This window comes from Helianthus annuus, chromosome 10 (assembly GCF_002127325.2).
Source record: "Helianthus annuus cultivar XRQ/B chromosome 10, HanXRQr2.0-SUNRISE, whole genome shotgun sequence".
NCBI classification, from domain to species: Eukaryota; Viridiplantae; Streptophyta; class Magnoliopsida; order Asterales; family Asteraceae; genus Helianthus; species Helianthus annuus.
The window spans coordinates 46,235,503-46,307,591 of record NC_035442.2 but is presented as its reverse complement, the minus strand read 5'-3'; the positions used below and the strand labels follow the sequence as shown (position 1 = coordinate 46,307,591).

Here is a 72,089-nt window from a genome sequence, read left to right as displayed (position 1 = left end):
TCCTGAGGACATTCTTAATTGGAAAATTAGTTTTAACAACGATAACATGGGTTTCAAAATAATGTCTCAACTTATTTGATGCCATAATTAATGCAAGAATAAGCTTTTCAAGGTGTGAATACCTGGATTCAGCATCAAGTAAACTCTTACTTACATAATAGACAGGATGTTGTGTACCTTCATGATCCTTAACAAGGACTGCACTTACTGCTTTTGAGGATACTGCAAGATATAAGGATAACACATCTCCTTTTTCTGGTTTCATCAAGGCTGGGGCTGAGGATAGGTATTCTTTGAGAGCTCGTAAAGCACTTTCATGCTTCTCAGTCCACTCAAATTTCTTATTCTTCCTTAGGATATCATAGAATTCTTTGCACTTCTCCGAGGATTTGGATATAAATCTGTTCAAAGCTGCTATCCTGCCTGTTAGTCTTTGCACATCCTTAGCATTGGCAGGAGATTTGATGTTCACCAAGGCTTTGATTTGTTCCGGGCTAGCTTCAATGCCTCTCTTGGTCACCATATACCCTAAGAATTTACCTGCTTTAACACCAAAGTGACATTTTGAAGGATTAAGTTTCATGTTATATCTGTCAAGGATATCAAATGCTTCCTCCAAGTCTCTTAGGTGATCCTCAGCTTTTATGGACTTTACCACCATATCATCTATGTAAACCTCCATAGTTTGTCCAATCTGATCCTTGAACATCATATTCACCAGCCTTTGATATGTTGCACCTGCATTCCTTAATCCAAATGGCATAGCAATATAACAATATATACCGGTTGGAGTCATAAAAGCCGTATCCTCTTGATCAGATGGTTCCATCTGAATTTGCTGGAATCAAGATGAAGCATCCATAAAAGTCAACAGTTCATGACCCGCCGTTGCATCCACCATGGAGTCAATGTGGGGTAATGGGAAAGGATCCTTGGGACATGCCTTATTTAAATCAGTGAAATCGACACATACCCTCCACTTTCCATTTTTCTTTTGAACAACAACCACATTGGCCAGCCATTTGGAATACTTGACCTCTCTAATCATACCTGCCCGGAGCAATTTCTCTACCTCTTCCTGGATAATGGCATTTCTTTCCGGAGCAAACTTCCTCCTTTTTTGATGGATCGGTTTGAATGACCTGTCAATGCCAAGTTTATGAGTGATAATATCCTTAGATATACCTGTCATATTCTCATGCTTCCATGCAAAAGTAGTCTTTCTTCTTTTGAGGAAGGATACAAGATCTTCTTTCATTTTGCCAAGGATCCCTGATCCGATATAGATTTTGGAGTCAGGATCATCAGGATCCATGAGGATGTCTACCACATCCTGCTCTCTTGCCTCCAAGACATCCCTTGGAGGATACTTTGATTGCTATTGCTCCCTTGATTTCGAGGCTGGTTTCATTGATGAGGTGTAGCAATCCTTAGCCTCCTGCTGATCACTATCAATCTTGACTATTCCCCAAGGACTAGGGAGCTTCACACATTGATGGTAGGTAGATGGGACTGCCTTCATATCGTGTATCCAGGGCCTGCCAAGGACAACATTACAACAAGATAAACAGTCAATAACACAAAATTTTTGATAATTATGTAATCCTTCAACATAAATTGGGAGTTTAATGTCCCCCAGGGTGTTCTTGGTTTCGCCACTAAATCCCACGAGCACGGAGGATCTTGGTATGTTATCTGATTCAGGGATACCCATTTTCTTTAGAACATCCAGTTGGATAATGTTCACTGAGCTTCCTCCGTCAATAAGGATCCTGCGGACAAAATGGTTAGAAATAAAAAGAGTAATAACTAAACCATCGTGATGAGGATCCTGGATGTCAACACGATCATCCTCATCAAAGGTTATGACTTTTCCTTCAGAGACACTTGATGTTCGAACAGGTCTTTCTCCATTATCCATTTTAGCTTCCTTTGCATTCCTTTTAGTTACTGAGAAGGATGTACCACAGATGTCTGATCCTCCAGAAATAAAGTTTATCACTTGTGCATCTGCCAGAGGGGCTGGAGCTTTCTCAGGGATCCTTTCAGGATCCTGAGTCCTTGACTTTTTTCTACCCAGCAATTCTTTTAAATGCCCCTTGCTCAATAAGTATCCAATTTCCTTTCTCAATGCAATTAATTCCTCTGTTAAATGCCCAAAATCCTCATGGTATGCACACCACTTTGATTTGTCTTTGGTTGCAGCCGGTCTGTCATTTTTTCTAGGCCATCTGGCTTTATCTCCTAGATTCTGCATCGCAAGGATTAGTTCATTGTTATCAACGGAAAAACAATATTCAGAAATTGGAGGATAATCCTCATCGTCATCTTCTTAATCAACAGCATGCACGTTCTGGTTATCGGATCTATTATAGGATTTGAATTTGCTGTTCTTGAATGAGGATCCTTGCTTTTCTTGTTTTGAGGATCCTGCTAATCTCTCCTGGATCCTTTTGTCATCCTCTAGCCGGATGAACCTGAGTGCCCGGGTTCTTACCTCATCTAGGTTCCTGCATGGTGTCATAACAAGATCATCATAGAACAATGAATCCCTAAGCAATCCCATTTTGAAGGCCTCAACAGCCGTGGCTATATCCAAGTTGGGAATGTCTAAGGATTCTTTACTAAATTTGGTTATGTAATCCCTTAATGATTCATTATGACCCTGGGTTATCCTATATAGATCACTAGTTAACCGTTCAAATTTTCTACTACAAGAGAACTGATTATTGAATAAGTTAACTAGATTAGCAAACGAGGTAATAGAGTAAGGGGGAAGACTTAGCAGCCATTTGAGAGCTGATCCAGTAAGAGTGGATCCAAATCCCTTGCATAGGCATGCTTCCTTTAACCTTTCTGGAATTGGATTGATCTCCATCCTCTCCCTGTATTGTGCTATGTGTTCCTCAGGATCCGTCGAACCATCATACAGCTTCATAGTTGGAACATGGAATCTTTTGGGTATCTCAGGATCACAGATTGGTGGTGCAAAACGAGATATCCTATGGCTTCCATCTGCAATCTCCGGGATAGGTTTGACCACTCCTGGAACACTTGATATCATATCCTTCAGTTTTCGCAACTCTCTGGCCATAGCATGGTTGATACCTGTATCCTGCATGAATCCATGGTTAGTGGTAAGAGAATTATTAAAAGTGTTACCTCCCATTGGGTTCAAGTTAGGAACACCGGATGTGAATCCATATTGCTGAGACTCTGGGATTATGGAGGGACCAGTGGAAGCAATGGTCTGCATCGGAATAAAATCTCCCTGATGGACATCTGAACTTCCTGTTTGCAAACTCCTCAAGGATCCTAGCATCTGGAAGGGTCCCTGAAACTGGGATGATCCTGGAACAAAGGAGGATCCTTGAACCTGGGATGATCCTGGAACGAAGGAGGATCCTTGAACCTGGGATGATCCTAGAACAAAGGATGATCCTTGAACCTGGGATGATCCTGGAACAAAGGAGGATCCTTGAACCTGGGATGATCCTGGAACAAAGGAGGATCCTTGAACCTGGGATGATCCTGGAACAAAGGAGGATCCTTGAACCTGGGATGATCCTGTAACTAAGGAGGATCCTTGAACCTAGGATGATCCTGGAACAAAGGAGGATCCTTGAACCTGCTGCGCTCCCGAGTAGGCTCCTGAATTCATGAAGGATCCCATATGCTGAGGATAGGATCCTGCTGGCTGGAAATATGGACCTGATGCCTGAGTCACTATTGCTGAACCGTAGTGCACTCCTTTTGGTCCACCCACATATTGAACATCTGGAACCTCTGATGGCTGAGAAGTAATCACTGGAGTGTCAAAATTCAAAGATCTGGGCACCAGTGGGGAATGATCCTCTGCCGCTTTCTTTTGTTTCTTGAGATCTCTGATTTCTTTGAGGATCCTATCATTGGTCTTATCCTGTTGCTGTATATGTTCCTTCATCTGCAAAAACAAAGTAAACATGTCACTAGTAGTGGGAGTGTAAGGAGCAGAAGAAGTTGGAGGTTTAGAGAAAATGGGAGTTGGTTTTTTCTCAGCATTTTTCTGAGATCCAGCAGGTGGTGGAGGCAAAGGTGGAATGCCCTGAGACGAATTGACCGCAGACATTGCAGTAGAGGTATTCTTCAATGATGAAGCCATATATTCGTATGCAATGAACCAGAATGATCACTAACAGAAATACTTTCTTAGAAATGAAGCACCAATAGCCCCACAGTGGACGCCAAACTGTTTTGGTCAAAAATCTAATAAGGATAATGCAACCAAACTCTTAGTTACGGGGAATGATGCTTGAAATGAAGAACAATAATAAGGATCACTTCGATGTAAATTGCACAAACAACACAAAGATTTATACGAGGAAAAAGCCCTTGATTAATGAATGATCTCCGGCATAAAAAACCTTGGGTGATGGAAACTACCGATCACCAAGCTCAAATAAATCAATAAAAGTTTACAACTTCGGATAGTGACGAGCTAAGTACAAGGATCACTATGGTTATTCGTGTGAAAGTGTGAGAATTGTTAAGTGTTTAATGAAAGATTTGAGACTACGATTGCTCGAGAGTGTGTGTGTAAATGAAAATGGCTAAGTGTTCTAAATTTAGCTCATCACCCCTTTAAAAATGAAAGCTAACTAAGCTAACTAATTGTCCGACTTTTGTGCCATGCTCCCACGTTCTCCACAACGTCCATTTCTATTCAAATGTGTGCGAAATACCCGTGGAATATTCCATAGTAATGTTGCCAAGACCAAGTCAAGCTCAATACTCCTGCAAAACAATAGGAAACATAAACAGCCGATCGTTAGTATGAGGATCCTTAGGGTGATCCATGATCCTGATCCTGAAGCTCTTCTGAGGATCACTATCTGTCACAGAAGTAAGGATCACTATTAGGATAGCAAATAAGGATCACTAATTGTTAGAAAATCCTCCCCTAACAGGGGTGATTGCAGAATCCTCTCCTATCTCCATATCCACATGATCCTCGATAGCAGGGGTCAGGATATGGATAATAGGAATACTTATATCCTCCGGGATCTTCAAAGATGATCCTGGATTAGCCAATGCATCAGCTTCTGCATTTTCTTCCCTTGGTACCTGTGTCAAACTAAAGGAAACAAAAGAGAGTGCCAATTCTTTGACTATCTCCAAATATTTGGTCATCTTTTCACCTTTAACAGCATAGGATCCATTAAAGTGATTAGTGATTAATAATGAATCTACATGTACCTCAAGATACCTGATCCTCATATGCTTAGCAATTTGCAAACCAGCTATCAAGGCTTCATACTCAGCCTCATTGTTAGTAGTTTGGAACTCACAAGCTATAGAGTAGGGTATTATGTCCCCTTGTGGTGATTTTAGTAGTATTCCAAGCCCTGTTCCTTTGACATTAGAGGACCCATCAGTGTAGAGTATCCAAGGATCCTTAGTTTCCTCTAACTGTTGGACTTCTAGTTCAGCTTCCCTTTGCAAGTCACTACTGAAATCTGCCACAAAGTCAGCTAAGGCTTGGGATTTAATGGCAGTCCTTGGTTCATATCTTATATCATAAGCAATGAGTTTCATTGCCCACTTAGCCATCCTTCCTGACATTTCAGGTTTCCTGAGAACATTCTTAATTGGAAAAATAGTCTTAACAATAATGGCATGAGTTTCAAAATAATGTCTTAATTTAGTGGATGCCATGATTAAAGCAAGAATAAGTTTTTCCAAATGTGAATACCTCGACTCAGCATCAAGCAAACTCTTACTTACATAGTAAACAGGATGTTGTGTACCTTCGTGATCCTTAACAAGGACGGAACTTACTGCTTTTGAGGATACGACGAGATATAAGGATAACACATCTCCTTTTTCTGGTTTCATCAAGGCAGGAGCCGAGGACAGGTAATCCTTAAGAGCTTTGAGAGCATTTTCATGCTTTTCAGTCCAATCAAACTTCTTGTTCTTCCTCAAAATATCGTAGAACTCTTTGCATTTCTCTGAGGATTTGGATATGAATCTGTTTAAAGCTGCAATCCTGCCAGTTAACCTTTGAACATCCTTAGCGTTGGCAGGGGACTTGATGTTCACTATAGCTTGAATTTGCTCTGGACTGGCTTCAATGCCCCTCTTTGTCACCATGTATCCTAGGAATTTAACTGCTTTAACACCAAAGTGACACTTGGAAGGATTAAGTTTCATATTATATTTGTCAAGGATATTGAATGCTTCCTCCAAGTCTCTAAGGTGATCCTCAGCTCTTTTAGATTTAACCACCATATCGTCTATATAAACTTCCATAGTGTGTCCAATCTGATCCTTGAACATCATATTAACTAGCCTTTGATAAGTTGCACCTGCATTTCTTAGTCCAAACGGCATAGCAATATAATAGTATATACCAGTTGGAGTCATGAAGGCTGTATCCTCTTGATTAGATGGTTCCATTTGAATTTGTTGAAATCCAGATGAAGCATCCATAAAAGTTAACAGTTCATGACCCGCGGTTGCATCCACCATGGAGTCAATGTGGGGCAATGGGAAAGGATCCTTGGGACATGCCTTATTTAAATCGGTAAAGTCGACACATACCTTCCACTTTCCGTTTTTCTTTTGAACTACAACCACATTGGCTAATCATCTTGGATACTTGACCTCCCTAATCATACCTGCTCGGAGTAACTTTTCTACCTCTTCCTGTATAATGGCATTTCTTTCTGGTGCAAACTTCCTCCTCTTTTGATGGATTGATTTGAACGACCTGTCAATGCCAAGTTTATGAGTGATTATATCTTTAGATATACCTGTCATGTCTTCTTGTTTCCATGCAAAGGTAGTTTTTCTCCTTTTGAGGAAGGATATTAGGCCCTCTTTCATTTCGCCAAGGATCCCTGATCCTATGTAAATTTTAGATTCAGGATCATGAGGATCCATAAGGATTTCTGCTACATCCTCCTCTCTTGCCTCCAAGACATCTCTCAGAGGATGCTTTGATTGCTATTGTTCCCTTGACTTTGAGGCTGGTTTCATTGATTAGTGTAGCAGTTCTTAGCCTCCTGCTGATCACTATCAATTTTCACCACCCCCCATGGGCTAGGAAGCTTCACACATTGTTGATAAGTGGATAGGACTGCCTTCATGTCGTGTATCCAAGGCCTGCCAAGGATAACATTACAACAAGATAAACAATCAATAACACAAAATTTTTGGTAAGAATGTAGTCCTTCAATATAGATTGGGAGTTTGATGTCCCCTAGAGTATTCTTAGTCTCGCCACTGAATCCCACAAGCACTGTGGATCTTGGTATGATATTGGATTCAGGAATATTCATCTTTTTAAGGACATCAAGCTGGATGATATTCACAGAGCTCCCTCCGTCTACAAGGATCCTGCGAACAAAATGGTTAGAAATAAAAAGAGTGATAACAAGACCATCGTGATGAGGATCCTGAATGTCAATACGATCATCCTCATCAAAAGTTATGATTTTTCCTTTGGTGACACTAGATGTTTGAATGGGTCTATCTCCATTATCCATCTTGGTTTCCTTGGCATGTCTTTTAGCTGCTGAAAAGGAAGTTCCACAGATGTCTGATCCTCCAGATATAAAGCTTATAACTTGTGCGTCTGCTGGAGGGGCTGGAGCTTTCTCTGGGATCCTTTTAGGATCCTGAGTTCTTGACTTCTTTCTTCCCAATAATTCTTTCAAATCTCCCTGATGGACATCCGAACTTCCTGTTTGCAAACTCCTTAAGGATCCCGGCATCTAGAAGGATCCTTGAAACTGGGATGATCCTGGAACAAAGGAGGATCCTTGAACCTGGGATGATCCTGGGACAAAGGAGGATCCTTGAACCTGGGATGATCCTGGGACAAAGGAGGATCCTTGAACCTTGGATGATCCTGGAACAAAGGCATGCAACCGGTCCCTCATCACGATGGTCTTGTTATCGTATTGACATTCAGGATCCTCATCATGATGGTCTTGTTATCACTCTTTTTATTTCTACCCATTTTGTTCGCAGGAACCCTATAGACGGAGGGAGCTCTGTGAATATCATCCAGCTTGATGTCCTTAAAAAAGATGAATATTCCTGAATCCAATATCATACCAAGATCCTCAGTGCTTGTGGGATTCAGTGGCGAGACTAAGAATACTCTAGGGGACATCAAACTCCCAATCTATATTGGGGAGAAAAAAGTCAAGGACTCAGGATCCTGAAAGGATCCCTGAGAAAGCTCCGGCCCCTCCAACAGATGCACAAGTAATAAACTTTATTTCTCGAGGATCAGACATTTGTGGCACATTCTTCTCAGCAGCTAAAAGGCATGCAAAGGAAACCAAAATGGATAACGGAGATAGACCCATTCTAACATCAAGTGTCTCTGAAGGAAAAGTCATAACCTTTGATGAGGATGATCGTGTTGATATCCAGGATCCTCATCACGATGGTTTGGTTATTACTCTCTTTATTTCTAACCATTTTGTTCGCAGGATCCTTATAGATGGAGGGAGCTCTGTGAACATTATCCAGCTTGATGTTCTCAAGAAGATGAATATCCCTGAGTCTGATATCATACCAAGATCCTCTGTGCTCGTGGGATTCAGTGGTGAAACTAAGAATACTCTGGGGGACATTAAACTCCCAATATATATCGAAGGCCTACATTCTTATCAAAAATTTTGTGTTATTGATTGTTTATCTTGTTGTAATGTTATCCTTAGCAGGCCTTGGATACACGATATGAAGGCAGTCCCATCCACCTACCATCAATGTGTGAAGCTCCCTAGTCCTTGGGGAATAGTGAAGATTGATAGTGATCAGCAGGAGGCTAAAAACTGTTACACTTCATCGATGAAACCAGCCTCAAAGTCAAGGGAACAATAGCAATCAAAGTATCCTCCAAGGGATGTCTTGGAGGCAACAAAACAGGATGTAGTAGAAATCCTCATGGATCCTGGTGATCCTGAATCCAAAATCTATATCGGATCAGGGATCCTTGGCAAAACGAAAGAAGACCTCATATCCTTCCTCAAAAGGAGGAAAACTACCTTTGCATGGAAACATGAGGATATAACAGGTATATCTAAGGATATTATCACTCACAAACTTGGCATTGACAGGTCATTCAAACCAATCCATCAGAAAAGGAGGAAGTTTGCACCAGAAAGAAATGCCATTATCCAGGAAGAGATAGAGAAATTGCTCCGAGCAGGTATGATTAGAGAGGTCAAGTATCCAAGATGGTTGGCCAATGTGGTTGTTGTTCAAAAGAAAAATGGAAAGTGGAGGGTATGTGTCGATTTCACAGATTTAAATAAGGCATGTCCCAAGGATCCTTTCCCATTACCCCACATTGACTCCATGGTGGATGCAACGGCGGGTCATGAACTGTTGACTTTTATGGATGCTTCATCTGGATTTCAACAAATTCAGATGGAACCATCTGATCAAGAGGATACGGCCTTAATGACTCCAACCGGTGTATATTGTTATATTGCTATGCCATTTGGACTAAGGAATGCAGGTGCAACTTATCAAAGGCTGGTGAATATGATGTTCAAGGATCAGATTGGACAAACTATGGAGGTTTACATAGATGATATGGTGGTAAAATCCAGAAAGGCTGAGGATCACCTAAGGGACTTGGAGGAAGCATTCGATATCCTTGACAAATATAATATGAAACTTAATCCTTCAAAATGTCACTTTGGTGTTAAAGCAGGTAAATTCTTAGGATATATGGTGACAAAAAGAGGTATTGAAGCCAGCCCGGAACAAATCAAAGCTTTAGTGAATATCAAATCTCCTGCCAATGCTAAGGATGTCTAAAGGCTAACAGGCAGGATCGCAGCTTTGAACAGATTTATATCCAAATCCTTAGAGAAATGCAAGGAATTCTATGATATCCTAAGGAAGAATAAGAAATTTGAGTGGACTGAGAAGCATGAAAGTGCCTTAAAAGCTCTCAAGGATTACCTATCCTCAGCCCCGGCCTTGATGAAACCAGAAAAAGGAGATGTGCTATCCTTATATCTTGCAGTATCCTTAAAAGCAGTAAGTGCAGTCCTTGTTAAGGATCATGAAGGTACACAACATCCTGTCTATTATGTAAGTAAGAGTTTACTTGATGCCGAATCCAGGTATTCACACCTAGAAAAGCTTATCCTTGCTTTAATTATGGCATCTACTAAATTAAGACATTATTTTGAAACTCATGCTATTATTGTTAAAACTAATTTTCCAATTAAGAATGTCCTCAGGAAACCTGAAATGTCAGGAAGGATGGCTAAGTGGGCGGTGAAGCTTAGTGCATATGATATAAGATATGAGCCTAGGACAGCCATTAAATCCCAAGCATTAGCTGACTTTGTGGCAGATTTCAGTAGTGATTTGCAAGAGGAAGCTGAATTGGAAGTCCAGCACCTAGAAGAGACCAAGGATCCTTGGATACTCTATACTGATGGATCCTCAAATGTCAAAGGCACAGGGCTTGGAATACTACTAAAATCGCCACAGGGGGACATAATACCCCACTCTATAGCTTGTGAGTTCTAAACCACTAACAATGAGGCTGAGTATGAAGCCTTGATAGCTGGTTTGCAAATTGCTAAGCATATGGGGATCAGGTATCTTGAGGTACATGTAGATTCATTGCTAATTACTAATCACTTTAATGGATCCTATGCTGTTAAAGGTGAAAGGCTAACCAAATATTTAGAGATAGTCAAAGAATTGGCACTCTTTTTTGTTTCCTTTAGTTTGACACAGGTACCAAGGGAAGAAAATACAGAAGCTGATGCATTGGCTAATTTAGGATCATCTTTGAAGATCCCGGAGGATATAAGTGTCCCCATTATCCATATCCTGGCTCCTGCCATCGAGGATCATGTGGCCATGGATATAGGAGAGGATTCTTCAATTATCCCTAGTGAGGATACTCGATCTCATTCAGGATCAAGATCATGGATCCTGCCAACCATGAGATACTTACAACATGGAGAGATTCCTACAGGAGAAAACCCTTGAGCTTTCAAAGTTAAGGTATCTCAATTCACAATTCTAAATAATATGTTGTATAAGCGATCTCTTGCAGGACCATATTTAAGATGCATTGAGGATTCTGAAATCCAAGAAGTTTTAAAAGACTTCCATGAAGGAGATTGTGGAAACCACACTGGGGGCAGGGCATTATTCTCAAGGATCGTGAGGACAGGATACTATTGGCCAACTATGAAAAGAGATGCTATGGAGTATGCTAAGAAGTGTGATCCTTGTCAGAGACACAGCAATATCCTTCACCAACCAGCTGAATTTTTGCATCCTATATCCTCCTCTTGGCCATTTATGGGATGGGGTATGTATATAGTTGGTAAGCTCCCTAAGGCACCTGGTGGAAAAGTGTTCATGCTTGCTATGACCGATTACTTCTCAAAGTGGATAGAGGCTGAAGCTTTTGCCCAAGTCAGAGAAAAGGAAGTGATATCCTTCATTAAAAGAAATATTATTACTGGATTTGGCATCCCTTCTGAAATTATATGTGATAATGGTTCCCAATTTATTGGGGGCAGAACTACTAACTTTTGTGACAGCTGGGGGATTAAGATGATAACATCAACACCAGTCCATCCACAAGCTAATGGTCAGGCAGAATCATCCAACAAGATCATCATCAACAATTTGAAGAAGAAGCTTGGATCTAAAAAAGGGAAATGGGCAGAAGAACTACCTTATGTGCTTTGGGCTGATAGGACAACCCCCAAGAATGCTACAGGCCAGACTCCATTCTCTTTGGTATTTGGGGCAGAATCAGTGATCCCTACAGAAATGGTGGTTCTAACTGCTAGAACAAGTATCCGTGATCCTGAGGAAAATGATGAGAACTTGGTTCGAGACCTGGATACTATTGAAGAAATCAGGGATATGGCTAGGATAAGGATGGCCAGTTATCAACAAAGAATGGCTGGTATTTACAACAAAAATGTCAGGATCAAGAAGTTTCAAATTGGTGATATGGTGTTAAGGAAAGCATTTCAGAATTCCACCAATCCTGTTGATGGAAAATTGGCACCAAAATGGGAAGGCCCTTATTTGATTGAAGCTGAGGCAGGAAAGGGGGCATATCGATTGCTGACCATGGAAGGTGATTTGCTACCAAGAGCTTGGAATGCTGTCCACTTGAAGAAATATTTCATGTGAACAGGACCCTCATAAAACAGATGATCCTTACATTATGGGTATCCTTGAAGGATCCTTAAAGCACAGATGATCCTTACTGTGGTAAACATCCTAATCTTGAACTTTTTCATTTACTTACTTTCTCACCTAAGGATAAGGATCCTGCATCCTTCATCCACTTCTCATCGTGATTCTGAGTTTTGCAAGTTCAGGTATCCTTAGCAAAAGGATGGTTATCCACAAAAGCAACCAGTCACTTGGGTTTTACCCCAGTTATTTGGGCTTGATCCCAGTTCTGCCTGTAGCGCATGATGATCCTGGTATAGTTCATGGCAGTGGGACCAGCACTCGCTTTAGGGGCTAATAATTCCATTGTACTGGCTATACCTAGGATCCTACGTATAATGGTAGGCGTTCCATACATCCGTTCCTAAGGTTTCTAACGTTTTCACGTTAGCTAAGGTTTTGGCATCTTCATGTCACTAAGTTTGGATAGTCGCCAGTTAGGGCCATACTCCAGTTTACAAACGATCCTTGGGCTTGTCCCCAGTTATCCTTGGGCTTGTCCCCAGTTATCCTTGGGCTTGTCCCCAGTTGCTAACTTTTATCTTATATTGGCTTAGTCCCAAGTTGTGTTCTATTTCAGGTCTCTGAAGTTAAACAACCAAGGATCCTTGATCCTTACTTCTTTCTAAGGTTCGTCTTATAGTTATCCTGGTAATGGTATTAAGGGTTAGGATCCTAACTTGGATCCTTAGGTATGATCCTTAACTATTTTAATTTTGTTCATTGTTTATTTGAATAACCCTTGTATTTTGACAACTAAACCTGTGATCCTTAAAAATATACTACTTTTCGGGATTTTTCAACTATAGGATATTTGATCCTGGATCATATCCTAAACATTTTCAATTTAACTTATTCAAGATTTCATATGTAGATAAGTATACATCAAAACAATTGAAAATTAAAAAGACAAACAAGGATAACAACACAAGATAAGCCAAAAAAGATTAAAGTTATTTTATTAACAAAGATTAAACCACCAAAAGTTGTCAAGATTGCCAACCCACGTTTCTACCAGCAAAACGTGGCCCATCCACATGGGTTGGCAACGGGTGTCCATTGTTTGTGCGGTCTTAGCATGCAGGTAATTAAAAGGCGGCAGGATCACAATGGCTTCATCCCCCAAACAGAGGATCCCTCCACCATTTGCAATCCTACCTATTGTCTGAAGGATCCTGGATCCTTAACCCTAAAACTATTGTTCAAGTACAAACCGACAATTGTTCAACAAACTACCATCAAAACAAAAAAAAAATGGGCTCTGGCTATGTCTAGAAATGTCCATCATTGCCCAATCACGTAGCCTAAACCTTCACTGCATCACCACCACCAGCTCCACTTGCTTCACCCCCATGATCCTTGCCACTGCTTCCAGCCTCAATCGTCAAGATCTCCTCAGCTTCCTCCTCATCGTCCAGCTCAGCCAACCTTGCCTTCCAGCCTTCCACATCCCAGGTGCTCCTGTCAAAATCAGGATCCTGAGCTTCCAAGGCCATCTGCAGTTTGGTCTTGTACATCGCTATAGTGGCAGAGACTTTGGCATCCTCGGTGATCTCATGCTTTTCATAGTCAGCATTGATCAACACCTTAGCCGTCTCGTTTTTGGCATTCTAGAGATCCTTCTGGAGGTCGGCAATCTTGAGATCCTTAAGCAGTGCAACCTGTTGGAGGTCAGCAATCTTCCTATCCTGATCCTCAACGTTGCCCACGTAATCCTCAATCTCAGCAAATTTCTGCAAAGAGGATAAAGGATAGTTCAAGACCAGGTGATCCTCAAACAAGCAAGATATACGAGCAGGGACAGTGATCCTTACCTCATTGAAGTACTCAAGGAATTGTTGGCGGATCAAGGGCAGACCTTGCAGATCCTCAGCTTCAGAGGCTTTTCTTTTCTTGCCTCCCCTTCCCTTGGAAGGTGCCTTGGGGATTGAAGCAGTTGGGCTAGCAGGAGTCTTCTTCTTGGAGGATCTGACATTGGCGAGATCAGTGACACTGAATTTGGAGGCAGACTTTGAGGATTTTCCAGCACTTGCACAAACAAAACAAGATAAGTATCCTTATCCTACTTATATTTAACTGTTTATTAGAATTTTTAACAGGATACTTACTTGACATCGTGACAGAACCTGAGGATACCTCTTGTGAATCCTGGGTGGTTGTCTTGAATGATCTTATTTCAGGATTGAGTCTTCTAAAGGCAGCAAGCCTCTCTTTGGCAGCAGGAGACAGTTTGAGGTGTGAGACGGTAACAGCTGCATAACAAAGAACAAAAGGGTGTTAGTGATCCTCATACAAAAGGAGACTGTCTGGTGATCCTTCTCAGGATCCTCTATCCTACCATGGGTGGCCCATTTTCTTGGTAGATCTTTTCCATTGGGGATGGTATCCCTTCTGACAAAGAAGAAACGCCATTTCCAGTTGGTATCGTTCTTGGTGGCTTTGAAGATTGGGTGTTCTTCACCAGGTTTACGTTTGAACAAGTATCGGTGGGATCCAAAGGTAGTGAGATCATACATCTCTCCCAGCTCTGACATTCCTAGGTCAATCCCCTCCTGCTCAATAATCCTTTCAAGGGTATTCAAAACCCTCCAGATCATTGGCATGGCTTGGATATAAGAGATGCCAGTAAGAGAGAAGAAGGACTGGTTAAAGGCCGGAAAATGATTAGTGTATCCTATGGTAAACGGAGTAACAGGGAAGGCAACCCATGTTTCGGAAACGTGATCGCTCAGGGCAGTGGGATCGAAGGATTTAAATATGGTGTCCGCAGAAAGCAATAGCGGATCCTATCGATCTGAGGATCAGTGAATAGCAGCGTTACTTTGCGGAATCTGTGATGATTCCTTGACTTTTAAGAGGGCTATTTTTCTGGTGATCCTTAGCGGGAGAGTTCCGGAGCAACATTTTTGGCAAGATGATGGTAAAAGCAATAAAACAGAGTAAGAGAAGGAAGAAGATGAAGAGAGAATACCTGTTTGTTCTTCGGTTGAGATTATAAAGGGAGTCTCTCTAAGATTTAAATGCAAATTGATCCTATCTCTATCTTCTATTTATAATCATGATCTTGCAGGGTTGTCACTTCTGTGACGTCAGGATTGCAACGGATAGTTCGATTACAACGGCTATATATATCCGTTAGTTAGTTGCGGATAAGATCAGCAAAATATAACTCGTTTATGTTACATAATTACTCCTTATATTTTGGGGGCAATTGTTAGGGCAGGATTTTTAATGACCTCTGATCCTCACTTGTTATCCTATTAGTGATCCTTACTTCTGGGACAGATAGTGATCCTCAGAAGTGCTTCAGGATCAGGATCATGGATCACCCTAAGGATCCTTATTCTAACGATTGTTTACTTTGAATTTCGTATTGTTTTGCAGGAGTAACAAGTTGGACTTGGTCTTGGCAACATTACTAAAGAATATTCCACGGTTATTTCGCACCTGTTTGACTGAAAATGGACGTTGTGGAGAACGTGGGAGCATGGCACGAATTGCGGATAGTTAGTTAGCATAGTTAACTTCTATTTTTAAAAGGGGTAGCGAGCTAGCTTTAGAAACACTTGGCTAATTTTGGCTACACACATTCGTACAACCGCACTCTTGGGCATACAGCAAAACACTTAGCAATTTTACACATTTTTGCACGTTACACTATAGTGATCCTTGTACCTAGCTCGCTATTATCCGAAGTTGTAAACAATTATTGATTAATTTGTAGTTGGTGATCGGTAGTTTCCATCACCCGAGGTTTTTTATGCCGAAGATCATTCGTTGATCAAGGGCTTTTTCCTCGTACAAATCTTTGTGTCACTTGTCCAATTTACATTTAAGTGATCCTTATCGTTGTTCCTCAATTCAAGCATCATACCCCGTAACAAAGAGTTTGGTTGCATTATCCTCATCTGATTTTTGACCAAAACAATTGTTATCAATAGAAAAACAGTATTCAGAAATTGGAGGATAATCCTCATCATCCTCTTCCTGTTCTACTGCATGTACATTCTGGTTATCAGACTTGTTGTAGGACTTGAACTTGTTGCTTTTGAAATAGGATCCATGCTTTTCCTGTTTCGAGGATCCTGCTAACCTCTCCTGGATCCTCTTGTCATCCTCTAACCGGATGAACCTAAGGGCCCTCGTTCTTACCTCATCTAGATTCCTGCAAGGTGTCATAACAAGATCATCATAGAATAATGAATCCCTAAGCAATCCCATTTTAAAGGCTTCTACAGCAGTTGCTATATCCAGGTTAGGGATATCCAAGGATTCTTTACTAAACTTAGTGATATAATCTCTCAATGATTCATTATGACCTTAGGTTATCCTATATAAATCACTCGTTAAACGCTCAAATTTTCTACTACAAGAAAATTGGTTGTTAAACAGGTTAACTAGATTAGCAAATGAGGTAATAGAGTAAGGGGGAAGACTTAGCAGCCATTTAAGAGCCGATCCAGTAAGTGTGGATCCAAATCCCTTGCATAGACATGCTTCCTTTAACCTTTCCGGGATGGGGTTAATCTCCATCCTTTCCTTATATTGAGCTATGTGTTCTTCAGGATCTGTGGAGCCATCATACAACTTCATGGTTGGTATCTGGAACCTCTTGGGTATCTCAGCATCACAAATAGGTGGTGCAAAACGAGATATCTTATGGCTCCTATCTGCAATCTCAGGGATAGGCTTAACTACTCTTGGAACACTTGATATCATATCCTTTAGCTTTTGCAATTCCCTGGCCATAGCATGATTGATACCTGTATCCTGCATAAGACCATGGTTAGTGATATAAGAATTATTGAAAGTGTTACCTCCCATTGGATTCAAATTCGGAACGCCGGATGTGAATCCATATTGTTGAGATTCTGGAATGATTGAAGGACCAGTAGAAGCAATGGTCTGCATCGGAATGAAATCTCCTTGATGGATATCTGAACTCCCTAGTTGCAAACTCCTTAAGGATCCAGGAACCTGAAAGGATCCTTGAAACTGAGAGGATCCTTGAACCTACGAGGATCCTTGAACCTGCGAGGATCCTTGAACTTGAGAGGATCCTTGAGCCTGCGAGGATCCTTGAACCTGAGAGGATCCTTGAACCTGAGAGGATCCTTGAACCTGTGAGGATCCTTGAACCTGAGAGGATCCTTGAACCTGAGAGGATCCTTGAACCTGCGAGGATCCTTGAACTTGAGAAGATCCTTGAACCTGAGAGGATCCTTGAACCTGAGAGGATCCTTGAACCGGCCAGAATCCTTGAATCTGCTGTGTCCCGAAGTATCCCCCCAAGCTAACGAAGGATCCTATATGCTGAGGGAGAGATCCTGCTGGTTGAAAGTATGATCCTGAGGCCTGAATCATTGCTGATGATCCGTAGTGCATTCCTCTTGGTCCTCCCACGTATTAAACATCCGGAACTGCCGAATGTTGAGAGGTTATGACCGGAGTATCGAAATTCAAAGATCTGGGCATCAATGGGGAATGATCCTCTGCCGATCTCTTCTGTTTCTTGATGTCTCCAATTTCTCTGAGAATCCTTTCGTTGGTCTTATCATGCTGTTGTATGTGCTCCTTCATCTGCAAAATTAAAGTAAAAAGGTCACTAGTAGTAGGAGTATAAGAAGCAGAAGAAGTTGGAGGTTTTGAGAAAATGGGAGTCGCCTTCTTTTCAGCATTTTTCTGAGATCCAGAAGGTGGTGGTGGCAAAGGTGGAATGCCCTGGGATGAATTGACTGCAGACATCGCACTTGAAGTGTTCTTTGCTGAGGAAGCCATCTGCTTGGATGCAACGAACCAAAATGATCACAAAAACAAGAATTCCTTAGGAATGAAGCACCAATTGCCCTACGGTGGGCGCCAAACTGTTTTGGTCAAAAATCAAGCAATGATAATGCAACCAAACTCTCTGTTACGGGGATGATGCTTGAATTAATGAGCAAAAATAAGGATCAATCTGAAATGTAATGAACAAATGAGACAGAGATTTATACGAGGAAAAAGCCCTTGATCAATGAATGATCTCCGGCATAAAAAACCTCGGGTGATGGAAACTACCGATCACCAACTCAAATTAAACAATAAATGTATTACAACTTTGGATGATAGCGAGCTAGTTACAAGGATCACTATAGTGTAACGTGTATAAAAGTGTGTAATCGCCAAGTGAATGGTTACGAGCTGGTGAGAGCAGTTACTAGTGTGTGTTTAGCCAAAATTAGCCAAGTGTTTCTATCTTAGCTCGCTATCCCATTTAAAAATAGAAAATATCTAAGCTAACAAACATTCCGCAAATGGTGCAAGTCCTCCACAATCTCCATAACGTCTATTTCAGTCATGCACGTGCGGAATAAACATGGAATATGCTCCAGGAATATCGCCAAGACCAAGTCCAAGCTCGTATTCCTGCAAAACAACATCATATTCAAAGTAGACAATCGTTAGAATAAGGATCCTTACTGTTAGGGCTGGATTTTTACTATAAGTGATCCTTATACGTGATCCTAACCAGTGATCCTTGTTTCTTTGGCAGGCAGTGATCCTCAGCCGAACTTCAGGATCAGGATCATGGGACGTTATGGTGATCCTTATACTAACGGTCACCTTCGCTTACTACAATATTATTTTGCAGGAACATCTAGCAGGATATGCTCTAGGCATCATGATCAAGGAACGCGTTTTCACAATTATGGCAAGAGCTAAATTGAAGATGGACGTTGTACCGGATATGGAAACTTGGCTTGATCTAAGAGCAGCAATTTAGGCTAGATTATCTTTATTTCTAAAGGGGTAATGAGCTGATATTTAGTCATTTTACCTAAAATAGGTCACCTACACATGTATAAGTACCACTCTTCTTCATTCGGAAGAACACACACGACATACGACACAACTCTCAAACACTTAGACACTCAGTGATCCTTGTACTCAGCTCATTATCATCCAAAGTTGTAACTACATTTTTATTATATTGAAGTTGGTGATCGGTAGTTGCCATCACCCGAGGTTTTTTATGCCGGAGATCATACATTGATCAAGGGCTTTTTCCTCGTATAAATCATTGTGTCTTTGCATATTTCACATTGAAGTGATCCTTTACTTTTTCTACAAACCAAGCATCATACCCCGTTTACTTAAAGTTTGGTTGCATTATCCTTGTGTGATTTTTGACCAAAACAGTTTGGCGCCCACCGTGGGGCAATTGGTGCTTCATTCATAAGAAAATCTTTTGTTCGAAATCATCTCAAAGAGTTACATGGCTTCATCATTGAAGAACACGTCCACGGCGATGTCTGCAGTCACCTCATCACAGATCACCTTGCCTCCTCCACCGGCAGGATCTCAGAAAAATACTGAGAAGAGATCAACTCCCACTTCCTCTAAACCTCTATCTTCTTCTGCTATGAATTCTTCTATTCCCAGTACTAGTGATGTATTTGCTTTAATTTTGCAGATGAAGGATCGTATGCAGCGGCAAGATGAAACCAACGAAAGGATCCTCAGGGAAATTGGAGATCTCAAAAGACAAAAGAAAGCGGCAGAGGATCATTCTCCACTGATGCCCAAATCCTTGAGCTTCGATACTCCAATGATCACTTCCCAGCCATCAGGGATCCCCGACGTGCAAATCATAAGGGAGTCAAGAGGATCACGTCTCAACTCGGCAGCAATGACTCAGACATCAGATTCACATTTTCAGCCAATAGGATCCTATCCTCAATACATGGGATCCTTCATGAATCCGGGAGCCTATCCGGGGGCACAGCAGTTTCAAGGATCCTACTTTATTCCAGGATCGTTCCAGGGCCAAGGATCCTCCTTTGTTCCAGGATCATCCCAGGTTCAAGGATCCTCCTTTGTTCCAGGATCATCCCAGGTTCATGGATCCTCCTTCGTTCCAGGATCATCCCAGATATCAGGATCCTTACAGATGCCAGGATCCCTAAAAAGTTTGCAAACAGGGAGTCTAGATGTCCATCAAGGGGACTTCATTCCAATGCAGACCATTGCTTCCACTGGTCCCTCCGTTGTTCCAGAATCCCAACAATATGGATTCCCTAACTTGAACCCAATGGGAGGTAACACTTTAAATAATTATCCTACCACTAACCATGGATTCATGCAGGATACAGGTACCAATCACGCTATGGCCAGGGAGTTACAGAAACTAAAGGACATGATCTCAAGTGTTCCAGGGGTAGTCAAGCCTATCCCAGAGATTGCAGATGGAAGCCACAAGGTATCTCGCTTTGCACCACCAATTTGTGATGCAGAGGTACCCAAAAGGTTCCATATCCCTACCATGAAGCTGTATGATGGCACAACGGATCCAGAGGAGCATATAGCACAATACAGGGAGAGGATGGAGATCAATCCTATCCCAGAAAAATTGAAGGAAGCATGCCTATGTAAAGGATTTGGATCTACTCTTACTGGATCAGCTCTTAAATGGCTGCTAAGTCTTCCCCCTTACTCTATTACTTCATTTGCCAATTTAGTTAATTTATTCAATAACCAATTCTCTTGTAGTAGAAAATTTGAAAAATTAACTAGCGATTTATACAGGATAACTCAAAATCATAACGAATCATTAAGGGATTATATAACTAAATTTAGTAAAGAATCCTTGGACATTCCCAACTTGGATATGGCTACGGCTGTTGAGGCCTTCAAAATGGGACTGCTTAAGGATTCATTATTCTATGATGATCTTGTTATGACACCATGCAGGAATTTAGATGAAGTAAGAACTCGAGCACACAGGTTTATCCGGCTAGAGGATGACAAGAGGATCCAGGAAAGACAAGTAGGATCCTCAAAACAAGATAAGCAAGGATCCTCCTTCAAAAGCAACAAGTTCAAATCCTACCATAGAAACGAGAACAAGAATGTGCATGCTGTTGACCAAGAAGAGGATGATGAAGAATATCCTCCAATCTCAGAATATTGTTTTTCCGTCGATAATCATGAACTGATCCTTGCAACGCAGAATCTAGGTGAAAAAGCTAGATGGCCCAGGAAGAATGATAAACCATCCGGGACTAAAGATAAGTCCAAATGGTGTGCATACCATGAGGATTTCGGGCATCTAACTGAAGATTGCATAGCCTTAAGAAAAGAAATTGGATACCTGCTAAGCAAGGGGCATCTAAAAGAATTATTGGGGAGAAAAAAGCAAAGGACCCAGGATCCTGAAAGGATCCCTGAAAAGGCTCCAGCACCTCCGGCAGACGCACAAGTGATTAACTTTATATCCGGAGGATCGGACATTTGTGGTACATCCTTTTCAGCGGCCAAAAGACATGCAAAAGAATCAAAAATGGATAATGGAGAAAGGCCTATTAGAACCTCAAGTGTCTCAGAAGGGAAGATGATAACATTTGATGAGAATGATCGCATTAACATTCAGGATCCTCACCATGATAGTTTAGTGATCACTCTCTTTATCTCTAACCATTTTGTCCGCAGGATCCTTATTGACGGAGGGAGCTCAGTGAACATTATCCAGCTTGATGTCTTGAAGAAGATGGGAATCCCAGAATCAGACATCACACCCAGATCCTCCGTGCTTGTAGGATTCAGTGGGGAAACGAAGAAAACTCTGGGGGACATCAAACTCCCAATCTACGTGGAAGGATTACATAAAAATTTTGTGTTATTGACTGTTTATCTTGTTGCAACGTTATCCTTGGCAGGCCTTGGATACATGACATGAAAGCAGTTCCATCTACCTACCATCAATGTGTGAAGCTCCCTAGCCCATGGGGGATAATCAAGATCGACAGTGATCAGCAAGAGGCTAAGGATTGCTATACCTCATCCATGAAGCCAACCTCGAAGCCAAGGGAGCAATAGCAATTACAGTATCCTCCGAGGAATGTCTTGGAGGCAAGGGAACAAGATGTAGATGAAATCCTCTTGGAACCTAGTGATCCTGAATCAAAAATCTATATCGGATCAGGGATCCTTGGCAAGATGAAAGAAGACATGATATCCTTCCTCAAAAGAAGAAAATCTACCTTTGCTTGGAAACATGAAGATATGACAGGTATATCTAAGGATATTATTACTCACAAACTTGGCATTGACAGGTCTATCAAGCCAATCCATCAAAAAAGGAGGAAGTTTGCACCAGAAAGGAATGCCATTATCCAAGAAGAAGTAGAGAGACTACTTCGAGCAGGTATGATCAGAGAGGTAAAGTATCCAAAATGGTTAGCCAATGTGGTTGTTGTCCAAAAGAAAAACGGAAAGTGGAGGGTATGTGTCGATTTCACTGATTTGAATAAGGCATGTCCCAAGGATCCTTTCCCATTACCCCACATTGACTCCATGGTGGATGCAACAGCGGGGCATGAACTGTTAACTTTTATGGATGCATCATCTGGATTCCAACAAATCCAGATGGAACCATCTGACCAAGAGGATACAGCCTTTATGACCCCAACCGGTTTATATTGTTATATTGCCATGCCTTTTGGACTAAGAAATGCAGGTGCAACATATCAAAGGCTGGTAAATATGATGTTCAAGGATTAAATTGGAAAAACTATGGAGGTGTACATAGATGATATGGTGGTCAAGTCAAAGAAAGCTGAGGATCACCTAAGGGACTTGGAAGAAGCATTCGATATCCTTGATAATTATAACATGAAACTTAATCCTTCAAAATGCCATTTTGGTGTTAAGGCAGGAAAGTTCTTAGGATACATGGTAACCCAGAGGGGCATTGAAGCAAGCCCGGAACAAATCAAAGCATTGATAAATATCAAATCTCCTGCCAATGCCAAGGATGTCCAAAGACTGACAGGCAGGATAGCAGCTTTGAACAGGTTCATATCGAAATCCTCAGAAAAATGCAAAGAATTCTACGATATCCTAAGCAAAACCGGAAAAAGGAGATGTGTTATCCTTATATCTAGCGGTATCCTCAACCGCTGTAAGTGCTGTCCTTGTTAAGGATCACGAAGGTACACAATATCCTATCTACTATGTAAGTAAAAGTCTACTTGATGCCGAATCCAGGTACTCACACCTCGAAAAACTTATCCTTGCATTAATCATGGCATCCACTAAGTTAAGGCATTATTTTGAAACCCATACTATTGTTGTTAAAACTAATTTTCCAATTAAGAATGTCCTCAGGAAACCGGATATGTCAGGGAGAATGGCTAAGTGGGCAGTGAAGCTTAGTGCCCATGATATAAGATACGAACCAAGAACAGCCATTAAATCTCAAGCACTAGCTGACTTTGTGGCTGATTTCAGTAGTGATCTACAAAAGGAAGCAGAATTGGAGGTCCAGCAGCTGGATGAGACCAAGGATCCTTGGATACTACACACTGACGGATCCTCAAATATCAAAGGCACAGGGCTAGGGATCCTACTAAAATCGCCACAGGGGGACATAATACCCCACTCCATAGCCTGTGAGTTCCAAGCAACTAACAATGAGGCTGAATATGAAGCCTTAATTGCTGGCTTACAGATTGCTAAGGATATGGGGGTAAGATATCTCGAAGTATATGTAGATTCATTATTGATCACCAATCACTTTAATGGATCCTATGCTGTTAAAGGTGAAAAACTAACCAAATATTTAGAGATAGTCAAAGAATTGGCACTCTCTTTTGTTTCTTTTAGCTTAACACAGGTACCAAGGGAGGATAACACGGAAGCTGATGCATTGGCCAACCTAGGATCATCCTTAAAAATTCCAGAAGACATAAGTATCCCTATCATCCATATCCTGGCTCCTGCTATCGAAAATCAAGTAGCCATGGAAATAGAAGAGGATACTGCAGAAGCTCAATCTTATTCAGGATCATGGATCCCACCAATCATGAAATACTTGCAAAACGGAGAGATCCCAATAGGAGAAAACCCTAGAGCTTTCAGGATCAAGGTATCTCAATTTACAATCTTAAATAATATGCTATATAAACGATCCCTTGCAGGACCATATTTGAGATGTATTGAGGATCCTGAAATTGAAGAAGTGTTGAGAGACTTCCATGAAGGAGATTGTGGAAACCACACAGGGGGCAGGGCATTATTCTCAAGGATCCTTAGAACAGGATACTACTGGCCAACCATGAAAAGGGATGCTGTAGAGTATGCTAAGAGGTGTGATCCTTGCCAAAGACATAGCAATATCCTTCACCAACCAGCTGAATTACTACACCCCATACCATCCTCTTGGCCATTCATGAGATGGGGAATGGATATAGTTGGCAAGCTCCCTAAAGCACCTGGTGGAAAAGTATTTATGCTTGCCATGACTGACTATTTTTCCAAGTGGATAGAAGCTGAAGCCTTCGCTCAAGTCAGAGAAAAGGAAGTCATATCCTTCATTAAAAGAAACATTATAACTAGATTTGGCATTCCCTCTGAAATTGTATGTGATAATGGCTCCCAATTCATTGGAAGCAGAACCACTAACTTTTGTGACAGTTGTGGAATCAAGATGATCACATCAACACCAGTTCACCCACAAGCCAATGGTCAAGCAGAATCATCCAACAAGATCATCATCAACAATCTGAAGAAGAAGCTAGGATCCAAGAAAGGGAAATGGGCAGAGGAGTTACCTTATGTGCTATGGGCTGATAGGACAACCCCCAAGAATGCCACTGGCCAAACACCCTTCTCTTTAGTATTTGGGGCAGAAGCAGTGATCCCAACAGAGATGGTAATCCCAACTGCTAGAACAAGTGCTCGTGATCCTGAAGAAAATGCTACAATCCTAGCTCAGGATTTGGATACTATTGAGGAAAACAGGGATCTAGCTAGGATAAGGATGGCAAGCTACCAACAAAGGATGGCTGGTGCCTACAACAAGAATGTCAGGATAAGGAAGTTCCAAGTCGGAGATATGGTGTTGAGAAAAGCATTTCAAAATACTATCAATCCTGCTGACGGGAAGCTAGCACCAAAATGGGAAGGTCCCTACTTGATTGAAGCTGAAGCAGGAAAGGGGGCATACAGGTTGCTAACCATGGAAGGAAACTTGTTACCAAGAGCCTGGAATGCTGTTCACTTAAAGAAATATTTCATGTGAACATGATCCTTCCTGCATGTGATCCTTACATTGAAGTATCCTTGAAGGATCCTGGAGATATCGGTGATCCTCACTCTGGTAATATGCTTATCCTAAAACTATTGCATTTTCTTACTTTTTACCTAAGGATAAGGATCATGTATCCTTCATCCTCTACTTACAAACCATTTGAGTTATGATAGTTCAGGTATCTTCAGCAAATCATCAAAGATCTCCAAAAGCACCAAAGATCCTTGGGTACAACCCCAGTTATCCTTGGGATTATCCCCAGTTTCCGCCAGCAGCGCACGATGATCCTGGTATAGTTCACGTCTTTGGGACCAGTACCCACTTTCGGGGCTGACAACCTCATTGTACTGGCTATATTTGGGATCCTACGTATAATGGTGGACGCACCATACATCCGTTCCTAAGGTTTCTAACGTTTTCACGTTAGCTAAGGTTTTGACATTTTCATGTCACTAAGTTTGGATAGTTGCCAGAAAGGGCCATACTCCAGTTTACATACGATCCTTTGGGCTTGTCCCCAGTTATCTTTTTGGGCTTGTCCCCAGTGATCCTCCGGGATCATCCCCAGTGATCCTTTGGGCTTGTCCCCAGTTATCTTTTTGGGCTTGTCCCCAGTGATCCTCTGGGATCATCCTCAGTTATACTTTGGGCATGTCCCCAGTTACTAATTTGTCTTTTACATTGGCTTAGTCCCAAGTTATATCTCACTTTTCAGGTTTTGGAAGTCTAAACATATAAGGATCCTTAATCCTTATTAATTATCAAAGTCTTATCTATGTTTGTCTTGATTGAAGATTAGGATCCTAACGTGGACCCTCAGGTATGATCCTTGACTATTTTTGATTATACTCTTTATCCTAACCTTTGACAACCGAACCTATGATCCTTGAACTAAAACGCTTTGAGAATTTTCAATACGAGGATATTTGATCCAGGATCATATCCTAAGTTCATTAAACACTTTGTCAACTCTTGTTATTTTAACAAATATATCAATTGAGAAATAAGAGGATTATTGAAAGATGACAACACAAGATAAGCCAAAAAAGTTAAGTTATATTATTAAACAAAAGGATCATTAACCCTTTCAAAAGATTGTCAAAATTGCCAACCCACATTTCTACCAGCAAAACGTGGCCCGTCCACATGGGTTGGCAAAGGGTGTCCATTGTCTATGCGGTCTTAGCATTTTTGCAGGAAAGTAAAAGCGGCAGGATCACAAAGGCTTCATCCCCCAAACAGAGGATCCCTCCACCTTTTGTAATCCTACCTATTGTCTAAAAGGATCCAGGATCCTTAACCCTAAGAAACTATTGTTTAAGTTACAGACCATAAATTGTTCCAAATACCACAACCACAACCACTAACAAACCTAAAAAATTGGGCTCCGGCCTAGTCAACAATATCCATCATCGCCCAATCATGCAGCCTACTCCTTCGCTGCTCCATCTCCACCAGCTTCTCCATCCTGATCCTTGTCAGCATCACCTCCCTCCAGCCTTGGGATATCCTCAGCTTCCTCCTCGTCATCCAAGTCCGCCAGCCTTGCCTTCCAACCTTCAACGTCCCATGAGCTTTTGTCAAAGGTGGGATCCTGAGCCTCCTCAGCCATCTGAAGTTGTATCTTGTACATAGCAATCGCCGCCGAGACCTTGGCATCTTGGGTGATCTCCTGCTTCTCGTTATCCATATCAATCAACCTCTGAGCAGCCTCAGCCTTCATGACCCGGAGTTCCTTCTCAAGATCTCCTATCTTGAGATCCTTAAGCACGCCCATTTGTTGAAGGTCAGCAATCTGGCTCTCCTGGTCCTCAACATTGCCAAGATAAGTTTCAATCTCAGCAAGTTTCTGCAAACAAGAGAATAAAGACAAGCTCAGACTCAGGTGATCCTCAAGAAAAGCAGGATACACAAACAGGATATGATAAGCGGATAACCTACAGGGGCAGTGATCCTTACCTCATTCACGTAGTCAAGGAATTGCTGACGGAGGAGGGGAAATCCTTGTAGATCCTCAGTAGTCTTCCTCTTCTTCCCCTTGCCCCGGATAGACGCTTTGGGAGCTGAGACTGAAGGACTGGCAGCAGGAGCCTTCTTCTTTGAAGACGTGACATTGGCAAGATCACTGATCCCAAATTTGGAGGCTGATTTAACGGACCTGGCAGATTTTCCAGCACCTACACAATCAAAAAAACAAGATAAGTTGCTTTATTAATCAAACAATCCTACATATAATTTATTTTCTGTAAGGATACTTACTTGACATAGTGGCAGATGCAGAGGATACTTCTTGAGAATCTTGGATGGTGACCTGGAAACTTCTGACTTCAGGACTAAGCTTTTTAAAAGCTAACACTCTTTCTCTTGCAGCAGGGGTCAACTTTAAGTGAGCAACGGAGATAGCTGCATATAAAAGACAAAAGAAAAAAGACATTAGTGATCCTCATCATATGAGACAGGACTGACAGTGATCCTTGAAGGATCCTCTACCCTACCATGAGTAGCCCATTCCTTGGGCAGATCCTTCCCATCCGGGATGGAATCCCTCTTAACAAAGAAAAATCGACGTTTCCAGTTTGTATCATTTTTGGTAACTTTGAAGATAGGGTGATCCTCCCCAGCTTTCCGTTTCAGGAGATACCGATGTGATCCAAACGTAGTAAGATCATAGAGCTCAGCTAGCTCCGCCATCCCCAGGTCAATTCCTTCCTGCTCAATGATCCTCTCGAAGGTATAAAGAACCCTCCAGATCATCGGCATAGCTTGAATGTAAGAGATGCCGGTTAAGGAAAAGAAAGACTGGGTAAAGTCTGGAAAAGGAAATGAGTAACCTATAGCAAACGGAGTAGCAGGAAAAGCCACCCAGACTTCTGAAACAAAGTCACTCAAAGCAGTAGGATCAAAGGATTTAAAAACAACATTCGCCGGAAAGCAATGGCGAATCTTGTCTATGTGGACATCAGTAAAGCAGCACCTCTCCGCAGGAGAATCCTTAATAATCCCCTGGCTTTTTAAAGGACTATCCTTCTTGGAATCCTTGTGTGGAGAATTCCGGAGCAACATGTTTTGTGACGGAATAGAAACAGAGACGGAGTAGAAAAAACAGAGTAAAGAAAAGAAAGAAGGGAAAGAGAGAAGAAGAGGATACCTGGACAACCTTCGGTGCAGAATATAAGGAGAGTGTATCTTGAATTTAAACAAACTGATCCTGACCCTATCTCCTATTTATAATGATGATTTGCAGGGATTGTCACATCTGTGACGTAATGATCATAACGGCTAGTCCGAGCATAACGGCTAGTTTCTTGGAGTCGCCCGTTAGAGATAAGATCATAACAAAATATAACTCGTCTATTTACAATTAACTCCTTATATTTTGGGGGCAATTGTTAGGGCTGGATTTTTACTATAAGTGATCCTTATACGTGATCCTAACCAGTGATCCTTGTTTCTTTGGCAGGCAGTGATCCTCAGCCGAACTTCAGGATTAGGATCATGGGACGTTATGGTGATCCTTATACTAACGGTCACCTTCGCTTACTACAATATTATTTTGCAGGAACATCTAGCAGGATATGCTCTAGGCATCATGATCAAGGAACGCGTTTTCACAATTATGGCAAGAGCTAAATTGAAGATGGACGTTGTACCGGATATGGAAACTTGGCTTGATCTAAGAGCAGCAATTTAGGCTAGATTATCTTTATTTCTAAAGGGGTAATGAGCTGATATTTAGTCATTTTACCTAAAATAGGTCACCTACACATGTATAAGTACCACTCTTCTTCATTCGGAAGAACACACACGACATACGACACAACTCTCAAACACTTAGACACTCAGTGATCCTTGTACTCAGCTCATTATCATCCAAAGTTGTAACTACATTTTTATTATATTGAAGTTGGTGATCGGTAGTTGCCATCACCCGAGGTTTTTTATGCCGGAGATCATACATTGATCAAGGGCTTTTTCCTCGTATAAATCATTGTGTCTTTGCATATTTCACATTGAAGTGATCCTTTACTTTTTCTACAAACCAAGCATCATACCCCGTTTACTTAAAGTTTGGTTGCATTATCCTTGTGTGATTTTTGACCAAAACACTTACTATGATCTATGATCCTGGTCCTGCAACACTTCTGAGGATCACTAGCTGAAACAGAAACAAGGATCACTAAACCCAACAGTAACTGAGGATCACTGATCATTGGTAAATCCACCCCTAACAATCAGCAGAAAAACAATATTCAGAAATAGGAGGATAATCCTCATCATCTTCCTTTTGTTCCACAGCATGCATATTCTGGTTGTCATGCTTGGAGTATTGCTTGGATCAGTTATTCTTGAAATAGGATCCTTGTTTGTCTTGCTTCGAGGATCCTGACAATCTCTCCTGGATCCTTTTGTCATCCTCTAAACGGATGAACCTAAGGGCCCTATTCCTTACCTCATCTAAGTTCCTGCAAGGTGTCATAACAAGATCATCATAGAACTGAGAATCCATAAGTAAACCCATTTTAAAAGCTTCAATAGCAGTAGCAATATCTAAGTTAGGGATTTCTAAGGATTCTCTACTAAATTTAGTTATGTAATCCCTTAATGATTCATTATGACCTTGGGTGATCCTATATAAGTCACTAGTTAATCGTTCAAATCTCCTACTACATGAAAATTGGCTATTAAACAAATTAACTAGATTAGCAAATGAAGTAATAGAGTAGGAAGGAAGACTTAGCAGCCATTTAAGAGCTGATCCTGTTAGTGTGGATCCGAAACCCTTGCATAGACATGCTTCTTTCAACCTTTCAGGAATGGGGTTGATCTCCATATTTCTCTGTATTAAGCTACATGCTCTTCTGGATCAGTTGAGCCATCGTACAGCTTCATGTTGGGGGTCTGAAAACGCTTTGGTATCTCAGCATTGCCTATGGGAGGTGCAAAGTGACACACTTTATGACTTCCATGTGGAATCTCAGGAATGGGTTTAACCACTCCTGGGACACTTGATATCATATCCTTGAGTTTTTGCAACTTCCTAGCCATGGCCTGGTTGATCCCTGGTTCCTGCACAAGACCATGGTTAGTATTGTAAGATGTATTGAAAGTGTTACCTCCTGACTGATTTGAGATTGGAATTCCATATGAATATCCGAAATGAGGCAATTCTGGTGCAACGGTGGGACCATATGAAGCGATAGTCTGCATGGTAATGAAGTCTCCCACATGAATCTCAGAACTTCGGGGTTATTGATTCCCCAAGGATCCTTGATCCTGAAATATGTTGGATCCAGGATACATTGGAGCTCAAGGTCTTGGAGGATATTCCATGGATCCTTGAACCTGCGATGAGGATCCTTGATGCTGATGGTAGGATCCTTGAGCTGTTAGCGTCCCCTTGTATCCTCCTGAACTAAATAAGGATCCTTGATGCTGAGATGAGGATCCTTGAGGCTGAAAAGAGGATCCTTGAGGCTGGAAGTAGGATCCTTGAGGCTGCGCTGACTCCAGTGATCCTTGCCGGAGGATAAAGGATCCTTGAATCTGGACACTGGATCCTCTGGAAAACTGGATGGTTGATGATGGAGTAGTAAAATCCAATGACCTGGGCATCAATGGGGAGTGATCCTCTGCTGATTTTTTCAATTTCTTGATTTCATCAATTTCGCGAAGGATCCTGCCATTGGTTTCATCCTAGTGTTGCATGTATCCTCTCATCTGCAAAATCAAAGTATAAAGATCACTGTTAGTAGGTGTAAAGGAAGAAACTACAGTTGGTTTTGTGAAAACAGGGTTGTCTTCTTCGGAAAATTCTCAGCATTCTTTTGGAATGCAGGGGGAAGAGGATGCAACGGTGGAATGCCCTCTAATGAGGTAACCGCCGACATGGAACTTGACGTAGTTTTTCCCTAAGAAGCCATGTGGTTGATGGTAATGCATAGAAATGAATGAAATGAATGAAACTGCCGATCACCAACTATATTGCAAAAACAATAATGATCCTTGTACAACTTCGGAAGAAAACAAGCTCAATACAATGGATTGCTAGTGTAAGTGTGTGTATTTCGCTAAGTGTTTGCAGAGAGTTGTGTGTTTTTCTGTATTGTATTTGAATTATGCCCTAAAATGAGTTGTTTTCCCTTTTAAAGATAGAAAAATATCTAGTAACCAACTTTTCAAAAAATGTGGAAGTCACCCATGTTCTCCAATCATCAAGCACGTGCCTATGAAGCATATTCTACGAGATTCCAGCAAGGACTAAGTCCATGTCGTCCATTACCTGCATATAAACGTTAAAAATGTGACAATTGTTAAAAACATAAACAATGGTAAGTATCCTGGATCCTCAGACACCCTGCATCATCCGTTAAGGATTCGTGATCCATGCCCAGTCTCAGATAGATGATCCTTAGCATAAAATTCATACCCTAGCAACGGTACCAAGAAAAATAATAAAAAAGACAACAATTCAATCAACATGGTTCCAGTTGTGATGAAATCTGCATGCCTGGGATAATACGGATTGCTAAGCTTCCAATCAGTAATGCACCTGTTAAAAACTTTGCAGCATTTACCCACCTGCCCTAAAACAACATAAACACAGATTTAATTCAGTGCATATTCAATAGAAATCAACGTTAATTTGGGTAACAGGTCAAAATGGAAGACCTTTCAGAGGGCAAACGGGTCCGTTCGAGTTTGGACAATGATATCGAATGCTTATGTAGATGGAACAAAAGATACAGATAAATGCAGACAAACCCCAATATTCATTGGGGAAGGTATTGTGAGTAGGATTAATGAAGATAATGTTGTTACTAGCTATACATTTGTGATAGTAGAAGAGCTCAACTCACCCTCAAATTATCTCGGCTTAGACATGTATTCATCTGAAACCGGGGAATGGATTGATTATAGGTTGCCTTGTCTTAATCCGATGCAGCTCCTGTAAGATTTAATGGGACTCTTCATTGGTTTGTTTATGATCATGGTATTGTTGCTTTTGATCCTTATAAGGACCCCAAATCTTGTCGACTAATCACGTTTCAAGTTGTTAGGGATGCTCAAAGTAAGGTTAGGCATGATGGGCTTTATCGATTATGTGATGGGTGTCAAGGAAAGCGTCGGTTTTTTCAAGTGGCGCCTGATGCGAGTTCATTTTACTGTTTTATTATGTAGGATTTGATAGATTATGAGATAGGACACTACTAGAAAACATGGTTTTTGTCATGTAATTTTTCGTTACAAAATGGTAGCATTTTCCTTATTGTCACTAGTTTGCCACCGAAAATACGGGTACAAAAAAACCCGTGTCAATTGCCCTAATGCCACCAAATTGCCACTATTTTTATATTTTGCTACGTTATTTTACCACCACAAAATTGGTCAAAATTATTTGCCACCGCTTCATGTTTGCTACGCTCCGCCTTGTTTGCCACCGAGTTGTGACGCGTTTTCATACCATTTAGCCACTGATTTGCCACCATTTAACCATCGGTTTTTGCACATTTTGATACCATTTAGCCACCGATATTGCCACCATTTAGCCACTGCCACATTTAGCCATCGGTTTTTGCACGTTTTGATACCATTTACCATTTAGCCACCTATATTGCCACCATTTAGCACCGATATTGCCACCATTTAGCTATCATGCCACCTATATTGCCACCATTTAGCACCGATATTGCCACCATTTAGCCATCATTTTTCCCACAATTTGCGAGTTTTGATACCATTTAGCCATTGATATTGCCACCATTTAGCCACCATTTTTTACACAATTGCTACCATTTACTAATTACTCGAATATTGGTTTGAAATATTGGTTTTTAATTCAGATTTTTTTCTCCCTACTATTTTCATCAAAATTACATATCAATAAAACTACAAATAATATTAAAAAAGTCTAATAAAATCCCAAACTTATATAAAACATCTTGTTTTCAAAAACATATAATAAAATCCAACTAAAATATAAACTAACTAAAATTATCCTAATAAGATAAATATCTAAACATTCAAAACCAAGTGTTTATAGCCTATCTTCGAACTGTAGCTGTTAACATAGCTTCAATTTGTGACATCCTATCAAGCAACGCATCTTTATCCACCTTATCTTTTTCTTTGTCAGCCAACAACCCCGCAATAATTCCATTGAACCTTTCTTTTTCTTCATCTTTTTCCTTAACGAGTCCCTTGATAACTAAGTTCAACTTTTCAATCTACAAAAATAACCAATGAATAGAATCAAGAAATCAGAATTAACGAAAAGTAATAATGGGTCAAGTTGGTTGCAAAGAAAACAAAATACAACTGTGAGCTACAATTCAAGTGCTAGAAGCTAAGAAGGAAATTATACCTAATTTTAAAATCATTTTTTTTTGTATGAAACAACCCGTAAAGAAGGTGTAATCAAATCATTATGAAATTCCTTAACATTCTCACTAATTTAAGAGCATCAAACCTAACAATAAAAAACAAGCATTTCAAACCAAACAAACATAATAACAGTGGGAAACGATACAAATGCACAAAAGTTATTAGTCTAAAAGGATTAAAAATACCTCAGGGGTCTTCTCTGCTATGTACACACGGGTCACTATCATTGCCTAACCCGTACACTTTTCCTTTATTCTTGCCCTCAGCTCGTGACCACAAGTCTTTGTCAAATTTTGGATGTTTATTACGTTCTTTCCCATACTTCTCCTCAAGAAAACCTTCATATTTAACCTAATGGGATAAACACATAATTATATTATACAAACAACATAAACTTACTTGAATTGCATAACAGCATAAACTTAAAGTAGAAAAACAAACACACCTCATGGTCTATCTTTAGCCAAATACATCCTCATATCCTAGTGTATATATGTGGTACCTATATCTACAAATGCTACTAATCATGTGCCCACAATGTCTACAAGAATAAATGTTCAAATTGATAAAATGCACCCACAATGTCTTTAGTAAAATCCCCAATTTTAGTAAATAATTTTATTAAAATCATGCAAAAAGTCTTCTTACATCAACATTCATGTCTGATATGCGAATTACTTTATATGCACTTCTACCACCAGTAAATTTCATATAATATGCCTCTGAATCAAGTCAAGATCATTATATATAGAACCATTGCTTATTCGTTTTTCTTTTTTAAATTAATGGGCAGTAAATATAGTAAAGAACCTAGGGAAACTGTGTCATTTTAACCTATATTGGGTGTGAATTTCAGACACGACCCGAAAACACGACACGAACCTAACACGAAATTTGCGGATTTAGGTTTAGTCTAGATGGGTTCAGGTCAGTTTCAGGTTGAACCCACGAACCCGTTTAGGTTAACGGGTCGGGTTCGGGTCAACCCGATCAGGTCGGCGGGTTGACCCGTTTAACACATTTATATTATATTTTATTTGTTCACAACTTATTTTATGTCATAAATTAAATGGGATGTGTATTTTATGCCATAATTATTCTATATACAATTTCCGTCGATCTTAGGAACAGTTCCGGTTTCCCGGTTCAGTTAACTTGCATCTGCCAGTCATTCTCTTTTATGTTCTTGGCAATTGTGTTTTAGAGAGAACCGAGAGGCTAAAGAGAGAGAGAGCAACAGAAAGTCATTCTCTTTTATGTTCTTGCCAACTGTATACCATGAATCATCCTATTCAAATTGATCGGAAGGCACTAAAAAACAGGCATCATATAGCAAGAAATTGTTTGTTTTGTAGGATAAAAAAAAACCAACTATAAGTAACTGTTTGGTATGGGGTAATGGAATGGACAAAGGAATGGAATGGACGAGGTAATGGAATGGACGAGGTAATGGAATGGACGAGGGAATGCAATGGATCATTACCATTCCATGTCTTGTTTGGTTACCATGTGTGAATGGAATGAGTTAATATTGTGTATTGTTCGGTAGGCAAGAAAAACGGAGTAATAAAATCAGCGGTGAGTGGTGGTGGTGGTGGTCGGTGGTAATGATTGTGGGTGGTTATAGGTGGCGGTGGTGGGTGTCGGCGGTGGCGATGGGTGGTGGTGGTGGCAGCGAGTGGCGGTGCGGCGGTGACGACGAGTGGTGGCAAGGTGGTCGTTGGTGGTGGGTGGCATTAGAGGTGGCGGTTGGTGGCGGCGGCAACGGTTGGTGGTGGCGGTGGTGGTGGTGGCGTTGACGATTGTGGTGGGCGGCGGCGGTGGCGAGTGTCGTTAGCGGTTGGTGGCGGCGGTGGCCGTCGGTGTGAGGTGGTGGCGGGTGGCGGCGATGGCGTCGGTGGTGGATGGTGGTGGTGGTGGGTTGTGGCAAAGGTGGTGGGTTGTGGTGTTGTTGTTGAAAGGTGCAAGAGGGGATGGAATGGAAAAAAACATGGGGGGTGGAAGGAATGATTTTGAGGAAATGGAATGCATTTTGGAATGGGTGATTCCATTCCATTGACCAACCAAACACTCTTTTCTTCATTCCTTCGTAATCATCAATTCCATTTCACCTCTTATTCCTGCATACCAAACACTACCTAAAGGTTCTCACTGAATGTGGATAAAATTCTCACCAAAATATCCAAATACTATGTACCCAACTGATTAGTCTGCAAGAAAGATTAGATTAACCTGATGTTGCTATTACTGCCTCAAACAACAGCATTTCGGTTGACATTAATTATTGCAGCCAACGATTATCAAATCGTCCTATTCATTGGTACACTTTAGATGAAGTCTGTTTATTGGTACACAAAGCGGATGACAAAATCAATAAAAACCAACCACTTTAGGGTCACGACAGACACAAAGTAGCTATTCATATGTTTTGTAACCACCTGCTCACCTAAACCCAATGTCTTTTGTAACTAAACCTAGGGGTGTGCAAAAAACCGAATTAACCGAACCATAACCGAATTAACCGACAAAACCGAACCGTAAAAACCGAACCAAATAAAAAATCGATGGGTCGGTTAATGGTTTTTTTGAAAACCGAAAGTAGCGGGTCGGTTATGGTTATCATTTTTTCCATACCCACCATAACCGAACCGAACCGACATGTAATAAATCTTTGTAGGATTTAAGACTTTTCACCATAGTTTTAATATTTGATGTTTTTGAATGAAGATTTTTAGTACTTATGGGTTTTTTCATATCATTTTGTGGTTTTTGTTGAATGCTTATTTGAATTTATAAAATGTATCATATCACTTTATTTGAATATTCGATAATAATTGGTATTAATATTATAGATTATATGTATTTTTTAATACTATGTAATATACTAATATATACAAATATGCAATAACAATTTATTCCAGGTTAAAAAAAATTAAGCTATTTTTAGCTAAGCTAAATACACAGTTAACCACCCATAACCGACCCGCTATAACCATCAAAACTGAATAACCATAACCACCATAACCGATCGGTTATGGTTATGGTTATCCAATAACCGACATCGCGGTTATGGTTATGGTTTTTGGTCAAAACCGACCCATGCACACCCCTAACTAAACCAATTGTGTGGCTATTAAAGCTGATATGCTAAACTATACCATGCCCTAAAACAACTTTTAATTTGAAATTACTATTGGTAGAAAAGGCAAAAGCACGGCGCAGCAGCGCGTGCCCGGAAAACAACTAGTTATAACTTAAAAAGAAAAATTAGCATAAGATTTTATAATTTAATATAGTTGTGTGATACACATTTGTGTTTTTTAAGTAAATTTTGGTTTTAATACATTAATTTCAGAAAAAAAGATAAAAAATTCGGGTTGAACGGTCGTGTTCAGGTCAACCCTCAAAACTTCGGGTCGTGTTCATGTTCATATGTATAATACGATTTTCGGGTTCGGGTCGGGTTGAACCCGCCAACCCGCGAACACGACCCGTTAGCACCCCTAGTGTATAATGATTCTTAATACAAAACATGTAAGTTCAAAGTGAAACGAATCATGCAAAAAATTAGTAAATACACAGTATAACACAATTAGTTTCCACAAAGCTAATGAATATATCAAATACAAGTTAACACATAATGGCTATGTGATTTAGTGGAAAAAGCTAATGAATATATCCAATTACTTTCCACAGTATAACACAATTAGTTTCCAATTAGTTAACACAGTATAACACAATTAGTTTCCACAAAGCTAATGAATATATCCAATTAGTTTCGGCAGCCGCACGCTGTGTTTCTGAAGCCGCGCGCTGCAGCGTTACGGCAGCCGCGCGCGCCCGTTGTGTCTGCCTGCAGCCGTGCCCATTGCGTTTGGCTGCTGCGTTTCTGCAGCCGCACCCTTACTATCCTCATATATTGAAAGTTAAATATGTGTTCACCTTGGTAAAACTTTAATTATTGGAAGCGTTTATTTAATTATTTGTTCACCTTGGTAAAACTTTGCCTTATAAACAGTTGAAACCGACCGAACTGTTTAAACCGAAGCAAGTCGGTCGGTATGGTTCGGTTGACTGTTCGCTTTTGGCAGTTTGGATCCTGGAACCCGTTAGAACTGGACATTTAACGTTTATTAGAAAAAACGGAGTCAACAAGAAGCTGAAAATCCTAAGAACACAACGGCAATTACATGATTACATCTCTAATGTTAAAATAACATCATCTGTCCCAATTAATAATATGAAACGAGGGATTTTACTTTTAATACACGTTAGTTAACCCTCTATGATAATGGAAATGCACTGCTTATCTAAGTGAGACCTTATGATAATCAAAACGCACTAATAGGACAAATCAAATTGGCAAACACACTAAATCAAAGCCATGGATCTACTTCATACAGAGTAACTAATTGCTGCGTATCTGCAGCCGCTCCTGCTGCGTTTATACATCACGTAGAACAGTTAAAATGAAGCAAACACAAATCAGTCGTTACTGCAGTGCAGCCGCTGCTGCTGCGTAGTTTCTGCAACCGGCGCTGCTGCGTATCTGCAGCCGCTGCTGCTGCGTTTATCCAGCCACGGCTGCTAGGTTTATACCTTTGGTTCATTGAATTGTAATATAATATATTATATGATTTGAAAGTGGGTTTTTTTAAATATGATGTTTTAAATGTTTAAAGAACACATGTATAAGCCATCAAAATTGCATCAAGGTTTTTATAATAGACCCATAATTAAATTTAAGTAAAAAAAAATACTAAAACGATAACCTATTTAGTTTTGGCTCATTTATCATTTATAACTGGTGTGGGTATATATATATATATATATATAGAGAGAGAGAGAGAGAGAGCAAATGCACGCGCATCTGCAGCCGCGCGCTGCGTTTCGGTAGCGGCACGCTTCGTTTCTTAAGCCGCGCGATGCAGCGTCACGGCAGCAGCGCCCGTTGCGTCTGCCTGCAGCCGTGCCCATTGCGTTTGGCCGCTGCGTTTCTGCAGCCGCGCTCTACGTTTCGGCAGCCGCACACTATGGCAATAACACACACTATCTTTTTACAGAACCATTTCGTGTAAAATAATCAATTCACAAGCTGCGCGCTAGTTTTAATTTATTAATTAATTTTTATTAATTGCAATTATATTTTATATAAAAATTAGTTATTTTACATATATATGTAATATATTAATGAAAATTTAAATAAACATTGGGCGCGTTTAGGCTCACAAGTCGGCTCGAGCTCGATAAGTGTAGCTCGGGCTCGGGCGCGCTTACTAAACAAGCTTGTTTTTAGGTTCGGGATCGGAGTTGAGCTCGTTTAAGCTCGGCTCGTTCGAGCTTTTTACAAGCTGAGCTCGAGTAGCTCAGCTCTTTTGCACCGCTACGTTATTTCAGTTGTTTTCCATAAGTAGTTTGGCATTAGCGCATATGAAACAGATTATAAAAGTTGTATTCAAATTGCAAGTTTACTCTTAAGGTTAGGGGTGTTCATGGTTCGGTTTCAAACCGTGAAACTGGTCATCGGTTTAGTTTCGAGGTCGGTTTTATAATTAAACTTTCTGTCGGTCGGTTTCAAAATTTTAAAACCGTACCAAACAGTTTGGTCTATGGTTTATAGTAAAAACCGGTCGTATAAAACCGGATCGAACCATGGCTATTAATTCTTTTTAATATTTTATCTTACATGTATTGAGTTACTTATATTAGGATCAATGTAATTTATGTTTGACTTAAGTAGTCAACTGAATGTGGGCTAAGGAACATATATCCTTGTATATATGTTCAACACACACCAACTTAACAATATCAAAACCTCTATCTGATTAATCACAATCATCATCTGAACATTCAATAATCCATAAAACAAACACTCAAAATCATGAAATAGAAGTTACCTATCAAGCAGAAGCACAAACAGAACGTCAATCCCGCAGCAGCAACTGGAAAATAAATCAAACTTTTGTTAACCATCTATTGATCAAAAAAAATAAAATAAAATAAATAAATAAATAAATAAATAAACTCAATTACACATGAATAATCGTTCAAACCAGAACTATAAAATAACTGATATTCCAATACTATGTAGATGATTAATTCCACATCAATTGATATTTTAAAGAAAATAATTCAATCATGGAGATAACGAAATTGCATTCAACTAGGGTTCTAGGGTCTCAATTGGAAATTAGCTTATTGGAGTGAACGAGGATTATAATCAATTGTTAGATAATGCAAAAGATATATGAATAAGTCATGAGAACAAGAATCATCCCTTCTGCAGAAAGTTCAGTTCTTCGACTCTGATGGAATGATGTATAAGGGTGAATAGTTTTACGTTTCTTGTTTTAATATTCAATTAAAACCCTAATTTGCTGTTCAAAAAAGTGGAGAGGCCAGTTACGTGAGTTAATTGTGGATAATATATGGCACCCAAAATAAAAATAATCCCGCTCAAATTTCATGGTCACTAATATGGTGGTAATTCAACAGCACCTTTTTATTTTTAGATTTTTCTCATGAATTTGCAACCGAAAACAAATGGTCACAAAACTTTTTACCACTTAGCTACCGTGCAATAACAAATACACTTAATTCTCATTGTGGTGGGAAATTAGTGGCTAAATTTGCTACCATTTTTTTGGTGACAAATTTTGGTGACAATTCCCCATTTTGGTGACAAATTTTGGTGATCCTTAAAATATGTAGCAGGTACCGGAAGGATCAAGGATCCTTAGTTCATATAGCAGTTTCTAATAATTGTCTTTGGTATGTTGTTATAATTTTATGCGGGTAACTAGGTGGACTTGGTCAAGCTGGAATATCGTGGAACATGCTTGGAATTAAGCACGTGCAAATGTGGAATTAACCGTTATGGGCGATCATGGGAGCTTACATAATTCTCGTTTAGTTAGTTATTTGATATTTCTAAATATAATTATGGAATTTTGAGCTCATTTAGATATAGAACACGAGGCCCGCACACTCTCGCAACATTCAAACTGCTCTCAACACTCTAGTAAGCTGTAGTTTCCATCACCCCCCGAGGTTTTTTGTATCGGAGATCTTCTAAAGATCAAGGGCTTTTTCCTTGTATAAATCACGGTGTTCATTGTCATTTACACTTTAAAATCATTTACATTGTTGTTCAAACATATAAACACTCTACCTCACAAACAAAATTTGGTTACATTATCCTTAAACTGATTTTTGACCAAAACATATTGTTCTAAACGATAGTCTTCATGTCTTCACTTCAAACGACGGTCATAGCATGTATCTTCCAAGCCATACACACGCATGAGTATATAAATATCCAAAGGATGGTGTTGCATGTGATGTTCCAAACAAGAGCATGATGTAATACAAGTGATACCCATGTACATCATTTATGCGATGGCCATTATGCACAATGGTTTGGAATTACCACACCTTAAACCATGGTGTCATGTAGTTTGATCTATTATCATCTTGGACTTTGTGTCATCTTGAACTTGTTCTTCGAGTCGAAAGACTTCGGTCGTAACCGAACATCACTAGATATATACATAAATGCATCAACAATAAATCATTCCAATATCGAACACATACCTCACATTTGAATTAAAAAAATAAAAAAAAAATAAACATAATTTGATTATATGCATATTATTTTGTATATAAATTATGAAATGGTTATCAGTTACACAAACTCCTTTTTTAAAATGAATAATTATTTCAAGACATAATACTAGTAAGGTATAAAACAAATACATATGCACAAAACCTCAATCAACTGAACTGAAAAACATACATTTGTGGGAATTTGTCCAATTGCATTCCTCATTTATGCCCTAGAGAGTATAAAACATACCAAGTGAACTTTCTTTAGTAGACCATTCATCTCTAATATTAGCGCGATAATAGCACATGACGGTACCAAGAAAAATATAAAAAAAGACAACAATTCAATCAACATGGTTCCAGTTGTGATGAAATCTGCATGCCTGGGATAATACGGATTGCTAAGCTTCCAATCAGTAATGCACCTGTTAAAAACTTTGTAGCATTTACCCACCTGCCCTAAAACAACATAAACACAGATTCAATTCAGTGCATATTCAGTTGAAATCAACGTTAATTTGGGTAACGGGTCAAAATGGAAGACCTTTTAGAGGGCAAACGGGTCCGTTCGAGTTTGGACAATGATATCCAATGCTTATGTAGATGGAACAAAAGATATAGATAAATGCAGACAAACCCCAATATTCATTGGGGAAGGTATTGTGAGTAGGGTTAATGAAGATAATGCTGTTACTAGCTATACAGTTGTGAGAGCAGAACAGCTCAACTCACCGTCAAATTATCTCAGTTTAGACATGTTAAAATATATTGTGATCAAACACTCAAACATGTCTGGGCTTTGTTCTGTTTATTGGACCGTTCATTATTCATAAGTGGGCTTGTTGTTTATGTGGGCTTGTGGCTAGCCCAGTTATTGGTTTACTAATATTGTTAGAAAGTTGTTGCAGGTTGTTATAGTTGAGGGGGTTTGTTGTAACTTTGGATATAAAAGGGTGCTGATTAGTTGAGATGATTCTAGAACTCAGATATTTCTCACACACACATTACACCTTTCTCTCTCTCTGGTTGTTGAGGCGAAATTAGGGTTTCGCTGATCTTGTGTTCGTCTGGTTGAAGATCTGCTGTGTTTTTTGGAGAGTTATTACAGATCTTCATCTGTATTTCAGTTGTATCTTTAGATCCCGTGGATCGTTCTTCATTCTGGTTGTATTGTTTCATAAGATCAACTGATATTGCATCAGTTGATCATATATTTGTTGTATTGTTTGTAGATCTTACATTTTGTAAGATCCAGGGAGGTTTGGGTGTTTTTTAGGGTTGGTTAAATAATAAAATTTTTTGTCGCCGTTTTGTCACTATTTTCATGAGTTGTGATTTGGTTGTCTTGTTCTTTTGATATTCATACCATTTTTACATGGTATCAGAGCTAGATGCTCTTGGATTGTTACTTTCCGCTGTTTGTTTCTGATTTGGCTGTTTTTTTGTTGTTTAGGTTGTGATCTTGATCGTCTTGATCTTGGGAGGTTTTTTTGGTCAGATCTGTGGACTGAAACCCTAGCTTAGGGTTTCTTGGTTTGTGTGAAGGCTTCATATATTGCTGGGACTTCAAAGCTGAGTTAGTCTCTAAAACCCTTGAAGGTTTTAGGGCAAACTAACCAGTGTTTGTGTTTGGTTTTCTGCATATCAGATCTTGTAGTTCTTGAAAACTACAGATCTGATATTTGGTTGAAGATTGCACCCTCTGTAAGATCGTTCTGTTCTATTTTCTTTTCTGTTGTTGAGTAGTTGAAGTCGGGGTAGTGAGGACCGGCACATATTCTTGTTATCTGTTGTTGTTTTTTACTATTCTCTGTTAGGGTTTCGGCTCCTGAGTAAAGGCTTGTCCAGGCACCTTTGAGTGATGAACCTGGAATCTGGTCCCTGACTCAGTTTCGCCTTAGTGTGTTGGTTATTTGGTTCTTGTGTGTTTTCTGTTGTTTACTTGTTATCATCTGTTTGTATATTTTGGTGTCTATTTGTTGTTGTCATTATGCCTTCTGAGACTGCTCCTAGTACTTCTCAGACGTTGATTGGTAAACTGGATATAGGAGATCCGTTGTACTTACATCCTAGTGACTCCAGTAGTTTAACTATTGTTAGTGTTAAACTCAAAGGTACTGAGAATTATGCTGTGTGGTCTAGTGCCATGAAATTGGCTTTAGAAGCTAAAAACAAATATGGGTTTATAGATGGTAAGGTAGAAAAATCTAAGGATGATGAAATATTGGCAGCTCAATGGGATAGATGTAATTCTGTTGTGCTTACTTGGTTATTGAATTCTGTTTCAGAAGAACTGTTTCTTGGTCAAGTTTTTTCTAAATTAGCTTCTGAAGTTTGGACTGATTTAAAAGAGTCTTTTGATAAGATTGATGGTTCTGTTGTCTATGATCTGTATAAAAAGATAAACTGTATTGCTCAGAATGGTAGTACTGTTGCTGAATATTATAACAGGTTGACAACAATGTGGAAGCAGTTTGATGCAATGCTTCAACTGCCTTCATGTTCTTGTCAAGCTGCTAAGGATTACAATGATTTTTCTGCTCTTATAAAGTTAATGCAGTTTCTCATGGGGCTTGATGATGTGTATCAGCCTGTGAGAACCAATATTTTGACAAGAGAGTCATTTCCATCAGTTAAAGTGGCTTTTTCTATTGTGTCTAGGGAAGAGTCACATAGGTTATCTAGTGGTGGATCAAAAACACAGAATGTTTCTTTTGTGTCTAAACCTAATCAAGTTTTTGATCCTAAAAGGAGAAACAATAGAGGTCCTAATCCTAATTTTAAATGTACTCATTGTAATATGATAGGACATACTGTTGATAGGTGTTTTGAGATTGTTGGGTATCCACCGGGGTATAGAAGAAAAGGAACTAATAATCAGACGAATAAAACCAACTCTAGTGTTAATAATAATAATAGTAATAAGTCAAATAATGTTGGTGGGTCGTCTGTTTCTGCTGTTAGTCCTGGTTTACCTTTTACATCTGAGCAGATTTCGAAGCTGTTAAGTCTTGTTGGTGAAAAAAGTGGGTCAAGTGCTCAGAATGCTAGTGTAGGAGGTGAGTGTTTCAATGTGTCGAATTTTGTGAGTTGTTCTAGTTCAGTTGTTTTTAATAACAGTTTTGTTTGGATTGTTGATTCTGGTGCGAGTCAACATATGGTAAAATCTGATAAGAATATGATAAATGTTATTGATGTGTCTGAGTTTAATATTACTGTGGGCCATCCTAATGGTACCAAAGTTAAAGTCTTAAAAATTGGTGATCTAAAACTAATTGATAATGTGGTGTTGAGAGATGTTTTCTATGTTCCTGATTACTGTGTGAATCTTCTGTCTGTTTATAAACTTGCTAAAGATAATCATATTTCTGTTATCTTTAAGGAGAATAGTTGTGTGTTACAGGATTCCAGTTCCAGGAAAGTTCTGATGAATGGTAGTCAGGATAGTGGTTTGTACTTTGTTGAAAATTATGGTAATTCTGTTAATGTTTGTCTGAATAGTTCTGTTAAGTCTTTTACATGGCATACTAGGTTAGGACACCCTTCAGATCAGGTCTTAGCTGTGTTAAAAGGAAGTTTGAAAATTAATTCTAATGAGCATGGTCCTTGTGATGTGTGTCACAGGGCTAAACAAGTAAGAGTTCCGTTTCCTTTGAGTGAACACAAGTCTAAATTTGTTGGTGATTTAATACATTTAGACTTATGGGGTCCATACAAGGTGTCAAGTTATGATGGGTTCAAGTATTTTTTAACAGTTGTGGATGACTACTCTAGGTCTGTCTGGTGTTATTTCTTGTCAAATAAAACTGAAGTATTTGAGAATTTAAAAGATTTTTATGAGCTTGTTGTCACTCAATTTAAAAAAAGGATTAAAGTGTTTAGGAGTGATAATGGGACAGAATTTGTTAACAATCAAATGAGTGTGTTTTGTAAATCCAAAGGAATACTTCATCAAACATCATGTTCCTATACTCCACAACAAAATGGGGTTGTGGAGAGGAAACATAGACATTTACTTAACACAGCTAGGGCTTTGATGTTTCAGGGTGGCCTTCCTTTAAGGTACTGGTCTGATTGTGTGCTAACTGCTGTATATTTGATTAACAGGTTACCCTCTAGTGTGTTGAATGGTAGGAGTCCATTTGAAATGATGTTTGGTTTTAGTCCCTCTTTGTCTCATTTAAGGAATTTTGGGTGCTTATGTTTTAGTACTGTGTTGACTGATTCTGATAAGTTTGCATATCATGCAGACAAGTGTGTGTTTCTTGGTTATTCAAATTTTAAAAAAGGTTATAAATTGTTAAGTTTGGATACTAAAAAGATATTTTTTTCAAGGGATGTAAAATTTTATGAAAATGTTTATCCATTTAAAACTAAGTCTTTTGATAGTCAAGAAACTATTTGTGGAAAAAATTTGAATCAGTTAAACTTTTTTGATGAATATGCATCTGAAATTCCTGATATGCCCGATGATGAAGAGGGTACAAATGGTGCAAATAATCCTATTAGTGATGATCAGCAGCCATTGTCACCCTCTACATCAGCCCCTGTTCCAGTGGTTGACCAAAGTCAACAGGGTGGACAGGAGAGCAGTAGTAGACAGGATGATAGTGGCAGGGCAGAGGACACTTTAGGTTTAGATGAAGACACCAACCTATCTGAGGGTACACATAGTATCAGGAAGTCTTCTAGAAATGTTATTTTTCCAAGAAAACTTAGTGATTATATTGTAGAAGGAAAGGTCAAATATGGGATTGAAAAAACTGTTAGTTATTCTAACCTATCTGTTGAAAATCTATGTTTTGTGTCCAGCTTGAATAAGATGGTTGAACCATCTTCATATTCAGAAGCCATTAAAGATCCTAGGTGGATCGAGGCCATGAATAAGGAGATGGAAGCCTTGTATAAAAATGAAACTTGGGTTCTTTGTGAGTTACCCAAGAATAGAAAACCCATAGGATGTAGGTGGGTTTATAAGATAAAATACAAAGCTAACGGTGAGGTTGAGCGGTTTAAAGCTAGACTTGTGGCTAAGGGTTATAGCCAACGAGAGGGAGTGGATTTTGGAGAAACATTTTCTCCTGTGGTGAAAATGGTCACCATTCGTTGTGTATTGAGTCTGGCTGTTCAAAATAGTTGGTCTATTTTTCAACTTGATGTTAATAATGCGTTTTTATATGGCTCAATTTCAGAAGATGTGTATATGTCATTACCTCCTGGGTATTTCTCTGAAAATGAAACTAAAGTGTGTAAGCTTGTTAAGTCCTTGTATGGGCTTAAACAAGCTCCTCGAAAATGGAATGAAAAACTGACCCAAGTGTTAATTGATATGGGTTTTGTGAGAAGTGTTTGTGATCATTCCATGTTTACTTTGTCTAAAGGTTCTGTATTTGTTGTTTTGTTGGTATATGTTGATGATATAATTATTACTGGGAATTCTGAGTCTGAAATGTTAAATGTGAAGAAGGTTTTAAGTGTAAACTTTCAAATTAAGGATTTGGGAGTTTTGAAATATTTTTTAGGCATTGAGGTGTTGTATTCCAGTGAAGGTTTGTGTTTAACCCAAAGAAAATATTGTTTAGAATTGCTTGATGAGTTTGGGTATCTGGGGGCTAAACCGGTTAATACTCCTATCGAACAAAGTCATGTTATAGCTGGAAAATTAGATAAACCATTAGAACCAGTTAAGGATGTTACTGGGTTTCAGAAGTTAATTGGGAAATTAATTTATTTGTCCATAACTAGACCTGATATTAGTTATGCAGTTCAGTTCCTAAGTCAGTTTATGCATGCTCCTAATTCTGGTCATTTAGATATTGCTTTGCGTTTGTTAAAATATTTGAAGTTGTCACCAGGAAAGGGGGTTATGTTTAAAAAGGCTGTTGACTTTAGTATTAAGGGTTACGCTGACTCTGATTGGGGTAAGTGTTTGACCACAAGAAAGTCAGTTACTGGGTTTTGTATATTTCTAGGAAACTGTCTAGTTTCCTGGAAAAGTAAAAAACAAAGTGTTGTAGCTCGGTCAACGGCAGAGGCTGAATATAGGGCTATGAGTTCTGCTACTTGTGAAATAATGTGGGTCTTGAATATTCTGAGGGAGTTACATGTTGACTGTAATTTGCCTGTTAAATTGTGTTGTGATAGTCAGTCGGCGATTTCTATTGCTTTAAATCCAGTGTTTCACGAGCGCACTAAGCATTTTGAAATAGACCTTCATTTTTTGAGGGAAAAAATTGCTAATGGTGTTGTTGTTCCTGAAAAGGTTGCAACTGAGGTTCAGTTGGCTGACTTATTTACAAAAGGGTTGAATGGTGTTCAGCATGACTTGCTGTGTGCAGAGTTAAAGTTGGTTGACATGTTTGCTGTTTGAGTCATGGGGGAGTGTTAAAATATATTGTGATCAAACACTCAAACATGTCTGGGCTTTGTTCTGTTTATTGGACCGTTCATTATTCATAAGTGGGCTTGTTGTTTATGTGGGCTTGTGGCTAGCCCAGTTATTGGTTTACTAATATTGTTAGAAAGTTGTTGCAGGTTGTTATAGTTGAGGGGGTTTGTTGTAACTTTGGATATAAAAGGGTGCTGATTAGTTGAGATGATTCTAGAACTCAGATATTTCTCACACACACATTACACCTTTCTCTCTCTCTGGTTGTTGAGGCGAAATTAGGGTTTCGCTGATCTTGTGTTCGTCTGGTTGAAGATCTGCTGTGTTTTTTGGAGAGTTATTACAGATCTTCATCTGTATTTCAGTTGTATCTTTAGATCCTGTGGATCGTTCTTCATTCTGGTTGTATTGTTTCATAAGATCAACTGATATTGCATCAGTTGATCATATATTTGTTGTATTGTTTGTAGATCTTACATTTTGTAAGATCCAGGGAGGTTTGGGTGTTTTTTAGGGTTGGTTAAATAATAAAATTTTTTGTCGCCGTTTTGTCACTATTTTCATGAGTTGTGATTTGGTTGTCTTGTTCTTTTGATATTCATACCATTTTTACAAGACATGCATTCATCTGAAACCGGGGAATGGATTGATTATAGGTTTCCTTGTCTTAATCCGGTGCAGCTTCTGTAAGATTTAATAGGACTCTTCATTGGTTTGTTTATGATCATGGTATTGTTGCTTTTGATCCTTATAAGGATCCCAAATCTTGTCGACTAATCATGTTTCAAGCTGACAGGGATGCTCAAGGAGAATGGAAAGCTGGTGGATGTCATTGATAATAATCTTTTAGTTTTTTTCTATTATATTTTACGGCACTTCTTTTGTATCCATTACCTTATGCTTATAACATGGTTTCTTTAACGACTGTTGTGAACACTCAATAGGTTGAATAACCGTAAAGCCAAGCTAGCCCGAGCAGCGGCAAAGGATAACCGTGGACCTTCAGGTGGTGGCAATATTACTTTCACTGACAAACAAGGTGGCTCAGGAACCGACCTTGACCCCGAGAGTCCTGATGAGTTCTTTGACCCAACCCCATCTGCTGGCCAACAGACTCATTCAGTCAGGCATGAGCTAGGGCAATTTGTGGTTCTTACCGATGGTCAAGGCGATGAGATTGGAAAGGGTTGTGTGCACCAAGCAAGCGGCTCATGGTCTGGAACCAACCTTGATAAATCGGGGTTGTGTGTTGTGGACGTCACTTATCTTAAGGTGGATAAATGGTCAAGTCTTCCGCACCCATGTGATGCTACCGGCGCATCGTATGGTCATTCTGAACAGATTATTGGTGTGAAGAGAGTGCTGTGGGATAACAGTAAGCTTGCCGTACAGCAGAAGCCTAGATGATAACTTGTGATGTTTTCCTTGTTGGTCAAACTTAAAACACATAACTTTCTTTTCTGGCTGCACATATGCTAAAAGGTTGCATATTATTATGATCATGGGCTTTATCGATTATGAGAAAGGAGAATGGTGTTCAATTTTTACGGTGACCTGTAGTGATCTCTCATCTTCTGATCCTGAGTTGAAAAGCTGGTTGATGAAAGCTACTTTTCTCTCATTATATCTTTCTGTCTATTTGATCTGGATATTGTTTATATGAGGTGTGTGGAGCTTTATAGCCATCGGATCACAACACTAATTAACTGTCACCATTAGGCCTTATATGAGCGCTCCGGATTGTGAGCAATAGCAACGACATTAATGATGTTGCCACTAAAAAGGTCGCCACTAATGCTCATGTTTCTTGTAGTGTCATTGCAGAAACATCAAACGTGCCACCACCAAGATCAAAGACAAGCACGTTTAACTTGCCAACAATAATAGACTTATTGTCTAATCCATAAGCGATTGCAGCTGCTGTAGGCTCATTGATCATACGAATGACATTTAATCCAGCAATAGTACCAGCGTCCTTGGTAGCTTTACGCTGTGAATCGGTGAAATAAGAAGGGACAGTTATCACAGCATGTTTCACAACTATAGTATGCAGAACAGAAGGCTGGATGTTGCTTGTAAATGTAGGAACCGTTTCCGTAATTTAAATAAAAAAATAAACAAATTTTTATTATATGATTACAATACAAGAAAAGAAAGCAAGAAATACAGTACGATTACAACCGAAATAATTTGAAATACAAGAAAATAAGATGAAGAAGAAAGACTGAGGCACGTGTTCAACATGCTTCCCTTAAAACAAATTCCGAGTCTCCTAGGAGCACTCGTTTTGTTTCCCAGGGTACAACAGCCGGAGCAGTAGTATTGCCGGAATTCGCCTACAACCCGAAGGTTACCTTAAGAACTGCAAGAAAAGAATCAGAAGTAGGAAGAAAGTTGTTTGCATAAGCTGTTGTCTAGCTGGGTTTTCGTGGTGTCCTCTACAACAAGGTATGGAGAGCTCCCGGTTTGAAACAGCCAAAAACGAATTAAATGAGAGGTTTAAATTGCATTAAACGTCTTCAATGCAATTTAATACGTCATTTAATTCTCAGTCAAAGCCTATTAACTCGTCAATTACGAAGCTGGACTGAAACTGCACTGTCATTCAATGCTGGAAGCTTCTGCGCGCGCAAGTCACCCTAGTGCGCGCGCGCCCAGGTCTGCACGCTCATGCGGGGTGCGTCCTCTTGGCTCACTGCCATGCGCGCATGCGCCACACTGGCTCAAGTCCATGCGCGCGTGCGCCACGTCACCTGTGAGCCTATACGAGCGCGCCACACAGTCGCGCCGTATTGGCTCACTCTGGTGCGCCGCGCACGACACAGCAGGACCCATGCACCATGCGCGCAACCGCGCGCCTCCATGCCATCTGTACTCGCGCGCGGACTGCCACGTCACGCGCGTCGAACCCGCATGCTACTTGGTCTTTGCAGCCCCTGTTATCAACCACGCGCACGTGGTCAAAAATACAAAGGCGGCTCTCGGCGATGCGAGCGTGCGAAGTGCAAAGTGCGCCATCAAAGCGCCACATTGCGCCTCATCGCCCACGCCACGCGCGCGCGAGCGTGTGCGAGTTAGGGTGCTCCGCACCCTTCGCGAGGACACTAGTGTGTGCTTCCATGAAACAATAAGGATGGAGAGTTCCACCTTAAATACCCATTTAAGTTCCATCTCTCCTCCGATGTGGGACAAGGTGCTACTTTCCCTTTTGTTTCAGCATTCCATGTTTCAAACACCCAACTTTGAGCATCGATATCTCATTCATCTTAGCTCGGTTTTGGACGTGGTTTAGTTCGTTGTGAAACTTTTCCAACATAGAACACAAACCCACAAATAAATATATAAAACCCGCTCATTTATTATATTTATTTCTAGTCCAAAATAGGAAAAAATCATTTTCCAATATTTGTGAAAAATGCTATTTTCATCTATTTTCCAACAATCCCCCACATGAAAAATGATATTTTCATCAAATTTCCAACAATCCCCCACATGTATGGAAATGGATCTTTTCCTTACACTTTTCAACGATAAACTTCGATAGTTGAGTATTGCAAGATAGGTAGGTTGTCACCTTTGAACCTTCTTTTGTGAAGCGCACTTAGCATACTAGCGGTGTGTAGACGCGATGTCCTTGAACATACCCCCATTTGTGTAAACGACAATACGCTTCACACAATACTCTCCCTGGTTTGGCCAACTCCTCATTGCCGTGTCCTATTATGGTCCTGGAACACTAGCCTGGTTCTGCGAGAGCTCTAGGATTTGCGCACCCCACAAATCCATTTGAAGCGACCCCACTTCTCTCTAACATAGGTGATTCCCATGAATCATTAAAAGCATCATGGTTATTTGATTTCCCGAAATCGTTAACCTTAATATGCTTAACCTCACTTCAATGTCACTGATTGGAATGGACTAGGAACTATATTTAACTCCCTTTTAGTTTTGGGGTACTCCCCTACAGTGACTCCGTTTTGGTAATATGATTAAGTTGTCCTATTAAACTTAGATCTTGGGATCTCCAGTCAACTAAGTTAGGTTTCCCTCATATTCCCATTTACCACGGGCTTTAGTCCCATTCCTCTTGACGACGTTCCTACTAACTCTCTGCTTAAGCCTTTTGTAAACGGGTCCGCAATGTTATCCGCTAATCTCACATAATCAATGGTGATAACACGCGTTGAGAGTAGTTGTTGTATCGTGTTATATCTACGTCGCATATGCCTTGATCTGCCATTGTACATCAAGCTTTGAGCTCTACCAATCGCTGATTGACTATCACAACGTACACATATGGCTGGCAAAGGCTTTGGCCATCTTGGAATATATTCCACGAATTGACGTAGCCATTCCGCCTCCTCGCCTGACTTATCCAAGGCGATAAATTCGGATTCCATTGTGGATCTTGCTATGACCGTTTGCTTAGAAGACTTCCAAGCAATAGCAGCTCCTCCAAGTGTAAACACGTAACCACTTGTTGATTTGGAATCTTTATTATCCGGATATCCAATTTGCATCAGTGTATCCTTCGATCGCTGCTGGTTGTCGGGTATAATGCAGTCCATAATCTCTTGTGTATCTCATGTATCTAAGCACCCTCGTGATAGCTTTCCAATGATCCGCGCACGGATTGCTGGTGTATCTACTTAGCCTACTCACCGCGTAAGCCAAGTCGGGTCTAGTACATGTCATTAGATACATTAGACTGCCAATAATTCTTGAATACTCTAACTGAGCAACTCCATCTCCTTTATTTTTCTTGAGATGTTGGGAGGTATCAACTGGAGTTCGAGCTACACTCGTGTCTCCCGAGTTGAATTTTTCAAGAATTTTATCCACATAGTGAGATTGACTTAACACAAGACCATCTTGGGTTCTTTTGATCTTTACTCCAAGAATCACATCAGCTAAACCCATGTCTTTCATGTCAAATCTTGCTTTCAACATGCTTTTAGTAGCTTTGATTATTTTATCATTACTCTCAATGATAAGCATATCGTCTACGTAAAGGCATAAGATCACATAACCTTCATTTGTGTCTTTGAAATAAACACATTTGTCACACTCATTTATTTTGAAACCATTGTCAATCATGACATGATCAAACTTTTAGTGCCATTGTTTTGGTGCTTGCTTCAAGCCACACAAAGACTTGACGAGTTTACATACTTTACCCTCTTGACCTGGGGCGGAGAAACCTTCAGGTTGCTCCATGTAAATCTCTTCTTCTAAATCGCCATTTAGAAATGTGGTTTTAACGTCCATTTGGTGAACTTCCAAATTTCTTAAAGCCGCTATAGCAAGAACCAATCTAATCGAGGTTATGCGCGTCACAGACGAGTAGGTATCAAAGTAATCTAGACCTTCCTTTTGTATAAATCCTTTAATTACCAACCTAGCCTTGTACTTATCAATACTTCCATCAGTTTTCATCTTCCTTTTGAATATCCAACGATATCCAAGTGGTTTGCAACCAGGTGGAAGATCTACTAACTCCCAAGTATGATTTCGCAATATAGAATCTATTTCATTTCTTATTGCTTCTTTCCATTGAGGTCCTTCTGAAGAGGAAACCGCTTCGCGATATGTATTGGGCTCGCCCTCAACCATATAGCTAACGAAGTCTGGACCAAAGGATTTTTTCAACCCTTGGCCTTTTACTTCGCCTGTGATCACTTTCTTCAACCTCAGGTTGTTCATGTGTTATATCATGAACTACCTCCTCAACTGGTGTAGAAGAGCTTTCACCTACTTCAAAAGTAGGTGTTGATGACGTTGCATGTGTTTGTCTTCTCAAAGGAAACACATTTTCAAAGTAAGACACAACGTTTGGATTCACCTCCATGATAGTGTTTACGTGTACATCAAGATTCTTGGACTCATGTACAAGAAAGCGATGTGCACTACTTTGATGCGCATACCCAATAAATATGCAATCAACAGTTTTGGGTCCTATCCTAAGAGCCTTAGGAGGTGGTACGATCACCTTTGCTAGGCACCCCCACACTTTCAAGTATTTATATGAAGGTTTCTTCCTTTTCCATAACTCATATGGAGTTTCGTCTCTCTTTTTGAGTGGTATCTTGTTCAAAAGATAATTAGCCAAGAGAATGGCTTCCCCCCACATTTCCTGGCTCACCCCAGAACTTATCAACATGGCGTTCATCATTTCTTTCAATGTGCGGTTCTTTCGTTCCGCCACGCCATTTGATTGTGGAGAGTAAGGAGGTGTACACTCATGTACAATGCCACTTTTTGCGCATAAATCGGCAAAAGGTGCAACATATTCGCCTCCTCGATCGCTTCGCAAAGCTTTTATCTTCTTTTGAAGTTGATTCTCAACTTCATTTTTATACAAGATAAATTTACTTATTGCTTCATCTTTACTTTTTTCCACCTCTTGTGGGTACCGCTTTTAAATCACAAATATTCCAAACGATAGCATGATGTAATACAAGTGATACGCATGTACATCATTTAAGTGATCGCCATTATACACAATGGTTTGGAATTACCACACCTTAAACCATGGTGTCATGTAGTTTGGTCTATTATCATCTTAGAATTTGTGTCATCTTGGGCTTGTTCTTCGAGTTGAACGACTTCGGTCGTAACCGAACATCACTAGATATATAAATAAGTGCATCAACAATAAATCATTCCAATATCGAACACATGCCTCACATTTTAATTAAAAAAATAAAAAAAATAAACATAATTTGAATATGCATATTTTTTGTATATAAATTATGAAATGGTTATCAGTTATACGTACTCCTTTTTTAAAATGAATAATTATTTCAAGAGTATAAAACAAATACATATGCACAAAACCTCAAAAATACATATGCACAAAACCTCAATCAACTGAACTGAAAAACATACATTTGTGGGAATTTGTCCAATTGCATTCCTCATTTATGCCCTAGAGAGTATAAAACATACCAAGTGAACTTTCTTTAGTAGACCATTCATCTCTAATATTAGCGCGATAATAGCACATGACGGTACCAAGAAAAATATAAAAAAAGACAACAATTCAATCAACATGGTTCCAGTTGTGATGAAATCTGCATGCCTGGGATAATACGGATTGCTAAGCTTCCAATCAGTAATGCACCTGTTAAAAACTTTGTAGCATTTACCCACCTGCCCTAAAACAACATAAACACAGATTCAATTCAGTGCATATTCAGTTGAAATCAACGTTAATTTGGGTAACGGGTCAAAATGGAAGACCTTTTAGAGGGCAAACGGGTCCGTTCGAATTTGGACAATGATATCCAATGCTTATGTAGATGGAACAAAAGATATAGATAAATGCAGACAAACCCCAATATTCATTGGGGAAGGTATTGTGAGTAGGGTTAATGAAGATAATGCTGTTACTAGCTATACAGTTGTGAGAGCAGAACAGCTCAACTCACCGTCAAATTATCTCAGTTTAGACATGCATTCATCTGAAACCGGGGAATGGATTGATTATAGGTTTCCTTGTCTTAATCCGGTGCAGCTTCTGTAAGATTTAATAGGACTCTTCATTGGTTTGTTTATGATCATGGTATTGTTGCTTTTGATCCTTATAAGGATCCCAAATCTTGTCGACTAATCATGTTTCAAGCTGACAGGGATGCTCAAGGAGAATGGAAAGCTGGTGGATGTCAATGATAATAATCTTTTAGTTTTTTTCTATTATATTTTACGGCACTTCTTTTGTATCCATTACCTTATGCTTATAACATGGTTTCTTTAACGACTGTTGTGAACACTCAATAGGTTGAATAACCGTAAAGCCAAGCTAGCCCGAGCAGCGGCAAAGGATAACCGTGGACCTTCAGGTGGTGGCAATATTACTTTCACTGACAAACAAGGTGGCTCAGGAACCGACCTTGACCCCGAGAGTCCTGATGAGTTCTTTGACCCAACCCCATCTGCTGGCCAACAGACTCATTCAGTCAGGCATGAGCTAGGGCAATTTGTGGTTCTTACCGATGGTCAAGGCGATGAGATTGGAAAGGGTTGTGTGCACCAAGCAAGCGGCTCATGGTCTGGAACCAACCTTGATGAATCGGGGTTGTGTGTTGTGGACGTCACTTATCTTAAGGTGGATAAATGGTCAAGTCTTCCGCACCCATGTGATGCTACCGGCGCATCGTATGGTCATTCTGAACAGATTATTGGTGTGAAGAGAGTGCTGTGGGATAACAGTAAGCTTGTCGTACAGCAGAAGCCTAGATGATAACTTGTGATGTTTTCCTTGTTGGTCAAACTTAAAATACATAACTTTCTTTTCTGGCTGCACATATGCTAAAAGGTTGCATATTATTATGATCATGGGCTTTATCGATTATGTGAAGGGTGTCAAGGAAAGCTTCGGTTTTTTCAAGTGGCGCCTGATGCGAGTTCATTTTACTGTTTTAGTTTGTGGGATTTGATAGATTATGAGAAAGGAGAATGGTGTTCAATTTTTACGGTTCTCATCTTCTGATCCTGAGTTGAAAAGCTGGTTGATGAAAGCTACCTTACTCTCATTATATCTTTCTTTTTATTTGATCTGGATATTGTTTATATGAGGTGTGTGGAGCTTTCTAGCCATCGGATCACAACACTAATCAAATGTCACCATTAGGCCTTATATGAGCGCTCCGGATTGTGAGCAATAGCAACGACATTAATGATGTTGCCACTAAAAAGGTCGCCACTAATGCTCATGTTTCTTGTAGTGTCATTGCAGAAACATCAAACGTGCCACCACCAAGATCAAAGACAAACACGTTTAACTTGCCAACAATATCAGACTCATTGTCTAATCCATAAGCGATTGCAGCTGCTGTAGGCTCATTGATCATACGAATGACATTTAATCCAGCAATAGTACCAGCGTCCTTGGTAGCTTTACGCTGTGAATCGTTGAAATAAGAAGGGGCAGTTATCACAGCATGTTTCACAACTATAGTATGCACAACAGGGCAATTGCAACCGTTTTCCGACCTTAAACATGTATGCAAACAAGTTTGAAAGATTGAACTAAAACGTGTGCATGAACTAGGGGGATCACATACATCGCCAAGAGGTTTCATTTCAAGGACGCGAAAATATGTTTCAAAATGGTGAGTTTGTCGGGTTCTTTTAAATTACAACACAATTTCTTGGGAGTTTATGGGTAGAGAATCAAAGATGTAGTGTGGCCATGACAATGGAACTAGAGATTTATCTAAGTCAACAACTGAAATCAGTTATCACATTAAACCGTAAGCATTGACCAGTACAAAAGCTAGGGGATATACTCGCTTATAAAATAATGACTCTAGCAATATCAGGGGTAAGATTATTGTGTAGGCCATCGCGTTCACCTGGGTGTTGATTAGCTTGTATCTCCGTCTTCCAATGTTCCTGAGATGATGGAACCGTTTTGGGGAAATCCACTTGTGAAGTTAAATATGTTGGGATGTAGCTTCAGTTTGAATGAGAATTAGCCGCATGACAGAGTAATGTGGTCAAAGGAAAAAAAATTACAGGTGAGTGTAAAGGATAAAGTGTAAGCGTACAAGGGATTCTTAATGTTTCGTTTATATGCTGATATTGAAAGGCTTACCCTTCGATTCTGGTAGAGTTTCGATCAAAGCGACAGGTTCTTGTGAGAATCTTAGTTTCATTAAGACGCTTACATCGATTAAATAGATAATGAGGGATTCCATTGATGAAAGCTCAATGTGTTCGAGGATATCTTTAGTCTGATAGTTGCGTCCGTCAACTACTGAACATGTTTTAAGGGTACCGGTTAGTCGCTGAGTGGTGAGTGGTTTACGAGAACTTCTATTGATAGTGGAAATTTTAAACACGAGATTCACAGGTTAGGACAATTTTATTTACACACAAGGTTTCACAAGGATTCTCATGCATCACAAATTACTATTACGTGTGCACCCGTAATGGTAAGTTGACTTGCATGCTCACCCGAGCTCCACCTATATTGTGTCAAAATGTCCATCAGATTGAATTGTCGAGTACGAAGTTTTGTTAAAATGGTAGGGTCATTAAATGGCTAGTCATCAACCGAACGTTGAACAACTATGAGTTATATTAAAAAGAACAGTCGGGAAAAAAGCGCTCCGTGTATTCTATCGAGTTGAAACACGTGAGAGTCCAATCCCACATGTTGTAGATGGGGACATGTACATGAATATGACTCCAAGAGATGAAATTGGTTCATTGACATATGTTACTGGAAGAAGCTAAGTAGTCGTTATGCCCTCTAAGTCAAAAGACGGTTCAAGTATGCAATGAGGAAAGCTTTCTCAACTTCATGGTTAAACCATTTTTTAATGAATATCAACCAAAGATGTGAACTCATGGTTCGGGAAAGCTTTCTCAACACAGGGTGAATCGCGTGAGGCCCACGTGCTCAGGTTGAAGGAAAGTAAAACTAGTGAGGTCGGGGTATTGTCGTCGGGTAGGTAGAGAAAGGACTCGTTTCAATGAACCGAACTCCAAAAAGATATGCGTCAAGGTTGGGTGTCGTCTTAAACACGGACCTGAGAAGGCTCACCATACACGATAATACCATCGGTAGGCTCAAGCTAGTGTCTTCTTCGGCTCCGTAGTGTAGGAAGAGTTGCAGATGGTTGTGATGCGAGAAGCTCCTCCAGAGGCTCCGTCTCACAGCTCTCGGATAAGAGTTGATTCTGGTTGTTGGCGATCCCATGGATATCACCACTAAGGATGATGATACGAAGAGATTGATGTGTTCCTCGTTAGTAGAGAGTGACGTGGATGATGTCGACGTGCCCGCAATTTCAATGTATGTTTTGATGCCATGTGCGTAGACATTCATGTATGAGTGTTCTTGTATGCCATGAATGAGTTTCTATGTTGGTGTATGACTAATTGTAACACCGTTGCTATTATTCTAAAGGTTTACGTATAGATTACGAAAATAAACTTGTAATTATGATTACAAATATGTTGAAAATACGGTTAAATTAAAACTTTTCTCAATATAAACCATACATCATATGATGTATGAATTCGTCATCTACAAAGACGACGAAAATATGTGCTGAAGCCTGTATCTTGATCGTGTTGGGTTCTTCGTTGAGCTTGATCGTCCTCCGGTACTGTAAATTATACCTACAATTCATAAAACATGAATTGAATTAGTTATACGTAGTTTAAAACGTGTCTAAACGACTCTGGGAAGCGAAACTGATTAAAATACAAATTTTTCGCCGAAACAGGGTGCTGTCGCGCCACGCACCGGCACCACCTTGCTCCCTCGCGTGGCACGGGGGAGACCGTTTTTCAGCAGGTCTGGATCTGGGACCTGCATTTTCCAGCAATACCAGTTTTACGGAAACGACCATAACTTATTCGTTATTGATCCGATTTACACGATTCTTTTCCTACACGTTCGTAATTTAGTTGTCCATCTTATGGAGCAAAAATCCAACATCTAACTTCACAAAATTTTAGATTTCAAGCTCTCGGATTGAAAATCAATTACGACACTTCTTGACCCGTTCGTGATTTCATCTAACAAATTTGTTTGTCGCCTTTGTTTCTTTTTTTGTAAACACAATATTACAATTATTTCCTATTGTACAAGGTTCAATCATGGGTTTATACACATTCTTAACCCGTTTTTGCTTATACTCCTATTTTGACCCGTTAAGGGTATTTATGCACTTTTTAAACTTAAATTACGCTCATTCCTTGTATGCATCATAATTCCACCCATCCATATTAATTAGTCTTCCACCACAACTATGATTGTGGTGGATTCAATGTGATAGACAATTTATTCCTAGTTCTATCCCTCGGATATGTCATTTCGCGGCAAGACGCGTTTCAAGGCATTTAACCCTTGAAAGTTTATGTGTACAATTTTTATACACATCTAAGGGTTACATAGTCCTAATATAAGTTTTTAAACAACCTCTAAGGGTCGTTTGCCCGGTTAACCCATCGAGGGCTTTTTGGTCAGTTTTAGTCCTTCATTTAGCGACGAAGGATTTTCGCTAATATTTGACCAAAACATCGCTTTTAGCTATGATTCTAAACATGCGTACCTGGCTCGGGTCAAAGCTAAAACCCGTTTTAACACCACATCAATTAAATTGCAAACTAATAGCACTGCAATTCCTTATGCTATTCACCCTGTGATCATAATACTTGGCCAAAATTCATTAGTCGAAAATGTCAAATGGTGACATTGTGACAACCCTCAAAATTCCATGTATTCCGTATAATTTATTATTGATAACTAAAGTGCTTGACGACTGTGTGGAATTACTTAACTGTTTTTCTGATATCTGTGTTATACTTACATGTGCATGTCAACATACTAGTAGTATACAGAAAAGTTACTAAAAAGTCCTGTGTGCTTTCCTGAGTATTGAAAAGTAAAAACGTTGCAAAAATATATATGTAGGACATTTTACGGAGTAATTAAGCACTTTACCGGAACAGTGTCAAACCGAACAACCGGACTTTACCCAGAACATGAAAATATTGCCAAGGACTTTGTTTACACTTTTCTGAGCAAGTTAGGGTCCCCGAACACCCTAACACCCTTTATATTAAATAACATATAAATATCCTAACTAATTGTCATTAGATTTCAACTAGATCTTACCACACCATTACACCCCAACCATACCCCCCCCTCAAAATGACGGTCCCCCAAAGGGGTGACCCACTTCTTTTCTTTGATTATTTTATTCATGTATGTTGGATATCTTGAAAGCTGTTGGTGCACTACATCTGTTGATTACGTCTAGGTGTCTAGGATCAGGTCTTACATCGTATTGTATAGCATAGGGCACGAAATACGAGAAAACAGGAGTCTGTATAGGTTTTATGAGTTAGGTCCGCTCATAGGGTCATGAGATTCTAGGTTCGCTCATTTGTCTGCATGGTCCGCTTATGTGGACTTTGTGGTCCGCTCTTATGGCATAGTGACACATAAGCGGACCTAAACATCTATATATAGGGGTTGTTTGAGCGGACCTCATAACGTTCATTCTGTATTCCACGCCGAAGCTCTGCCGGTGTGAAGATCGAGCTTTAAAACGTTTCAAATCAATAAAACAAGCAGTTAGGAGGAAGAACAAGCTACTTCTACTTGCATTTCTTATTATTCCGCATCTGAAACGCAAGAGACAACCTCTGAACGACTCGTTCGGGTCAGCAAACGATCTTACAAGTGGTATCAGAGCTTGGGAGGAGGTTTTCTGCAGATTATAGCTGTTTTTCATCGTTTCTTCTCACTTCTACACCTTCTTTTCTTATTTCGGAAAGATTTCACGGTCAAGTTTCGTTCAAAAGCTCACAGATTGTGCAAAATTGTTCAAAGACAAACCCTTGAAAGTTTCAGGCCGAAATACAGCTTTATGATGGGTCAAATCAGGTTCGAAAAGTGATCCGCTCGTACATACGTTGAATAGGTCCGCTTTTCTGGTCGTGGTTAGTTCGCTTATTGATACAATTTTGAGTCTGGTTTGCTCCAGATTAGTGGTTTGGTTCGCTCGATTGTACAATTTTGTTTCTGGTTCGCTCCAAAAAAGGTCCGCTCCAAAATCAAGACAGATCCGCTTATCTGTCAACACTGGTTCGCTCCAAGGAAGTTTTTAGGTCCGCTCCAAAGTAATTTTCTGGTTCGCTTGTGTGTTGGTCCGCTCCAAAGACCAAGTCTGGTTCGCTCAAAAGTACAGTTCGCCTTTGTGAACATCTAGTTCGCTTATTTGGATATTCTTGGTTCGCTTTTCTGTCATATACCTTGGAAAACATGCTAAATCAACATGGATTCCGAGTTCTACAACGCGTTTGCATCATCGACTACTCCAGCCGCAATTGCTCAAGCAATGAATTTAGAAAACGAGACGGGAACGACTCAAAAGCCCCCTAGATTGATGAGCATTGAGGAGTATTATGGATGGAAGGATCGGTTTGAAAACTGGGTTCAGGCAAATCATCTTAGATCGTGGGAATGCATATTGAAGAAGTACACATTGCCTCGAACAGATTTGCAAGTCATCAAAGAGATATCTGAATTTACTGATCAAGAACGAGCGATGTATAGAGCTGAGAAAATGATGATCAGTTTGTTACAGCAGGCAATTAAAGAAGATATATTCATTCTGCTACAGCACGACAAAACTGCCAAGTCGATATGGGATGCTCTTAGAGTAAAATTTGAGGGAAGCGAAAATATGATCAAAAGCAAGAAAGCATTGTTAAAGAAAGAATTTGATTTGTTTAGTAGTTTGCCGGGAGAGGATACTAAGAAACTAATCGAGAGATACTGTCACTTGGTGCGATCGCTATCAATGCTGGGAGTTGAGAAAGGTCGTGAAGAGTGGGTAGATAAGTTGGCGGATGCGTTACCTCAGAAAGAGTGGGGAACGTATTTGATGATTTTAAAGAATACTGGTGTGTATGACGGGCTGACTATTTCACAGTTCATTGAGAAAATTGAAAGTCAGGATCTTGAGCAGCAGAAGATCGCAAGAATGAATAGTCCGAGTGGTCAACAGGATGTAAAGATGTACTACCGGGGTAGTTTTCCAGTCACTGAGTCTGAAAGAAGTCCGAAGATTCAAACTGCATTCAGTGCTGGTGATTCATCTGAAAAAGCTGATCAGGGTTCAAACAAGAGTAGCAGCGGGCTTTCATCGTTTCCGAGTGTGAATCCAAAAGAGACAAACACAAGCTTTCAGTCTCAGGGTACAAAGACCGGAAATGGATATGTGATTCAATGCAACATAGCTCTCAACCTTCTAGAAGGTCAAAGCTTCTCTGAAGACACTGCGAAAGATCATATGGCACTACTGGGTTCTGTTCTGTTATCCTATGAAGGTCTTGTTGCTGGTCGGATCAGAAATCCTATGCTTACCAAAGAGGATTACGATCAGATAGACGCCGAAGAGATGGAACTCATGGATATTAAATGGTGTCTTGCAAGTGTTCTTCGACGAGCTGAGAAATTCAAAACCATTACCGGGAGAAATGACTTTCTAGATGCTCATGTATCAACTTTAGGTTTTGATAAATCTAAAGTTACTTGTTTTCGATGCAGGGAGAAAGGCCATTTCAAACGGGAGTGCAAAGGAAGAGAAGCTAGCGGAGCACAGAATCCATTCGGAAAAGATGACTACTACCGCAAAGCTATCTATCAGCAAGTCGGTCAATCCCAAGAACCACAGACAGCTCACGGGAGAAAGATTGAAGATCCCAAGAGAGCATGTTTGGTAGATTTCAGCTGGAGTAATTACATATCATCTGAAGCCACAGCAGCACGCATTATCGATCAAGATGATGAGAAACTACCAGAATGTTTTAGCTGGGATATGTTTGTGGATGAGAAGGGAGAATTCAAAGCCTTCATTGCTAAGATCGTCCGAGAGCCAGATTTGTTTGCTACTTGCATGAAATCTATTGGAGAGATAGTGAAGAATGAAGATGACAAGTCTGTGTCATCTGATGAAGGCTCAGATAGTACTGATAAACTTTCAGAGAGATCTGGAGAAATTTCAGAAGGTTCAGATGAAAGTTTACAGAGTTCAAATGAAGATGTAAAGAATGAGAGTGTTTCAGAAAAAGCAGTTGTTTTTTGATAAAACACCGTCTGATTCTAGTGAATCAGATGATGATTCTGATAAATCTGTAAAATTTGATCAATCACCGGATCACAGTAGCAGTGATGATGAGGAAGAGAAACATATAAATGTTGCTAAATTTCATCTTTCTCCTGAAAGTTTTCATTTCTATTTTGCAGATCGAGTAGAGAAACTAAAGGAGAAAAGAGCTGCTAAAGAACAACAAACTAAATCTGATGGTGATGTTCAGAATGCTGAAAGTGTTGTTGAGAAGATTACCGAGGTTGAGAAAGAAGAAGAAAAGGTGATTGAGGTTGTTAAAACAGTTGAAGTTGAGAAGATTGTTGAAGTCGTCAAGCCTTGCGATAAGTGTTTAGAAGCATGCAAAGAATGTGCGGCAAAAGACGACATTATTGCTGAGTATGAGAAGAAGAAGGAGCAGTTACTGTTCAATCTCAACTATGTGAAAGAATCTTACGATGTTTTGAACAAAACAGTAACTGGTCTCCAAAAGACAAACTCAGAGAGAGAACAAGCACTGACGATGATGAATGTTGTCATGATGACAAAGCAGAAGGCAATAAATTTCTACATCGAAGAGAGTGCTAAATGGAAGCAAGAGTTGGAGACAGAAAAGATAGAAAATGAGAGAATTAGACGTTTACTGCAAAGTTATTCTAGTTCTGATTATCTCATTGACCGTATTTACCCAACTGTTGCAGGTATGGAAGCTTTTAAAGATGAGAAGCTGAAAGAAAAGAAAGACTGTGGTAAGAAATCGACTGTTAGTTATAACAAATGTCCGCCTCCGATTTGGGATGGTTATTCTCCTAGGAGACCAAATGAGGAGCAATTGGAAAAAGCAGTCAATATTAAGCTTAAAACCGACACAACTGACGTTTTACCAGATAACATTGATGTCACGTATACCTCGTCCGATACTGATCATGAGTCTGAATTAATCAAAAAGGTGGTCGATCAGGTGTTGGATACTGATGAGGAGTCTGAGTCGAAATCTAGGTCTGGAAAGTCAAAGTCAGTCAACAGGGAAAATTCGTCGGTCAAACGGTCTTATAGTAAAGAATTTTTATTATCAAAGGCAGATTTGAATGCTGAAACATTCGAAGTCGTTTACACTTTGAATGGTTCTGACAAATTATATTACAATAAAGAGTTTCCAATAATGAGTATTAAAACGGAACTAATAAAGAAAACTTTCAAACTAATAGAAATTAATATTCCAGAATTAAAAGTTTTGAAAAGTTTTGAAAAACCTAAAAAATATACTTCTAGAGTTCAACAACGTTTAAATAAAAAAAAAGGCAACAATTCTGGTCCTGATTTTCAAAAGAAACCTAACCAGAATCGTAGCTACAAAAAGAAAGGTCTTGGTTTCATTCTACCAGAAAATGATAAAAATATGAAAAATTCTAAAACAAAAATTGGATTTGTGTCAGGAGGAAGTGCTGAGGAGGAACAGAAGAAACCGTTCTAGAGACAGTCAAATCAGGAGTTTCTTGCAGAGAGGAGGAGAAATGGAGCTGATGTGTGTTATCAAAGAGAGACTCGAACCTGTTACAGATGCAATGAAGTCGGTTACATTGCATGGAATTGTACAAAGAATGCCAAAACAAAACAGGGAGTTTCTCAGAAAATGAAAGAGAAAGTTGTTGATGTTGAACCACCGACTGAAAAACTTAGAGTTTTTGAGAATTCAAAATTTGAGGTTGGTGAGTGTTCATAGAATAGGTATGAGAAGAAAGGAAAAGACAACCAGGTGTGGCTTGCAAAGAAAGATGAGGTGAATGTCGGCGATGAATCTGGTTCCACAAAGCCAGAAGAGCCACAGGTTGAGAAGAAGATTTCAGTGAATGATGAGGAGTTTCCATCATTGAAGTTTGAGGAAGTGAAGAAGAAAGTGGGAAAAATTGAGATTTCGAATCAGTTTTACAGAGAAAAAGATGAATTTGATGTCGAGAAAACATTCAACGGGAATGTTAAAAAGATATTTCGGAAAATGTTGAGTGGGAGAGCTAAGGGGGTAAAGGATTTTTATGCAACTAAAAAGGCAACATATTCTCCTACTGCTCAAGAGCTAAAATCCATCAAGTCTGAGAAGACTTGGATGTGGATGGAAGTCTGCTTTCCATGATAGTCTCAGGACTATGCCGGAGATCCCAAGTTTATATCGTGGATCAGGAATCGGCATTTTTCTTATGTTTGAAAATGTGATTGAAAGTTTTTGAATAATGTTTGAATATTTGCAGGTTGAAGGACTACGCCGGAGCTTCCTGGTTGGTAATTGAGAAGCAGGAATCGGCATCTTTCTGAATAATTTGTCAAGTGGTATAGAGGTTTCTGTAGATGTTTCATTCCTACAGTAAAACCTACAAGTGGTATTTGTGGTTATACCTTGAAGAATTTACATTTACAAGTGGTACAGTGATTCTGAACTTCAAATGATAAATCAGGGACATTAAATTGTACTTGATTTATTATTCATATGAGATTGATAAACAAGATGATGAACCATATCCCCATGCTTCATAAGTGGTAAACACAAACTCATTTTCCGGAAAAATCATTTCGATTAAAACAAACTTAAGTGTTTTGAGATCTAAATGAGAAAATGGTTTGTGATAGGGGGAGTTCTGATTGTTTATGCCTAGTGAATGGCGATTTGATGTGATTCGATGTCAGTTGTTAAGTTTCTGTACAGTTTGTTTTACTTTTCATGTTTCTAGTGGGTCAAGAGTCTAGAAGTTTTCAAATTTTCTTTGAAATGTGTTTGCATTTTAGGGGGAGTAGGGAAATTTCAGAAAATCCAAAAACATTTGAAAATTTGAAAAAGACAAAAACATGATAAAAATCAAAAATGAGTTTCGTTGTGAAAAGAGGAAAGGATAGTACATCAGTGGACTATCACATCACGCTAAAGAAATGTAAAGTTAAAATGTGATAAACAGTCTTACTGTGGATGTGTCAGTAGATTTTCGCACATTTAGTAAGTCGAAACGAGATATAAACCTAAATTCAAACTTGCTTGATTCGTGGGTAACTATTCTTGGATATATGGGTAACCCCCGAAATCTCGTTTGAAAGCTTCCGTATTCTGAGATACTAGGTCTTTATGCTCAGTGATATCTGGGGTATTATCCCGGGACTTCTGCTGAATGGAAGTTCTGACCTAGTCCCCGGATAATGCTTTCTGCTAAAGCTTTGAAACATAAGCTTCGCCCTCAGCATGCTGATGAAACAATAAAATTGATAGTCGCTGTTGTTGAAATTCAAAAGATCCTCTAAAGGGGACCCACCTGAAGTCGAAGCCGTCATCTCTCTGCGTATACGGAAGTATCCACCTGAGCTCTCACGGCCCTCGCACCTAACCCCTTTACAGATATCAGCTGTGGTATACTCACCTGTAAGACTGAATATTTGGGATCTGAATACGGGAGTATATTCAAGTGGAGTGATACACAATCGAGTTTAAGTCTTTAAAAACAATAATATCGTATCTCGAATTGATTGAAATCTGTGTGAGAATTTAAGTGGACAAACATACTGACAATCTAGGTAAATTGTTTTGAACTTAAAATGTCATCAAGCTTAACGGTGTTAGTGATTGGTCTCAGAATCTGATATGATCCACTCGCACGAACTCACAAAAATATGGTTTGAAAATATTATGTTTAGGTATGTTTCTGTTTACATGTGATGACAGGTAACATCTCTCAGAAAATCCAAAAAGATTTTTGTGTGTTTTAGTTAAATTTTGAAAAAGTCAAAAAGTTTTTCGACAACTAACGTTGGAAAACTGATTTTCAAAATTCCGAGTGCTAAACATGATGAGCAGAATTTGAGGGGGAGTGTTTGTGTAAATCTAAATGTTTTGTTAATCTAACCTTTCAAGTGGTTCATCATAGATAGTTGAGAGAAAGTTTGTGTTGGTGCATAGTTATATGTTAGTTGGTGTTTATGAGAGGGAGTCATGTGTTGGTGCACAGGTATTTGATATGTGATAAAATTAGAAAATTTATTTCTGGGTTAAGATTGTGCAGGTAGCCAGGTTTCGATTCCTGAAGACCTCTGTTAGAGACAGGTTGATCGATTCTGAAAGCCTGTGAAGATCAGACAACGATCCTGAAGATGTTACTGAAGAACAAAAGAATGCCAGTAAATCGAGAGGGGGAGTCTGAAGATTGAAAGAAGAGAAAGCCCAGAGACTGATCTAGATTGAAGATGTGAAGACACGGTTTTGCAGTCAGGGTGTATTGGCGACTCCATCAACATCTGAGGGGGAGTCTGTTGGTGCACTACATCTGTTGATTACGTCTAGGTGTCTAGGATCAGGTCTTACATTGTATTGTATAGCATAGGGCACGAAATACGAGAAAACAGGAGTCTGTATAGGTTTTATGAGTTAGGTCCGCGCATAGGGTGATGAGATTCTAGGTTCGCTCATTTGTCAGCATGGTCCGCTTATGTGGACTTTGTGGTCCGCTCTTATGGCATAGTGACACATAAGCGAACCTAAACATCTATATATAGGGGTTGTTTGAGCGGACCTCATAACGTTCATTCTGTATTCCACGCCGAAGCTCTGCCGGTGTGAAGATCGAGCTGTAAAACGTTTCAAATCAATAAAACAAGCAGTTAGGAGGAAGAACAAGCTATTTCTACTTACGTTTCTTCTTATTCCGCATCTGAAACGCAAGAGACAACCTCTGAACGACTCGTTGGGTCAGCAAACGATCCTACAAAAGCACATTACATGTTGGATCAAGAGGAAACATGGTCTATATGTTTACTTGTAGGTTATGCATTTCATTTCATCAAACACACTCAACAAACAAAACTCTCTCCTCCCTTCTACACCCCTCACGGCAGCCACCATCACCATACCACCACCACCATCCACTTCCATTCTAGCTATTTTACATACATACAAAGGTGTAAGGAGTCATACAAACAAGCTCGGTGCTTTCGGAAGTGCAAGAACCGCTCTAGATTTCTTTTATCCACCATTTTTACGCCTTGTTTCTCCCCTAGCCTTGTGCTAGTAGTAAGTTCTTCTAAACATCATCTTGATCTTGTTTATGGTGGTTAATAAGTGATTTAATGGCTGAAAATTTGAAACACTAAAGAACATAACATAAAGTCTTGGACAAAAGATGAATAAGTTGGATAAAGAGAAGTTATGTGTGTAAATCATGTAGATCTTGTGTTGTTACGATTCTTGGTTGATTATCTGATGTTTTGCTGGTTAATATTGATGTCTGATGTTGTTATAATCACTAAAACATGCTAACGGAATCAATCGAACACGAACTAGGAAGTTAAAGACTGAAAACAGAATCTGTCCAAGCATTACAGCCAACTTCAGTTGGCTGTAAACAAGTCATAAACTCAACAAAAAACTGATATTTTGAGTCTAAAATGTGATATTAGGAAATATGGTTCTAATGGCACCGGAATCATAATTTTTGGACTTTGTTTATTATTTTTAAAGTGTCATTCCATAACAGCAGCTAGAGCTGCATTTTTCTGCAGAAAATTGGCGATATGTTTTCAGTCATAACTTGAGTTCCGTGTCAAATCAGTCCATGAAATCTGTACAGTAGATGGACACTAATGTCGTAGTAGTTGTCTCACTAGAATTTTGTCAATCCGACTTACAATGAATTTTTAGTGAATTATTCCGTGGGCTGCAGTCAGAAAATAATCAATCTGAGTGCAGTCCGGAAAATGATTTTTAGTAAAATATTGGTGATGAATTAGATCCCGAGATTTTTACACAATAATATTTGGGTCGTATAGCATCTTCTGTAAAAAGTTGGGAATTTTTGAAATAAGATAACTATTTTATTAAAAAGCTCGAAAACAGCCCAGTTTTTGATACTTAAGTAGAAATGACATAAGTAGTAATTTGCGTGCCTAAATGTTGAATATGCTATCTGTGAATGATCTAACATGTTACGTGTTAATAAAAGTGTTACGTGCAATGTCGTATGTTTGTTTATGAGTGGGGAATAGATGGGAGGTTTATATGGGCATAAACCGATAAAGTGATGCATGTTATGTGATAGATACGTGTAGGAACTTTTTGCTCTATTTGAAAACCACTAAATGACTAACTGGTAATCATATTAAGACGTGATTGACCGACCTTGACTGTTAGCTATATTTGAAAATCTAACCGAGCAAACCAAGGTGAGTTCACACACTTTCTAAGGCATGGGATTCCCGGTGGTTTGGGAATGGGTTAGAGAATTAAAACGGAATCTACATATCTTACTTAAGTAGGATATGTATGGCCATCCTCCTCGGGTAGGATGCCATTATTAATCCTGCGTATTCTCTTTGGGAGAACTACGTATGTTTGTACTCCTTGGGTAGGACAACAACCTTAAAACTAACTAGACAAAACTCTATCATAAGTCCCTCATTTTATATCGACTTAATCGCCGAGGCCAATGGCAAGCGGGTCATTAGTTAATAGCGCTATTAGGTTTAACAAACCTCACACCGTGCCAGTCGGACGGGCGTGTACTAATGGACTATGGCAAACCATCAGTGATGATAGACACTGATGTAGGGCACAACTTACTTGCATAGTAGTCGATATCATACGCTCTAGTAGTTCACATGGGGAAGCCCCCACTAAATCATGGACAGGTTATAGGTAATAATGAATGAACTGGTTAAATTTTCTTTCAACTACGGGGTAACCCCCACGGCAATTAAGCCAACGAAAGACAAACCACGTTTTCGGAAACAATTTAAAACTAAACAACCAAACGTGAACTCACTCAACTTTGTTGTTGACTCGTTGTTACATGTCTTAAAGGTCGCTAACTGCTTGAAGCTTGCACGAGAATGGAGTCGTTGTGGTGTACGGACGGTTATGTCCAGTGTTTAATATTTAAATCATTATGAACGTATTAAACCTATGTGTCGGACTTTAAACTTATGAACTGCAAACTTATGTTTTGAACCTTATGTTTATGCTTCCGCTGTCTAAATTAAAACTTGGTTAACTAGCTTTTGGTCACCAATCGTATTGTGGTTGGCTTGATTTACTTAAATACGTTGTTCAGTATGATTGGTGGCTCGATCCTGGTCATGTCACGCCTCCAAGCGGTGGTACTCCGCATGGTGGATTTTGGGGGTGTGACAGATTGGTATCAGAGCCATTGGTTATAGTGAACTTGGTTTTAAAAAGGGAAAAGCTTTTGATAAAACCAGACTATAACCTGTACTGTGCTCAACGATCCACAACGACGCTTCGCTCCACGTGCAAGACTCGACACAATAGGTGGTATGATCTATGTTATATTGTCGGTTAGATAGTTTACACTGTGCATTAGATAACATGATAATTGCTATTTGAACTTTGTGTGCTTACTCTCTACTATCGTCCCACACTTACGCACTTTCGCGACACTATTCTCACTTACGTTGCTTCATTATGAAGATCATGAGCGGACGCAGAGGACGTATCAACCTCACTCAAGCCCAGTTGACGGCTTTGATCAATGAACGAGTTACTGAGGCACTCGCAGCTGTTCCTGCAGGAGGTATAACCTGCTACTTCGACCTATCTTAGGACGTTTAGATCCTACCTTCACAAACCAACCCTCGTGCTTAACCTTGTCTTTTATTCTCGCACCACAGGTCAACCTGCACAGCCTCCTGTGTGCACATTCAAAATCTTCATGGATTGCCGACCTAGTACCTTCAGCGGCACTGAAGGAGGTGTAGGTCTTCTTCACTGGTTCGAGAAGCTTGAGTCTGTTTTTGAGATGTGTGAATGCCCTGAAGATCGTAGGGTGAATTATGCTACTGGAACACTCGAAGGAGCTGCATTAACCTGGTGGAAAGCACAGGTTCAATTGCTTGGGTTGGTGGTTGCTAATGCCACCCCGTGGAACGGTTTCAAAGAATTGATTAGGGAAGAGTACTGCATTCGTGACGACATCCACAAGCTGGAGGTGGAATTTTTCAATATGAAGATGACGGGGTCTGAGATCGAGGCATACACGAAGAGGTCAAACGAGCTGGCCATCCTGTATCCCACAATGGTGGACCCTCCCATCAAATGCATTGAGCTGTACCTTAAGGGCTTGGTGCCAGAAATCCAGAGCCACGTAACCTCAGCTAATCTTGGCACCATACAACAAATCGTCAAGTTGGCCTATCGCCTTACTGATCAGGCAGTTGAGCAGAACAGGCTGCCCAAGCGTATTAGAGCTACTACTTCTGATGCTCCCAACGACAATAAGCGCAAGTTGGATGGAAATTTGGGCAAGGGTTCTACTTCAGCTCAATCCCAGCAACGAAAGACAGATGAGTACAGGAGCCCCAGTCAGCAATCTTCTGGGAATCAAGGTCAGGGTGGGTACAAGGGAAATCACCCTAAGTGCAATCGATGTAATCTGCACCACACCGGCCAGTGCAACAAGGGTCGTTGTCAGAGATGTCACAAGCTGGGTCACGAAGCCAAAGATTGCAGGAGCGCACGTCCTGTGAATCAGAATGGCCAACAACAACAACAAGCTCCACAGAACCACCAGCAGCAGCATCAGCAGGGCAATAAAGGATGCTTTCAGTGTGGCGCTGAAGGCCACTTTAAGAGGAACTGCCCCCAGCTGAACCAAAATCAGAACAACAACCAAAGAAACGGAAACCATAATGGAAACAACATTGGAGGCAACAACGGAGGTAACAATAATGGCAATGGCGCCCAAGGTCGTGTGTTCGTGATTGGTCAGGGAGAAGCAAGGAACGATCCCAACATTGTAATGGGTAA

General features: G+C 39.8%; 1 long non-coding RNA gene across 1 annotated transcript; it reads right to left on the bottom strand.

The window, feature by feature from the left end:
• Nucleotides 1-33,210: 33,210 nt before the first annotated feature.
• LOC110885621 lies at nucleotides 33,211-40,096 on the bottom strand. The gene is made up of 3 exons (XR_002562335.2): nucleotides 39,586-40,096; nucleotides 33,874-34,039; nucleotides 33,211-33,531 (listed from the first exon to the last, which is right to left on the bottom strand). It is a non-coding gene; the product is annotated as an uncharacterized LOC110885621 (long non-coding RNA).
• Between the last annotated feature and the right edge of the window lie 31,993 nt (nucleotides 40,097-72,089).